Source organism: Cynocephalus volans, chromosome 1 (assembly GCF_027409185.1).
Source record: "Cynocephalus volans isolate mCynVol1 chromosome 1, mCynVol1.pri, whole genome shotgun sequence".
NCBI classification, from domain to species: Eukaryota; Metazoa; Chordata; class Mammalia; order Dermoptera; family Cynocephalidae; genus Cynocephalus; species Cynocephalus volans.
Window position 1 is genome coordinate 281190218 of NC_084460.1, and position 72089 is coordinate 281262306.

The following is a 72089-nucleotide window of genomic DNA, read 5'->3' on the forward strand; positions in this document are numbered from 1 at the left end:
CGTGCCCCAGAGATAACACTTTATTTTGCCAAATCTGTGTACTTCACAGTCAATCTAAGAGTTATTAGCTGCCTCTACTGGACTTCTTGAGTAAAAAAAAGAAGAATTTTGAAAAATTAATTAATCATGGTGATGATTAATTCTAGGTATCGACTTGATTAGATTAAGGAATACCGAGAAACCTAGTAAAGCTATCTTTTTGGGTGTGTCTACGAGGGTGCTTCCAGAAGAGACTAGCATGAGAGCCTGAGTGGACTGGGTGGGAAAGATCCACCCTCAATATGCAAAAGAACCATCTAACCTGCTGGGGGCCCAGAGAGAACAAAAATGAGGAGGAAAAAAAAAAAGGCAAATCTCTCCATCCACTGGAGCTGGGACACACTGCTCTTCTGTTCATACATCAGGGCTTGAGCTTTTGGGTTCCAGGATTTACACAAATGGCACCATCGGCTTCCCTGGTGCTGAGGCCTTTGGACTTGGACTGAGCCATGCTACAGGAATTCAGTTTGCAGACAGGCTATCGTGGGACTCCTCAGCCTTCACAATTGCATGAGCCAATCCCCCTAATAAATCTCCTCTCATATATTTATAACCTATCTTATTGGTTCTGTCTCTCTGAAGAACCCCGACTAATACACCGACACTGGGAGAAACTAGCCACTCGTTACATAGAATTTATTCAAGAGAATCTTTTGATACAGATTTGTGGTCACAAGCACAGGCTCTGGAATCAAACTGCATGGGTTTGAATCCCGGGTTACCACCTCCTGGCTGTGTGACTTTGGGTATGTGACAGCCTCTCTCTGCTTCAGTTTCCTCATTTGTAAAATAAGAATAATAATTGTTAATAATTGTACTTACATATACAATTGTTGTTAGTATTAAATGATACTTTACATACAAAAACCTTGAATAGGGCCTGGTACATATTAATTGACTGATTAAAGTAGCTTGATTGGTCATTTATATCCCATCATACAACTTGTTGTTAGGTGCCTTAAGGTTTCAGAGAATGGAGACTTTTAGATGACCTCAGATGATGAGGATTTATTACGAAAATACAAGGGCACTTCAAAATGTTCACAGAAAAACAAGACAAAAAGATAACACAAATCTTTCCATGAACATTTTGAACACCCTTCGTATGTGGCATGAAAGAGGTCCAGGGACACCACCGCTGCATGGCTGGGGCCCGCAGATCTGGAAAAGCAATCTTCACCTTTCAGGCTATTTCACCCATAACTCGTCATATGACCAATCAGTGGTCTGTCTGTTCATCTGCAAAGTAAGAATTCTTTACTCCTGTTCCTTATTTTCCTCCTTTTCTTCCTTTCATGGGCTGCAGGAGGTTGGGTGAGTTACACTCCTCAGGCCATGGCCCATTATTTATCTTGTTTGCTTATTTCTTTTTATTGCTGCGTCTTCATCTTATTCTTTCCTTTCTCACCCCTTAGGAGACCAGTCTCATTTGTGTTTCGTCTATATCTTTCGGTCTGTATGTGTTCTTAGAAAACCTGCATTTTTTTAACACATGCAATTTTAGTTTTAAATACATGGTTCTTAACAGGCTGTTCGTGTTCACTATCGCTCAGATCTCTGTGATGTATTCTTACCACATGTTGCCTGTCTAATCTGCGTGATGGAGTTCCAGATCGCTGCCAACTTCCTATCACCACAAAAAACTATAATGAACATTTTCAAACACTCCCCTTATGGACCTGGGTGAGATATGCTGGGGGAATATATGTAGGGTCCATTTTAATTTGACTAAATTGTGACAGATTGCTCCCAGAAAGCCTGTTCCTGGCGACACTCCCTGTCAGGGTGCATAAATTCCCACATACACACGAAACCACTGGCATTTAGCAGTTTTCTAACTTAGAAGCCACTGCCTCTCTGTAATTCTCCTGTTCCTACAATTCTGCTTCTTTCTGTGGCTGCCCACCCACCCAGGCACTGCAGCTACCCATCCTTACTGTTTCCTCCACCCACCCCACCTCCATGTGGTTTCTTCTCTCATGTCTTCCATTGCTTTCTGAAGCAGTAGTGTCCCTTGGCCTCCTTGCCTTTCTGTTTTACCTTCAAACACTCTGATTAGGTCCCTTAGTCATTATCCAGTCTGTTGCACTCCTGTGAGGCAGAGCTCTTCCCTTGGGCCACCTCTTATGACTGCCATTGGCTCAGATACCTATCCCTGGTCCAACAGGGATCTCCAGGGTGCTGAGGGTCACATGGTACAAACCCTATTGACCCCTGGAGAAGGGAATATCTGTCACAGGCTCTTTCCATAGAAGAGGCTATGGATATGGCAGGCATTCAGAGTTTCATAGACTGCCTAGTATACACATTGATTGGGAATTTTATAAAATTAACCAAATTCTACCAGTTTTGATGTGAGATAGCTACAATTATACAGAGAAAGTCTCGATTTCAAAGATTATTTTACACGTAAAGACAGTGGGAAATAACCTGCTAGTTGTCCATTGTTTATCTTGGGCCTCTCTTTTCCTCCTTTTTACATTACTTCCACCAACCCATACACATGGTATTGGAGAAATCCTGACTTCATCCAAAAGACATTTCGTTCTCCCTGCCTGGAACATTCTTCCCTAACTCTCTATTGGCCTGACTAAAGAAACCCCATTCTTTTCACATTAAATGTCACTTCTCCAGGAAGATCGTCACTGCCTTCTGCCCTGGGGTAGATCCTTGGGCTGGATGTTCCTATCTTCTGTCATCACACACACCACACTCTACTACAATTAAATGTTGTTCTGCCCTGCAAGATAAGAGCAACCTCAGGATACGTTTGTACCTGACCTGTTCACTGCTGCTTTTCTATTGTTCAGTGAAGTACTTTGCATCTTGTATATGCTCAAAAAATATTTGGGTGGCTTTATTAAAAAATGGAGAGGCAATATCTCCAAGAGATTGAGTTTAAATACCAGTCCAGTTAGGAGGTCTGGGATACATCATAGTTCCTATATTATCTACTTCACAGAATTTTTATATATGAAAATGGTTTTTTTTAATTGTAAGGATCTACAAACATACGGCAAAAGCATTGAATGGCTAAAGATCATTAGACAACTTTGCTCCTATTTAGAGAAATTTAAATGCCAATTACTTGAGTAAGAGGATAAAATAATACTTTCATTCTGACATAATTTCATAAATCAAAGATTATCATCAAAAAAGTGTTAGAGATGGAAGTGACACTGGAACTTGTCCTGTCTAGATACTTTGTTTTATTTAAATGAAAAGGAAATTGACTGGGAATCTGTGGCTTGCCCAAGTCACAAGGCTATATACCAACAGAGCTCAGAAAAAGGGTCTTCTCTAGTCTTGCCCTCACATACCCTGAAGCATGTGCCCTTGTGGGCTTATCCAGCTGCACGTGGTCTCTGAATGATAACAGCAGCCAACCAGCCTCCTCTTTGACTACTGCCAAGCTGACTTTTGACTCCAGCCTCCCACAAGCCATTATTTCTTAGAACCATAGAATCATCAAATTCTCTAGTGTTTTTTATTTTTTTCTTTTCTCTGTACATCTCACTGACCTAGTTCTTCTCACTGACCCATGAAGGAGTAGCAAAAAGAGAGATGTGCATATTGAGTCAGAGCCTTTGTGTGTTATGATCCAACACGCACCACACCCCCCACATTAGTTGGCTGGAGAGCCACCTGGGGGATTCAGACTCTAGATCTCTGATTTCCAAGCAAGTGAAATTGCTCCCCAACACACATAGCTCCCCAGAAAGAAGAATTTGCTATATTTACATTTTTTCTAGTTGCTACAGGAATTAGAAACAGTGGCAAAAAATAATCCTAATAAGGGGTCCTTTGTGCACAGCTGTTATAAAACAGGATTTTTCACAAGTATTTACTCTCTCCCAAGAATGAAGCATTGAAGTGCAAAAGTTCACCCTGAGCATCTCCCACTGCTTTTCTTTAGACCTTCCAAGAGACACACAAGGCTTTTATTTTTCAGGGCCCATCTGGTCATAAATTGCAATCGATGTTAATTTATGAAAACAAATGACACCAGCCTACTCAACGACACTTTGAAATGGGAGAATTAGGCAGGGAAATAAAGCAGGATTAAAATAAAAACAGTCAGACCCCTTAGTTGCCCTGGCAATGTCCCAAGCCACATAAGGACCTTGAGTATCCCTATTCCAACACCCTCTGCTCTTGCAAAGTTACAGTTATTTGATCACAAGACAGTAAATTAACTCTTCGTCACAAAGTGTGGCAGGAAATTAAATACATCCAAGGCTTTCCCCATGTGACTAGACTCACCATTCCATCTGCAAGGTATATATCACTGGTATTAAACACAGATAAAGAAAAGGAATTGGATCAACATGGGCAGATGATGTAACTGGTGGTTTAATCCATTCTCTCCAAGGTCTAGAGGTCTTACTTCAGTCCTGGTACTATTCTGTAAGACTTGAGGAGTGGAATTCCAAGTAGAGTCAAGAGGGTGGTTTAAAGGCTTGCAGATGTACAGGCAATTTTAACCTGTATTATGGCACCTTCATTCTCCAGCATTAAGGAGAAAAAATGTCAATACATAGAGCCAGCTCAAATCCCACAGGGAAGATGTGAAGAAAAAAGGCCTGACAATGTGTCTGTGACTCTACACAAGACAACTAGCCTCTTTTGTCTCCATTTCTTTGGATGCTTGGACCCAATGCTTCTGAGTTTTTCAGACATGAATACTAAGGGCAGTAACACACACAACAAGAATCTTTGGAGGTCCAAGAGACAATCAGTTGGCATAGCTTTAAAACTCACTTTTATTTTAAAAGGCTATATTTAGCATAAAAAAGTTAGATGAAGGTTGGAAGGGGGCCTATGGTCTCTTCCCTCTAGTCTCTGTCCCACTGAATGAAAAGATACAGGACTCACAGACCCAAATGGAGATCAAAGGACCAGCCTGTTTATTGGTAAAGGATGTATCCAATCATTTCTTTCTAGAAAATTTTTGGAGAACAGGACCCACTCGAATCTTGGTCTTAGGACCCACCCATTTGGATAGCTGATCTGTGAGTCAGACCTAAATTCACCTGCCTGGCTACCTGCCAGGTAGCTGCCAGGAAGCACAGGCCTGCCCCACACCCTGACACAGCTGGACAAGAGAGAGAGAATAAATGTCCTTCTTACACCCACTGTACTAGGAGACCTTGCTCAGGGAAGTTTACCACATGAGAAGACCCAAGACTATGAGCCTGCAGTTCCTGCGAGAGAACTCAAAGCCAAGGAACTAAGAAATGATACCATGTGTGAACTGTGTACAGTATTTAACACTGTCACCCCACCCACTGGTAAATGTGGCTCAGTAAACAGGCCCTCGCCAGCCAGCTTACCTATTCCCCCCACTTTGGGGACGAGCAATAAGCAGGCAGAGACATAAGACAGAAGTTTCGTCTTCCTTCTCTGCTAGCCCAAGTCCAGAGTAGGCGAAGAGTACAATGGTTCCTTCTTGCAGCTACCAGGAAGGATTTCCTGACTGAGGAAACTGAAGGAACAGAAACATAACCAGTAAAAGAAACTTTGGCAAGACCTTTCCTCAGAGTGTTTAAAGACAGGGAGAGAATCACATCATTCTGCACTTAAAGAGAGAGATGTCCCAAGTGGGACAAATTCTTAATTTTCTCTCTTGAAAGGTTCCATCCTGGGAACTGCATTTATGATGATATACTGATTGTTCCTGTCCTGCAGCTTTCTAGGTTGTTCCTGGGGGATGGACAAAAAATCACACCCCTGCCTATAGGAGATCAAGTTCTCTCTGATCTTCTCCTGGAAGATGAAGTGATGGTCTAAGTCATAAGACCGGGGTCCTTACCACTGAGGAAAAGATAGAATGTTCTCTAGACTTTCCCAAGACTGACATGAGAAAAATATGCAAGCTGTGAATCATTCACTTGAGGACAAGATTGGAAGAGCTGATGAAAGCTTAGGGGAGCCAAGGGGGAGAAAAAATACAGGAAAAGATTTCCCGAGATAAAGAGAACAATTCCTTAGTGAGCCAGCTTGGAGAAAACAATTTAAGGGAGGTACGTCCTCAGCCTGTCTCTAACAGATGGTTACTAACTCACTGCGCAACTGGAGCCAGCTGTGGCTGACTAAAGAACATTTCCCATCACAGATCCCTTGTGGTGAAAAGGAATAAAGTTTAAACTGGATGGCACCAGATTGTGTCCATGATTTATCATTTTAGTCTTGTCACCAAGAATCAAAGAGACCCATTGAGTGAGGCTGGGGAAAAGGAAAAGACAAAGAAATATATTTGCTGTGAATCAGTTATTTGAGGTCAATCTGGAAAGTTTCTTTCGAGTATAAAAAAAAATTTAAAGAAAGAATAATAATCCAGGGATCACTCACGACTAACTTTCAGGGATAAAGAATTTAATTTACTAAGGATGTAGAGCAGTACACTCTAAGGATGGGATACTATCTCAACAACTTACAAGGAATGGAATTCCTGGATGGCAGGCCTTCTCCAGAGGTCATTTGATCCATTACCCTGTGTATTAGTTTGTTTTCTATTGTTTATAACAAAATACCTGAAATTGAGAAATGTATATGGAAAAGACATTTATTTCTTACAGTTTGGGAGGCTGGAAGTCCAAGGTCCAGGGGCTCATCTGGTGAGGGCCTTCTTGGTACCAAGTCCCATAGAGATGAATTGTGTCACATGGCAAGGAGGGGGAAGAGCGTTTTTACATGCTCACTTGCTATCCTTATAAGGCCACCAGTTTACTCCCTGTTAACCCATTAAACCATTAACCCATTAATCCATGAATGAATTAATTCATTTATGAGGGCAGAGTCCTCATGATCCTATCAATCACCTCTTAAAGGCACCACCTTTCAACACTGTCACATTGGGAATCAGTCTTCCACATGAGCTTTGGAGGGGACAAACATTGAACCTGTATCACCTTGATTTTAAGAAGAGCTGTGGCCATGGAAATCCTCTGTCCTGATGGCTGTGACTTGTTCCTGCACTTTGTAACATTTGGAAACCACATGCTTTGAGGATAGAACTTAGGACAAATTTTCTTTCACCTCTTTCTTCTTAGATTCTTTCTGGTTCTTCCTGCATCAGGACTTTTGTACTTGCTGTCCTCATGACTAGAATGCTCTTGTATCAGCTCTTTACCTGGTTGATTATTTCTTTTCACTTTTCTTGTCTTGGGTGGAATGTCACCTCCTCTAGGAGGCCTTCCTCTTTTGGTCTCGTTTAAACTACACAATCCCCTATTATGTTCTATCCCATTACTTGGGTTATTTATATGATAGTAATTATCAAATTTGAATAATTGTCAGATTTTCAAAGAGGAACTCAAAAGGGAAATTAGAAAGTATTTTGAACTAAATGAAAATCACAATTTGTGGTATGGCACTAAAGTAATTCTTAGGGGAAAATATATAGCACCAAATGTTTATATTAGAAAAATAAAAGTTTCATATCAATTACTCAGGTTCCACCTTGGAAATAGAAGAGCAAATTAAACCCAAAGTAAATAAAAGAAAGGAAATGATAAAGATCAAAGCAGAAATCAATAAAATAGAAAAGAGTAAAACAATTTTAAAAAATGAAACAATGAAATAATAGATGGTTCTTTAAAAGCATCAATAAAATTGATCAACCTCTAATCAGACTGATTAGGAAAAATTAGAAAGAGAGAGAGAGGACATAAATTACCAGTATCAAGAATGAGAGGTTGTACAAACATGAAAAGGATGATAGGAAAATGTTATGTATAACTTCCTGCCAGTAATTTGGCAACCTAAATGACATGGGCAAATTTCTTGAAGGACACAAACTACTAAAGTCCATTTAAGAAGAAATAGGTAACATATGAACAGCCCTATATCTAATAAAGCAATTAAATCTGTAGTTAAACATCTTCCCTCAAAGAAAACTCCAGGCTTAGATGCCTTCATTGGTAAATCATACTTTAGAAAAAAAAAATACTAATTTTATACAAACAGCTCCAGAAAATTGAAAAGGAGGGAATATTTTCCAACTCTTTCTATGAGGCTGATTACCCTGATACAAAAACTATGCACATACATTAAAAGAAAAGAAAATTACATACTAACAGCTATCATGAACACAGATCTAAAACTTCTAGATACTGTTTTAGCAAATCAAGTCCAACAATAGGACTCACAACCAAGTAGGGTTTATCCCAGGAATGTAAGGTTGGTTTAACATTTTACAATAACTCGATGTAATTCACTATATTAGCATACTTTTAAAAAATAAAAACGATATAATCATCCTAAAGATGCAAAAAAAAAAAAAAGCATTTGACAAAATCTAATGTCCAGTCCTGACCAAAAATTAAAATTAAAAAATAAAAAAAGACACAAACTTTCTGCAAATTAAGAAAAGGCAACTGACCCATTCTTTCTTACTGGTGAAAGACTAAATGTTTTTCCCCTAAGATCAGGTAGAAGAAAATGATGTCTGTTTTAACAATTTCCATTCAGTGTTGTACTTCATGTTTTAGTTCGGGCAAACAGGCAAGAATTAGAAATAAAAACAATCCAGATTGAAAAGGAAGAGGTAAAAATAAACTTTCTTTACAGACTACATGATTGTGTAAGTAGAAAATCAGATGTAATCTACAAAAGAATCAATTGGATATCTATATCGTAGCAATGAGCAATTAGAAAGTAATATTTAAAATAATATTATTTATAATAACATCAAAAATATAAAATACTTATGGATAATTCTAACAAAAGATATGAAAGTCCTGTGCCCTAAAAACTACAAAACATTGCTGAGAGAAATTTTTAAAACCCTGAATAAATGGAGAGATATATCATGTTCATAGGTCAGAACACTCATATTGTTAAGATGTCAATTTTTCCAAATTGAACCAAATATTCAGGGCAATCTTAATCAAAATTTCAGGAGATTTGTTGTAAAATTTAAAAAGCTAATTTTAAAATTCATATAAAAATTCAAAAGACCTAGAACAAACAAAGCAAGTTTGAAAAACAAAGAAAAAGTCTGATGTCTATCTGAGTTCTACACTTATTATCAAAAGTCTATTATCAAAAGTCTTATTATAAAAAGTCATTATCTGAGTTCTAGACTTATAAAAGCTACAGAAATCAGGATAGTGTGATATTGGCATCAAGATTAACTAATAAATCAATAGGACAGAAGAAAGAATCCAAAAATAGATCCACACAGATATGGAAACTTGGTTTTTTACCAAGGTACAAAGAGGATTCAGTGTATAAAGCGTAGGTTTTCAAAAAATGGTGCTGGAACATTTGGATATCCACAATGCCAAAGGATAATCTTCAACCCATACCTCACACCATAATAAAAATTAACTCAAAATGGATCATAGAATGCCAAATCTAAACTGTAAAACTTCCAGGAATAACAGAGGAGAAAACCTCTGTGAATTTGGATTAGGCAAAGATTTATTAGGTACTGCACCTAAAGCATAATCCATAGAAGGAAAAAATTTATACATTGACCTTCATGAAAATTAAAAACTTCTGCACTTCAAATGTCACTGTAAAGAGAATTAAAAGACAAAACACATCCTGGTAGGAAACACTTGGAAAAAATATATCTGACACAGGAGTTGTATCCAGAATCTATAAAGAACTCTCAAAATTCAATAATGAAAAAGCAAATCATCCAATAAAAATGGGGAAAAGATTTGAACAGACACTAGCTAAAAAAAAAAAAAAAAAATGTATGGTTGGCAAGTAAGTACATAGAAAGATGCTCGACATCAGTAGTATTTAGGGAAATGCAAATTAAGCTGCAGACACCACTATAGATTTATTGGAATGGCTAACATTTAATACATTGACCCACAGCAACTGTTGCAAGAACACAGAGCAACTGGAACTCTCATACATTACTGGTGTGTATAGCCACTTTGGAAAACAGTTTGGCAGTTTCTTAAAGTTGAACATACACTTACCATATGAGCCAGCAATCCCACTCCTAGGTAAAATGACAACTTATCTTCACATGAAACAACTATACACAGGTATTTATAGCAGCATGATTTATAATTTCCCCAAACTGTAAATGATCCAAATGTTTTACAACAGGTGAATGGTTAAAGAAGATGTGGCATATCTTGTATATATAATGGTATTCTACTCAGTAATATAAAAGGATCATTTCTTTTTATATTGATACAATCCACAACACAGATAAATCTCCAAATAATTATGCTAAGTTAAAGAAACCAGATCCACCCAAAAAAAGATGTAACAACCAGTCAGAATATCTAGTGCTCTGCCCCCATCAGCCAATGAGATTCAGAAATGATTTTTTTTGGTCTGCTATAGCCATGAAACAATTGGTCAGAATCCATACTAATTTACCCCTTTAGACACTAGCTTATTCTCTGGTGTGTGTTTTGGGATTGCACACTTTCAGTTGGCATATTGGAGTAACTGACATTTCTTTGGACACCTTCTTCCCTCTACACCACCACAAAACAATCTTCAGAGTTATGACTTAGAACTCAGGAGCCAATAGATCCATGCATTGGGCAGCTCAGGCTTTCCATGGTACAGCCCTTGAGTTGCAACTTAGATCCTTCTAGCTGGAAATGGGAAAAACTTGGTCATCTAAAGATGGCCTACAAAATAGATAAAAGTCCTGCCCTCTACTTAGAATATTCCTGCCAGAAATCTCTAAAGTCAGGTTCTCCAGAAACATAGTCTGGTCCTATATTCCGAGTCATTCAGGTCTCCCTTACTCTTTCCTGAGAACTTGAAGCATAGAGAGCTGCTCCTATTGAGAGTGTGGACAAATGAAGGGCACATGACAGGTGAAGCATCTATCCACCTCCTTCACATACCTGCTTTTTTTGTTTTAAACTCCCAACTTAATTCATCCTAGAGGAGTACTTTTGTGTGGTCTGCCCTTATGGTCATTCCCCATCCCATCTGTCCCATCCTTAGGAGGGGGATGCGGCCATCCAGCAGAAGTTCTGAGTCTTCCGTGGCACTATCCACCCTCCCTCTCTAGTTTTGCAAGTTGCCAGGGTTGCACACCCACTGCGATTGTGAGAATTCTTGGAACAAGCTTATTCGAATCCTGTCGATCTCTTCCAGCCTAAGCAGCTGCATGTAGTTACATATTTCTAAAAGGGTCAAACAGTGAGTGGGAAAGTGAGAGTAGGAATTTGTGGACCAGGATTCTTAAGGCTAACCAAGTGAGAGAAGGACTTGAATACAGCCTGTTAGCACCTCACAGAGCGTTAACCCCCAAAGAACCAGAGTTATTAGATAGTCCTGTGACATCTCAATAATGCCCACTCTGCAGTTTCTGTTAGCGTCACCTTCTTTTGGAAGAAGGAGGTGAGTGTAGAAGCACAAAGAGAAAAAGAACAGAGAAGACACTGGGGGAGGACAGGGTGCTAGCTTCTTTTTCTGCCTACCTGGTCTGTTTAGTGAAAAACCAAGGTTCTGGGAAGGTTGAGTCGTGCCTCTCCAGTTTTGCCCATCGCTGTACTCCTTCTGGGTCACAAAATATTTGAAAAATTTTGAGAGATTATTTTATGTGGAAATATGGCCAAAAGTTTCAGGGAAATAGACAAGATTCTAAGAAGTTGGACTCCAAGAAAGGATTCAGAGTGAGTGGAAAGGAGTATTTTAAACAAAGCTGGTACTATGACTGCAGCTACATTCAAGAGTGATTAACAGTATTTAAGAATTAGTGAGAAAGATACCAAGGGGTATAAAAGTGTTTATTTTAAAGATAAAACAGAGATTAAGCTTCTGACATGTTGACAGAAGTCTAGCCTGTTTTGATAGAACTATTCTCCTTCTCTTTTTTCTCTTTCTTTCTCTTTTTATTTTCATTTTAATTATGTACAAGGCATGGTAATCCATTCCCATCAGCCTTACAGACAGCAGTGGCTCAACCCTGGGTCCAAGATTCCATTCCTTACTTGGTGATAGTATAGCCCAAAAGGAGGTTTACCTCTTAGAGTGATGGCCAAAGGTCCTCAAAACCTATAAAAAATTACAGAAAATAATTCATCATCTATATTTTCCCCCTCATTTTCTTTTCCTCCACCCATGCTTCCACTTGCACCCCTCTTCGCTTGGTGACCAGACCTCTGCATTAGCATGCACTGAGCACAGTTAGAGAGATGGACTTCATCATTTTTCCCTCTAGTTCCCTCGCATCCAGGCACATGATGTTTCACTAATGTGTAAGAGCTCACTCTATTATGTCCTTTGGATCTGACTTTCCTAGATATCGAACATCCTATGTTCTAGGCCTTATCTATCCCCACTTGATTTGTTTTTTTATTCTTTTGCAGCTGGCTGGTAGGGGGATCCGAACTCTTGACCTTGCTGTTACAGGGTGGCGCTTTAACCAACTGAGCTAACAGGCCGGCTGAATCCCTACTTGATTTTAATACTAATAGTATGCTATAAATAAAACTAAGATCCTAAGGTCATGTTTTCTTTATCTGCTAATCAGTGGCTTTCTAACTTTGCTAGACCAAGCCCTCTGAAAAGCAACTACAAGAGAATGGTTACAGGAGGGGGGATTAGAAAAATCAAGTGGACATTTAAGGACATTCAAGAATTTCTGTAACACTCAGACACAGAATGTTAGAACTTGGAAAAACCTTAGAAAATATGGCCCAATTCTTGCCAGTTTTACCAGCTGTAGAGTTATCTGGGTGAGCCTAGACACACCATTTGCATTCTCTGAGCTTCATTCAGTGAGATATCTAGTCCTGGGACCCAGGATTTTTGATACCTTTCCTGCATGAAGCCTTTCTGATTACATCACCCAGATATTTGCTCACTCTTAGTGCACGTGGAGAAACACAAGCTTTGTGTCCATCTGGGATAAACATGGTACCCTCCATTGAAAGTGTGCTCAGCCCTCCCGCTGCAGCTGTGAGTGGTCAGGTTGCTCCAGAGGGCCCCTGGGGAAGAGGCCCCAAAGCAGTCAAGCAGAGTTCACCATCAGCTCTGAAACCACCAAGGAGCAGCTAACCTCCTGTGACAGATCAGCAATGACCACCAGTTCCCCTTTTCAAGAGAACTGTTTTCCCTCTTGAGCCCTAGGGTCTCATCAAGGCCCCAACCACAATCTCCAGCCTCAGCTCTGGAAACGTGGCTCTTCCTTAAAGAGCCAGCACTTGACCTTGCTGACTAAGGAGGACAGAGCTGTTCATTCATCATGGAAAATTCCCTAAGGAAGAGTAATGCATTTATCTTAATTCTACCCTTATGTTTATACGATTCTTTTCCTGGGGACTTCTACCCTTAATTGAAAAGGGAGAAAGAGGAAGAAAAGAAAATCTTCAAAGAACACACTTTATAGCTCCCTGTACTAGGGTTGTGGCTGATAAACGGAGCCCCCTTAAAAGGTTTAAGAGCATAGTAATTAAGATTTCCATTACCTCAAGTAACCAGGGTTGTGTGGTCAGACAATTTCCCAGGAGTATTCTCCATCCCTGGAGGCCCACCTGTTCCAGCTCATTAGACCTGCCTGGGAGCTTGTCTGGGGTTAACCACCACTTCTCAGGACTTTAACTGAACTCTGGAGAGTTGAAAGACTATTGTGGAAAAGACAGGAGAAAATAAGAGCTAGCATAAATAACAGGAATTTGTTACACAATTAGCAGAAGTTTGCCAGGGAGGATTTTGACTGCTGGAATATATTTTTAAATCTCCATGAATAGCTTAAGATTGAGGTCAAGCCAGGGGCAGAATATAAGAAAACTAAAATCAAATGAGAGAGACACTGATTTGATTCATTTTCTCATCTGTGAGTGCCCTGCGTGGCAGGCTGGGAAGAGATGCTTGCTGATTTCTGCAGGGCAACCTTTCTGAAGGGATGGTTTTTCTTTGGTTCACTGTGTCATCCTTCCTTTTGCCCTTTGTTTCTCTCAGTCCCAGTCAGAATATACTCCTATCCTAATCCTATTCTGTGGATGCTTATTATGTCTAGCATTTTGCCTTCCTCTTCAAACTCAAACTTCAGATCTTTGAATTCTGAGGCCTTCTCTCAACTCCAGTTTCTCTCTTTTGACCTGTGCATCCACTCCTCAGTCTTACCCCTCCACCACCTTAGCCTTCTAACCCCCAGAGCCAGCCCCATGCACAGTTATGAAGAGACAGACCAGCCCTGTGTTTTGAGCCCTCAGATTTCTTCAGCCCCACCTCCGCTTCTTCTAGGGGTTTACAGGATGTACCCTAGATTCCCCTAGAAAACTACCTTTCTTAGGATCCAGGGCCTAGCCCTCAGAATTTTCTATAGCTTCTTCCCTCAGAAATCTGTTGATAGGTAAAAATTTGAAAACAATAATTTAGGCCAAGTCACTAGTGCCTAAAGCCTGACCTCACAGGTGACTTGACTGAGTGCTAACAATGATAAAGTAATTTTCTATTTTATTATCTTATTCCATTCTCACAGCCATCCTGGGAGGAAGCAAAGAGACATAGTACGGATAGCTGAGGTTCCAATTAGGGAAAGGACTTGTCTAAGGCAGCACCGATAGCTTGTCATCTCACTTGGAGTGCAACTAATCTCTCAGCGTGGCCTACAAGGCCTTGCATGATCTGCCCTATGTCTTTCTCTCTCTCATTTTCCATCTTTCTAACTTTTCATAGATTTTCATACTTTCTGTTACAGTATAATTTTTTCAAACTTTAAAAACATCACTTTCATAAAAGTATAAATACAACTTATTAATTAATGAGAGAACCAGCAACCTGTTAAGATTGGTTCAAAAGCGAATTTGAAGAGCAGAGATATATATAACACAGGCTGGCAGAAATGTTAAAGTAAATTGCTAATGAACACAAAACTGGTTAATATCCTATAAGACAATAAAATATAATGTTTGGATCAATAAAATTGACAAGCCTTGAGCTAGACTGACCAAGAAAAGAAAGAAGACTCAAATTACTAAAATAGGGAATGAAAGAAGAGGCATCACTTCCGACCTTGCATAAATAAAAAGATTTATGAAAGAATACCATGAACAACTGTATAACAAATTAGATTATTTACTTAGAATAGACAAATTCCCAGAAAGGTACAAATTATAGAAACGTACTCGAGATGTATAAAAACAAATAGATTTATAACAAGTGAAACAATCCGATTGATAATTTTAAAACTTGAAAAACGTTCAAAGAAAAAGTAAAACTAATCCTTCAAAAACACTTTCAAAAAATACAAGAGTAAAACACTTCTCAACTCATTACGTGAGGCCAGTATTGCTGGGTTCTCACACACAAAGACATCATAAGAAAATGAAATGACAGACTGATACCCCTTATGAATGTAGTCACAAAAATACTCAACACAAAACATTAGCAAACTGAATCAAGGAATATATAAAAAGGGCTATACACCAAAACGCCATGGGACTTATCCCAGAAATGCAAGGTTAGTTTAACATCTGAAAATCACTTAATTAAATACACCATATTAGTAGACTAAAGGTCAAAGCCATATGGTCATCTCAATGCACACAGAAAAAAAAAAACTGACAAAAATTCAACACCCTTTCATGATAAAAACACTCAACAAACTGACTAGAAAAGAGCTTTCTCAACGTGATAAAGATCAGTTATGAGGGCCGAGCCCGTGGCGCACCCGGGAGAGTGCGGCGCTGGGAGCGCGGCGACGCTCCGGCCGCAGGTTTGGATCCTATATGGGAATGGCCGCTGCACTCACTGGCTGAGTGCCGGTCACGAAAAAGACAAAAAAAAAAAAAAAAAAAAGATCAGTTATGGAAAACCCACAGATAACATCACACTTAGTGGTAAAAGAATGAATGCTTTCCCCGGAAGATCAGGATCAAGACAAGAACGTCCATTCTTGCAACTTCTGTTCAACACTGTAATGGAGGGTCTAGCGAGGGCAATTAGACAAAAAAGGAAATAAAAGGTATCCATTTTAGAAAGGAAAATGCAGATGGCATGATTTTGTATACAGAAACTCCTAAGGAATTCACTAAAAACCTATTAAAACTGGTAAATGAGTTTTAACAAGGTTGCAGGATATAAGATAAACATGCAAAAATCACTTTTATTTCTATACACTAGGAGTAAAAATTTTGAAAAATAAAAAGAAGAAATTAATTTTATTTACAATAATATTTTTAAAAATAAAAAATAAAATACTTAGGAATACATTTAATAAAAGATGTACACAAAATAGACTAAAAATCACAAGGCATCATTGAAAGAAATCAAGGAAAATCTAAATAAGACAGTCCATGCTCATGGATCAGATGGCTTATTATTGTTAAGATGACTATGCTCCCCCATTTGATCTACAGATACAAAACTATCCCTGTCAAAATACTAGCTGCCTTTTTGCAGAAATTGACAAGCTGGTTCTCAAAATCATATAGAAATGCAAGAGACTCAGGAAAGCTAAAACAGTCTTGAAAAATAAGAATAAAATTGGAGAACTCACACTTCCCAAGTTCAAACTTACTACAAAGCTATAGTAACCAAGAAACTGTGGTACCGACACAAGGCTAGACATACAGATCTATGAAATAGAATTGATATCCCGTAAATGAACCCATACATTTATGATCAATTGATGTTCAACATGGGTGCAAAGACAATTCGATGGGGAAAGAATAATAGTCTTTTTAACAAATGCTAGAGAGACAACTGGATATCCACATACAAAAGAATAAATTTGGACCTCTACCATACAACATACATAAACATTAAGTCAAAATGGAACTAGGGTTTGTGGGGAGGGGGTGGATGATGGAAAGGAATAGGGACCAGAAGTTAACAGGTATGGGGTTATTTTGCAGGGCATGAAGGAGCAAAAATAGTCTAAAGTTAGATTGTATTGCTGTTTGTACAACCTTGTGAATATACTGAGAAACATTAAACTATAAACTTCAAGTGGGTGAACTGTATGGTATAAGAATTATATTTTAATAAAGCTGCTTTAAAAGTATTGTTTGAGGTCATCTTTTCTACAGGGTAGCATTCAGTCATATCTCTACTAGACAAAATTCATTATATTTCTTTCAATGAAATTATTTGCATTACTGTCAGTTTTCTACAAGTTGAATTCTACCTCTAAAGAGTTGTAAAATAACTTAGACAATAAAAATTCAGTCAAGGGGAAACATCTTGATACAATTAGGTAATCTCCAGAGGATATCCTAGACCATGCCCAGCTCTCCACTGAAAGGATACTCAGTAATCTCTTTCTCATTTGCAAGTCCTGGACAATTTTCCTTGAAAATACCAAGCTTGTTCTTACCACAGGGCCCTTGTCAGTTCAATTCCCTCTGTTTCAAGCAGTCTTCATACATATCTTAACCTGGCTCATTTTCTTTTTGTTCTGGTCTCCACTCTTCTCTTACCCTCTCAAAAAAGAGCTTTTCTAAACACATGTATTAGTTATCCAAGTTATCTTAGTTACCTATACCTATTGCTATTTAACACATTATTCTCAAGAGTTATTGCTCTAAACAGCAAATATTTATTATCTCACAGTTTCTCTAGATCAGGAATCCAGGATCAGCTTGCTGGGTGGTTCTAGTTCAGGGTCTCTACTTCCACTGCAGTCAAGGTATCAGCACGGGCTGCAGTCATCTGAAGGTTTGACGGAGGCTGTAGGATCTGTTTTCTAGACAGCTCTTTTACATGGCTGTTGGCAGGAGACCCCTGGGTTTTTGTTTTTGTTTTTTTGCCATCTGAGCCTCTTTATGAACTGCTTGGGTATCCTCACAACATGACAGCTAACTTCCCCCAGAGCCAACTATCCAAGAGCAAGACAAGGAAGACACAGTGACTTTATTGTCCTGCCTCCAAAGCATACACCTTCACTTTCACTTAATTCTATTTGTTAGAAGAAATCGTTAAGCCCAGCCCACACTCAAGGGGAGAGAAATTAGGCTCCACCTTTCAAAGGGAGGGTAAAGAGTGTGGGAGCCTACTTTAAAGCACCAGGACACATACCCACATAAACACATCCCTTTGTCCAGTCGTCTCTACTGACATTCAATTTTTGTTTTCTTCATAACACTGATATTATTATTTCATATATTTACATTATTATTCCTTCCCTCACTGTAATGTAAATCCCATGAAAACAAGAACATTGCATTATTCCACACTGAATGGTCAGCATCTAGAATAATACCAGACATATAGCAGCTCAATGACTGTTTTGTTTCCTAATTAAATAAATGTCTGGAAGAGGTTATAAGTTACAGAACAGAACCAGGCTTGGAAAATAGGTATTATGACTACTAACCTAGTATAGTGTCCAATATTTTATCCTAGAGGAATTCTAATGGCTGAATGTAAGTCAACAGTGATTCTGGGTGAGGAAAGGAAACCTTCATTGTCCTCTATGAAGTCACTCCAGCTGAGGCCTCTTCCGCTCTCCCAGATCCAAAACAAACCCTGCTGACCAAAATTTAGGAAAGTGTTTCTCTGCTCCATATGCACAAACAGAAACCCTCTCGTCTTTTAAGAGTAAGCACGGCTTCGTGGGGTAGGGTATGTTAGATAGCCCCCCATTTTCTCCCCTATTTAAAAAGAGAATGTTAGAAAGCACAGAAGCCGCCTGCAGGCCAGGGTTTAGCAGAAGCACCGTGTCTGGCCTTAAGGGTAAGAGACGAATGCTACGTTGCTCATTCACTCTTGTTTATTCAGGACTTAGCAGCATTTCTGAAGCCAAATGTTGGTGCTTCTTGGCTCTGAAGAGTAAGGAAATCCACATGCAATTAGGAAGCAGACAGTAATGGAAAGTACACAGGATTGGGAGTCCAGAGACTTTGTATGCATCATTAATTTGCTGAAAGCCTTATTTTCCATACCTGTAAAATGGCAGGGTGGGGCTGGGAGGAGTATAGATAACAGCAAATTCCTATTCAGGTTCTGCTGTCTTAAAAGTGTGGAGACATCTTGGTATCTCTCCAACAGTGCTTGTCAGCTTCTTACCAGAAACTTCCGCAGGAATCAGCATGGGATACATTTGCACTTCTCCGTGTCTTCTCCAGCAGCCTCTAGACTCTAGGAAGGTGAGGGGAAGCTGTATGAAAGGAAAAAAAGACATTCTGTATAATCTTTGTAGAACATAGAAAAAGTGATGGGAGATATTAAAGCAAAACTGCCCACTTCACATACGTATGAGGCAAAACACCAACTTTGGGCTACTGGAGAGTGAGTCCTGGCTTTTCCCTATCACCCCCCTAGACAGTGTGGAGCTCAGAAGAAGAGCAGCTCCTCAGACTGAGAGAGGGCAGTGTTATTTGAAGGATGATGGTGAATTGACCAGCTCTCGGCAGGTATACCATCTTACTGCTCCTGTTGGTGCTTTTCAGTGAAACTTCTAAATCAAGGCCAAAGGAGCTATGGTCTTTAGGGAAACACCCAGCTTTAGGAGCCACCTCGTTAAGCCTGGTGTCCAGGCTGAAGGCACAGTCATGGAGGTGGAATGGGGACAAGGAATTGATATTTTTCCTCTAATTTGCTGGGGGGAAATGTCTTAAAACTTTCCAAGTGTGTGTCTGCCTCTGCAGAGCTAGGGAGGAGCACCCTAGAAACTATCACAGTGACAACAAAGAGGAAAACAACAGCCATGCTCTTAAAGTCCTGACTCTAGGCAACTCCCTTCTTCGATGTGACAGCAAAAGGAAAGGACACAGACTGTCTTCCTCGGGAACATCTGGGAAATCACATCCTTGCTGAAGGTTTGGGTCCCAGGGCTGCTACATGTCACTCAAAAGCCCTTTTAGCAAAGTGGAGCATGAAAAAGAATAAAAAGAGCTATTGGGAGGCAGGGAATGAGTGAAAGGACAGAAAACTCATTTTTCTCACTTTTGGCCCTATGATATGTACAAGCTGACAAATCAAAGAATGTCCTACATGTCCTAGTATGAAGTTGTGAGGCTTCTGATGTGAAGCCAGTATTCCAAGATGTAACCCAGAGTGGATGCCTCTAGAATCAGCCTCCACGCAGAGATGTCCTGACTGCTCCATCCACCCTGCTCTTGGTGTTCTGCACTGAGGGCTGGGTGTGCAGATGTGGTTCTTCAGGCTAGGGGTGTGCTCCGTCAATATCTATTAAATCACAACACCTGGACCATCTCCTGCTTAGCAGAAACAATGAGAGGCAGGAGAGGGAAAAAAATAGAGAAGAGCAAGGCAGAAGCAATTAAAATAAACATCTAAATAGAAGTCTCTGTGCTTTCAAAGCCTCAGTTTCTCCCTGAATTCTGCAAAGCATCATTAGTGAATAGCAATAAGATTTTACTATGTGCCCTCTACTCAACTGAAAACTGAAAATACATATTTCCAAAGAAATATTAAACTTCTAGATTTCTCAAACCAAGAAAAGGTGTAACATGGACGATGGGACAAAGAGGTCAAGACTTCAAATGATCCCAACAAATTGATGAACTGGTAGTCAGGGTGCATAGGGATAAAAACACTGGGGCAAGAGAAAAAGAGATCTGAGTTCTAAACTTGGTCCTGCAAACAATGCATTGTTGGTCTATGGGGTACTTCCATTCAAGAAATGTTTCCTGAGCACATAGATGGTAAGACATCATCCCTACTGAGATGAAGCTCCTTAGTGAGAAAACAAGAACATAGTACTATTGGGAATCAAAAAAGGGAGAAAATGTTAGAAGAGGAAGGAAGGAAGTATAGGTTTTGAAACATGAATATGATTTTTAAAGCATGTAGCTAATGTAAAATGTTTTAGGTAACAGCAATTTCAGGAGCAAAAGCACAGAGAAGAGAAATGGATAAAGACTTGTTAGGGAACTCTAAGCATTCATTTTCATTATAGGATGAGTACATGCGGGGAGAAAGTGGTTGATAAGGCTGGAGATGTAGAATGGAGCTGAACAAACCACTTGACCAGGTTAGGACTGGGGAGCAATTAAAGGTCTTCTATTGCTTATGAGATTACAACCGAGATTGTGCCCTCTGAAGATCAGATCATCTTAGGTCTGCTAACCCACTGAAGTGGGAGACACAAGAATCTGAAAGGCCATTCAGGAATCAGCCTCTTGCCTTGTGTGAGCCTCTGTTCCCTCATCTACTTAAGAAGGATTGGGGCAAGATAGTGTCTCAGGACTTCCGTCTGTTCTAACATTCTAAATTTAATTCAATGCAGTCAAATGGAGAACAACCAGGCAATCCTCAGAAGAGATGACTGCCATATCTGATGAAGGTGCCAAAGGATGTCTGGGAGAATTTGGCACTTATTGTGTGTGTTATTTTTTTGAGTAATTGAATGTCTTCCAAGATTACTCAACAATTCATGCTCATTTGATCAGAGACTAACTTACCATTTTTAGCATTTCTTAGGTACAGAAACCATGTCTTAATTCATTTTTTACCTTCCTAGTGTTTGGTTTCAATTAGGAGCATAATATATATCCAATGAAAGGGTCTGAATGCTAACTCTATCAAAAAACCAGATACAAAATATCCAAGTATTTAGTATAGCAGGGCTTGAGACCAAACATCCAGTTCCTTCACACTTCTCTTAGGAGGTTGTTTTCCCTGATTATCACCCTCCCTTGCACTAGCTTCCCTATGTTCTGGCTTCTCCAAAGCATCTTAAGAATGAGCAGCAATTCTTGATGCTACCTGTTCATTTTTTCAAAATGAAAAGTAGTACAAAGTATGCAAAAAGGCACACAAGTATGCATTGATCTCAAGAAGTCAGGGCTGTTCCAACATATTACCCTCATAATTTTCCACTGTGGGTTCCAGATGGTTTGGATGGTACTCAATATTCTTCAGCTTATTCCATGTATTTCCCAGCCAGCTCTTAGGGAGACATGGAAATGCACATAAGAGAGTCCAGTCTGGACTTTCACAGCATCTAATCCTTACCCTTAAAAGGGTCTGCTCTGCCAGGGACCCATCCTCTTGATTTCAGCTCAACAATCTTGCCTGTCTTGACAGGGCATGCTCATACCAAGCTTGGATGTAGTAGATTCTTAGGGAAGGAAGATTAAATTCTTCTTCATGTTACTTCTTGCCCTCCCTGAAACAGTTGACTGGACGCTAAGACTTACTTTGGGGAAGAATTTTATCCTGAAGCCATCTGGCAAGACAGAGGAAATGCCTTTTCATATTTTGCTTTCCTCAGGAGCACTAGGCCAAGAGAGATTCATGTTTGTCTCACAAAGAGGAGATGACCATGGTTCTGGGGACACTTCACTGCAGGGCAATGGGGTCACGGGGAGAGTGGTTGGAAGAGTGGGATGCTTACTCTACTTCCATCCCTCACCCTCCTGGGGACTTCTCTGCAGTGCAACCCCTAAGGTCTCCCTTTCCACATCGGTGAATTGGGGGTAAGAACCACATACCTCACCTCAATTCAGTAAGGCCAGAACAAGAGAGGAGTAGTGAAAGTTTGATTAGCACTGCCATGGAAATTATGAACAATGAAATCCTCCGTGGACAGGCTCTTGACTGAGATTTACAGGTTGATCTGTTTATCTAGGATAGGGCACTGCAGTTCATCCAAATGGCTCCTGCATGAATTTGATCCGAAGCATGCAACACAGTTCCTTGTGCATCTCCTCTTCCCACCTGTCTCATTTCTACAGGACACAGTATATGTCAGCACATACCTGCACATCAAATACAGTCAAATTGAGAGGGGTGACATCTAACCAAAATTTGAGTCCTGGTCAGAGGCTTGGAATGTATGAAGTAAGAGTCTGGCTAAACAATTTTACGCAATACTACAGAGTAAACTATGGTAGAACCAACAAGAAATTTAGGTAAGCCTTTGGAGCTTCTTGTCCTGACCAAGTTCACCTGTACTGAAGAGAGTACACTCTCCTTAGTGGAGCACTCAGGTGGGGACCAAAAGACGGGCAATACCTTTGCTTTCACAGCATATGAGTGGCCTCTCTCTGTCTGGGCTGTGGTTGGAAGCTGCTGTGGCCTGGAGGCCGGTCCTGTCATCCCAAAGATGCCACCATGTCATCTTTATAGATTCCTTTTGTTCTTGTCAGTTTATGTCTGTTTATACAATCTCCTCCTCTATCCTGGTGGGAAACTCATTTTGTGATGGAGCAGAATTAGTCAACTAGCGTGTCTGCCAAAATACTAGTGATACATATGAACGGGCTAGGTTGATATTTGTTGCAAAGGAAAGAGAAAATGGTCCTGAAGAGGAGATGGTCCAGAAGAAAACAGGTCAGACACTGTGAGACCTGGGAAGCACAGCATAACATGGATTTCTATTTTCTGTCTTAGGTACAATGTCAACGAGATTTTTTTTTTCTACTTTACATCCCAAACTCAGATAACTCAGAGACGGAGTTGAGGACAGTGAGGTCGCCAGTCTGGCTTCCTATCAGAGCAGCCTGCTGGACACCCATTTCAGCTAAGCCACTTCAGTCCATGAAGGAAAGGTCTTGGAATGCTGAATAACTGGGACAAGATCTATGTCATTTCTCTTCATTTTATTTACACCTTACGGTGTGACACAGAGCAAGTCATTTCTCTCTGGAATTGTCCATCTGTAAAATTATATGACAGCTAAAAACCAGCCTACCAGGAAGCAAGAGGTGGATTCCAGCACTTCAGCACCTTGTATTGCATTCAGGCTGCTCAACTCCAGGGTCACGGCACATGACCCTCTGGCCACGGAGCATATTTTGTGTGGCTACAACTTTCTGCTGTGTCTCCAGCCCAGGGCCAGGAAATCTCCCTCCTGTTGATTGTTAATTTTTTTTGTCTCTGTGTGTTGTTTGTTTTCTCCTTTGTAGGCTATGAGGAGTTCAGGTAAAAGAGGATGGCTGGGATCTAGAGCGTTTATGGGAACTGGATTTTATTTCTGAGTCTGAGCATTGGTTACACTAGATAGGAGTATCTATTGATAGATGAAGAAGGGTGTCTGGCAAGGTATGAGGAAGAGACAAAGCAGAGAGAAGATAATCTAGGATTATCAAGTGCAAAAATGGACCCCTAAGGGTCCCAGGGCCCATGCAGGGGGCCAGACCTGCACAGACTTCTGCACTTAGGAGCTGGCACCAGAAAGTAAATTCTTAGGCAGTTGGTCCTTCAGCCCAAGGATGTCCTTTCATGGTCTGGCAGCCAAGTTCACTTTGTTTCTCCAGGTGCAGGCAATGAGAGCTGCTGCCCTGGCTGCTGTGGGAAGAACAGCTGGCAGACCCCTCAGATTCCCGAGATTTCACCACTGTCCCTGGTATGTTGGCTAGGCCTGCCTCACTCCTTCCCCTCTTTCTGACTCTCAGGAAAGGGATGCCAACCTGTCTGCTTTGTCTGGGAGACTTCCGTTGTGTTTCTGAAAACTGCTGGCTATGGAGATGCACCTCCAGGCCTCTGGTCCTCCCCCAGTTCAATCCAGCTACAGAAAGGACACTTGTTCCCTGCTTGCACTCTGACGGACAACCCACCCCCTTCACTCCCTTTCTCCCCCTCTGGGAGGAGGGCCATTGTGTCTGGAACACTCTCTTCCTTTGCCACCCACCCTCCTCACACAGCTTGCTCCCTGTAGGTTCAGAAGCAAGGGGGATGGGTAACTTTGTAATGTCTGAGACCTTGAGCTTTCTGAAAATTGCACAGTGTGATTTTGCTGAGTCATGTCCAGTTTTCCTGGTCTCCATTTTTTCTTGCACTTCTACTTACGCCCTCCTTTGTCTGGTCTTCATTCCACTGAACTCAGATATCACAAAGTGTCCCCTGGAAACAGATGCACTGCGACATTGCTATTCCCAACACACACACACACACACACACACACACACACACACACACACACACACACACACACACACACACACACACACACACACACACACGAAACCTTGTGAAATCTACAAGGAAAAGTAGTTGGCATTCAGTTACTTCTTAAGACACTGACTAATTTCTTTTCCTTTTTAAGTAAATTATGTTATATATGTAGAAAACCAAAAAAAATTATACAAAACTGAAAAGGACAAAAGAAGTAAAAAAAAAAATCATCCCAATATTTTATCATTAAAATAAACCTTATCACTCTTAGGTAAGAATCATTCCTATCACGTCTCAACATATATAGATGAGTATAATTTTACAAATATGGGATCTTACTACTTTTTATTTTTTTAAAAATCAAAAGTATTAAATTTGCTTAAATTTAAATGAAGAAAAAGATTATTATGAAACTTAAGGAATTCCTAACATCAGAAAAATATTTCTTTACCACATGAGATATTAATTCCTAAAAGAATTCTTTTTGTTTAGGGAGTAGGGAGGAGTTGCAAAACTTTAAAATATGGAAATCACTATTTTTTTTAACTCATTTATTTTAAACTCTGGCTTTTAAGGCCACCGCTTATATTTCACATGTGTTTTTAAGCTGTTATTTAAGAACAAAATCAGAACTCATCAGGTTTTTGAATTATTCTTCACACTCCTGCTTCAAAACTTTTGTATTATCTTTCCTATAGATATAGTACTACAAACTTCCCTTTCCACTGGAACAACCACCTAGTAAGGGGAAAGAGATGGAGAGATTAAGGAAGAGACTGGGAAGATCAGATCTCTGGAGAAAAAGCATTTGAAGCAAGGTAGACTGGCTTTCTGCCTAATTCCCCCTTTCTTTCAGCAATAACAGTCTAATAACTAGCTTTAACCAGGTTTGTGGAAAATTAGTCTTTCCACTACAACCCACCCTACAGCATTGTAACTTAGAAAAAAATTAACCCTATTTTAATGATACTTATCACTTATGTATGTTCTTATAAAACTGCCTAAAAATTGGAGTACAGTATAAGTGAGTGCGATGGTTAGAAAGCCGTGAGGCATGTTCAGAACCAAAGCAATACTGAGTTCAAAATGCCGCAGCTACGCTGGTATTCCAACCTCTACTCACAGCTCTCTCTGAACATGTCAGGATGTTCAATAAGATAGATCAAGGTGGCTTATTAAAAAATCATGATCTTCTCCTGTTCTTTGCCACCCAAAACTCCCTGACCCCTCTCCCTTTCTTTCCGCAATAGAACTTTTCCTTTCATCCGCACATTGTATCCCACCATCTTGGTCACGTCATCATCTGTCTCCTCCACTTCCCCCTCCCAGTGTGCTCTGGAGTTGCCATGAGACCCCGCTGCCTGCAACCCCCTCTCTCCAGAATGTGCTTGCCTTGCTTTTGTCCTTTCTCTTATCAGAGAAGGTAGGGAGTGGAGAAGATGTGCAGACAACATCCAGATGTTCTGCCTGACGAGGAGAAAGGCGGAGAGCGTGTGTTTCACTATGTTGATGACTTGTGTCTAGTCACACTCACTCGTGACTGGGCTCTTGGGAGAGATGGGAACAGTGGGTGGGGGGCAGATTGTGTGAAATCCTATCATCTCTCTCCTGTTGACTTCTCTATGTCTGGGAAGTTAAATATGTGTCAATGGCATCATCTCTTAAATTAGTGCCCCAAATATCCTACAGAGTGGATTTTCTCAGCATTGACAAGCATGAAATAAGGATTTTCTTAAAGATCATTCTCTGTCTTGAACCAAGGTTTCTTTGTTATTGATTCTGAGTTTGGTTCCTGTGTGTGTTTGTGTGTGTCTGGCTGGGAGCTGAATGGAGGAATAGAAGGGGAATAACAGGAAGTGTGTATGAGGTGCTTTTAAAAAATAAATCCAAACAAAAGTAGCAAAGGAATGTCTATGGACAGTTATGCTGGCTGTGGCCAGAGCTGGAGAGCGAGGCTCTGCCCACAGGGGCTGCCTAGCAACACAGCTCTGATTGGCCAGACCTGTGCAAAGAATAAGCCTATGGCAAGGGCTCTGAGCTGGGCTCCTGCAGTCAGCTGAACTGTGGCAGGTCCAAGCAGGCCCTGCAAAGACAGCTCTGAACAATCCAGAGAACAGCTGTTAGCTAGCAGCAGTTGTGAGTCCTGACAGCATTTGGGGTTGTTAGCCCACCACCTGGCACTACAGCCTGCTGCCTCTGCCCTGTGGGTTGGACTCGTGTCTTCACAAATCATAAACTCTTTCAGAGAGGGTCTAATCAACAGTGTTAACACAGGCCAAGTGTCTCTGAAAAAAAATTGACCAGAGAGTCAGAAGTCTGGGTTCTATACCAGGCATCAATTGCCATATACAATTACCATTAACAGAGGGCTTATGTGCTGGACACTAGCATGTGCCCCACAACTTAATCAATAAGCCCTCATAAGAGCCCAAGAAGACAGAAAGAATTATGATGCCATTGCACAGATAAGGGAACTAAGTCAAAGAGGGGCCCAGGGACATTCAGTCTGTAACTGTGTGGGGCACACTTGGATCCTTAAATATCTGCTGGTTGACAGCAGTTCACCGTCAACTGGAACATTAGGCCACTCTACAGACAACAAAGTCTTCCAGCCAATTTTGGGCTGAAAGTAAAGTATTAGGTGGCGTCAACATTTCCTATCATTAAAAATAAAATACCAGGAGAATAATACCAGGAGAAAACATAGGAAATATCTGAATATTTTTTAGTGGAGAATTCATAGATGTACTTACATATTGCATACTTGAATGCAAATTTATAGTGAATGGACTGGGTCTATATGCATAAAAAGAATACATTTCAGAAACATGTTATTGACTAAAAAAAAGTGGTTACAATACAATTCATGAGGCATGATACCATTTAGGGAAAAATTTTAAACATACAAAGCAATACTATATATTGTCTGATATATACATCTGTAATAAGCTAATAAAAATATAGACTAAACTGACATACAACAAATTATTGAGAGCAATGTTCTCTGGAGAGAAAGGGGAGACTAGGATGGAGAAGAGAAACAAAACAGTTTTCAACTTCAACTGCAGGATTTTATACTCATGCACTATCTGAAGCCTGCATGACAAAAAGTCAACATTTTCAGTATGAGTGGGAGATGTGTGTGTTTATCATATTACTCTTTCGACTTTTCTGAATTTAAAAAAATACAAAAGGTCTTTGCTGGGTGCATCTTCATTATGCCACACTGCAAATTAATCCATGGTGCCAGAGCTCCTAGGAACACCCTGTAGGTCTGTGAGGGATAGTAAGAGATGCAGATGTATGTGCTATATTGAAATTACAAGAAAGCAGGAGCAGTCAAGAATCCTGTTTCAGAAAGGTTAGAAACTGGCAGAAACCTTGGAGATGTTACTCCTCTGCTGTCGAGGCTCTTCACTCCTCCCTTCCCTTCTCGGCCAGAAAGTAGCCGTAGTGTCTTTTCCGTACAGGGCTCCCAGCCAGCCCCAAGGGTCTATATATGCTAATGCGATCACTATGTTTTTTAAAATACTTCAAAAGTCATGTGCACTTATCTGTGAAAACAAATTCTAATTCCATGCATCCTATTTGTCTTTGTCTCAGGAAATAGGGAGGGGCAAATCCCATCTCAGGTGGAAGAGAGTAAAGGAATGGGACACACATATTCTACCCTGCAGACCAGAGTGGAGGGGAAGCTACCTGAGTGTCCCAAGGAGGACTGTGGGGAGGAGAGGAAGAGAGAAGTAGGGCAGAGAGGTCAGACAACATGTCTTTGTTTACCCTCCCCTGGGGTGAAACCCAAGACCAAAGGAGGCATGGTAGAAATTTCCAGGTGGGTATGGACGGAACCTGAGAGCATTTGCAGAAGGTGACCAGCAGCACTCTTCCCTAAGCACAGCTCAGAGGAGACTGAGAGCCTCTTGGAAGAGCTGACACAAGCCACAGTCAGCACCGCCTAAGTGACAGCTGAGCAGTGGCGCAGGAAAGTGACAAGATAGGCAAGCCTCCAGCAGCACTTCTCATACTCCACGGCCTGTCATGGTGAGCAGTGGACCCAGACATCCACAAGTGCTTCAGAGAGGAACCACAGAGGTGCTTAGAGGGCCCTGGGTTAAGAAGACACCACATTGCCCCCACAGGCCATTGGGGACCAGTGGTCACAAATTCAGGGACCAAATCAGACCATCCACTCCACAGTGGAGACGAGTGGGAATCCACACGGTGCCATGTTGGCTCAGAGCCCCCCACTTTTTCCATCAGCAAGCCTCTTGAGCCCCGCTTTAACTGTTGCATGTCATCTTGGGGAGGAGCAGGAGAAGGAGGAGACTTCCAAGCCACTCAGAGTCTCTTTGGGATGAATGTCATTTAACTGAAAGAGAGTGAGATACCATTACCTGAAAAGACTGCTGTCCCTCTCGCCAATGCTGTTGGGGCTCATTATTAGATCAGTCATAGAAAAAACTTACAAGCCACATTATTTTTTTGTATATCAAAATGCAGAGTGAATCTGTTGGTGACCATGATACACAGTTTGGTTTTGTCCTCTGTCATAAGATTAAATATCAGAGATCGTGATTGAGGGAAGCACATAGAAGGGAGAGATTTCAAGGGTGGTGTACTAGAGTTTAAATTCTCCATGTTCATTTTGGTACCTCTTTAAATGCTCAATTATGTTTAACTCAGTGTTGTGGCTTAAAAAACTGTGGGAGAAGGTATGGAGTTTAAGTTTGGAATGGGGTATGTGATAATAGAAAAAGTGCATAGAGAGCTTTTTTTTTTTAACGTGGAATTGCACACATATATCCACATGCAAAATACAAAAATAAACCAGATGGATTTTCTGACACTAAGCTGCTGGCCGATGGGATCAGCAACAGCCTGAATCCACAAATTGAGCAAGCAATTAATGAGCTTAGCATCCACCATCCCTGGCTCACAGGATGGCCCTGCAATTCTTTGCTGCAATGAAATATACAATACAGACTGAAAGAAGCTTGGCTTTAAACAACTTGCTTGGTCCCACGGATTCTTTGCTGCAGCAGCAGCAAGTCCACCCTGGTGGGAAGTGCTTTGCACATCTGAGCAGTCCTGCCAATGGTGAGGGTGGAGGTGATGCTCGGGACACCTTGGGGCAGGGGAGGTAAGAAGGCACATCATCTAGTCCTACTCTCTCACTGACCTGGGCAGCAAGAGCATTTCTCGGTTCCTTCTGACCCATGGGCTGTCCTAAACTGAACTCTGCTCAGCTCCATCCCTGCTGCTCCTAGCCTGCTCCCTGTGGAGTGAGCCCGCCCCTTGCTGGCTTGTCCTTCCCTGCCTTATTTGGTTTAAATTACTTCTTTGAACTTTGGTCTCATTATTTTTGGACCATCATTTGGTCTGGAAGATTTTCTTTCCACGGGTTCCTTCTGTTCTCCTTCCTTTTCACTGTCTTGAATGTACTTCCCAAGGCCTCTTTTTACAGTTTCTTTTGGGTGGTTTTTATTACCTTCATGCAACTAATCTGAGTAGAGAGAAGCTCCAAGAGCATTGTCATCTTCCCTGCTGGATTCCTGCTTGGTTTATTGTTTCAGGAGCTCCTCGGTTTAAAGGGCTGGGAGAACTCTGCTTCTCTAGCAGCTCATGACCCAGTTCACAGAAAGGCCTTTTCCAGTGTGATATGAGAAATCAAGCCGAGCTGTCATTCTGTGCTGCCACAGTCCACTCCCTACTCTCAAAGACAAGGGGCTGTGGGGCTGCCCTTCGATGCACAACGCTAAAGATCCCATGGCACTATTTCTTTCTCTCCCCTAGTAAGAGGAGTTTGATTTTGTAGTTGAAGTGATTTGGATGTTTTAACAGAAAAATATACATCTCAACTGACTTGAACAATTGAGAAAACATTATTTCCCATAACGAAAGTCCATGGGCAGGGCAATTCCAGGATTGGTTAATCCAGATCTCACTGACATCAACAAGGCCCAGGTTCTTTTCATCTTGCTGCTCTACCCTCTCACAGTGTGGGCTCATCCTTGGGCTAGCTAACCTGCTGTTAGAAGATGGCTATCACAGTCTTACCCAGCACTGTGGTCGAATGTTTGTGTCTCCCCCAAATTTATATATTGAAATCTAACCCCCAATGTGATAATGTTAAGAGTAGAGCCTTTGAGAGGCAATTAGGTCATGAAGCCAGAGCCCTCATGAATGGGTTTAGTGTCCTTATAAAAGAGCTGCCTTGCCCCTTGCAGCATGTGAAGGCACAGCCAGAAGGCACCATCTATAAGCCAGAAAGCAGGCCCTCACCAGACATCAAATGTGCTAATGCTTTGATCTTGGACTTCCTGGCCTCAAAAACTGTGAGAAATGAATTTTTGTTGCTTACAAGCCACCCAGTCTATGGCATTTTGTTATAGCAGCCCCAATGGACTAAGACACCCAGACACCATAATGTCTAACAAAAAAGGGAGCTCATCTATTCCCACATGAATACACCTTTCCCAGACACCTCTTCATAAGACTTTCACTCACATCTCATTAATCAGAATCATGCAACAGGCCCATGCCCAAACCAAACCTAGCAAGAGCGATAGGACCACCATTAGTGACTCAGATCAATCATGAACAATCTTCCGGGGTGAAGATGAGGTTCTATCCTCCCTGAAGCTCACAACTTCACAGAGGAGGGCAGATGCCTGAACAAACTCAGTAGATTGTTGAAAAGAAGGGAAGGGGGGACACGTTGACGGGTAGAATACCAGCTCTGTCTGCTACCACGTAAGGGAAAATCCAGAAAGATTTCTGCCATAAAATCCTTGTCTTCATATCCCTGATTCATACTACTTTTCTCTGGTAACTCTGATATTTCCTATTTTCTGATGTCTCCCTATTTCTGATGTCTCCTGGGAAGGCATAATAGTGTAGTAACTGACTTTAGAGTTAATCAGTCCCGGATCTGAGGCCCGAGTCTACCATTACTAGCTGTGAACTTTTGCGAGTTATGTTGTCTCTCTGGATCTTCGTTTTCTCATCCAAAATAGCAATAAATAATAGCAACCACTTACATCATGATTACTATACAACAACCAATCCTCTAAGCCTTTGCACATACCAAAGCATTTAATCTTCACAATAACAATGTAGTGAGATAGTTACTGTTATTATACCCACTTTAAAAATAAGGAAACTGAGGCACAGAGAAGGTAAGTGAGTAGCCATAATCACACAATTAGTGAGAAACAAAGCCATGATCTAAATCTGTAGAGTTTGTGACCCCAAACACTTCATTATACTACCTCTTATGAAATAGTAAGTCAATAAAAACAGTGCTCTTGGGCTGAAGGTGATTGAACAAGATAACACTGGTCAAGCATTTAGCAAAGTGGCTTGAGCATAACAAGTACTCAATAAATACTAGGAAAAAATTCCACACAGTCACTTCAAGTATATACAAGTCAGCTTGGCACAGGTTGAGAGAATTGAGCAGTCCCTTACAGTTCTCCCTTAGGCCAAATCTCTCTGTGTGCCACGTCTTGTTTTAGAACCTAGCCCTTGGTTTATTTATAACTTATTCCTTTTACTTTCCTAGCTCTTAATAGATTAAGACAAGTCCATGAGCACAAAGTTATGTGATTTATAGACTCAGTCCATATCTACCTGGCTGTAACCTAGAGAATACGTTCCAAGTCTTTCTCCGGGTTTAAGGAAATCCCCCATTGCCATGTTGGTTTTAATTCTGTTTGCACAGCTGTACAATTCTGTTTTTTATGTTTCTCTTAAAAAATCATGAGATATTTCTCATACAAGTACACAGAAAATTCTAGAGAACAATTTAAACACACACACACGTGCACCACTTTAGACACTTAAAAAATGTTAATATTATCATATATTGTCAGGCTTTTTAAAAATAAAAAAATGCATAAAACCCTAAAGAGACAACTGAAGCCCCCTTCACTCTTTCCTTTCTCCCTTTTGGTAACCCTTCCCCTGAAGAGATGGATGCCACCTGCACAGGTTTTTATATTTTTAGAACATATTTATACAAAAACATGTACCATTATTTTGTGTGCCTGGTAACTTTAAAGATAAGTGATATAATTTATCTACGTAAGATTCTGCTACTTGCTTTCTCTGTTAAATCAATGTTAATTTTTACTTATTTTGTGTTTTCTCTCCATGTTTCTTTTTTAAATCCTTGTTTTTCCCTCCTTGCCTGCCTTCCCTTGGACTAATAGAGCTTTAGCTACTGTCCCCACTACTGCATTTTCCCCACTTGGCTTCTGGTTTAGAAGCTAAATTGTATTTCCTCTATTTTAACAGTTAGTCATAAATTTTTAAATATACATGTGTACATATAAATTTTTGCTAAGTTCTAAATTTATTCATTATCTCTAGCATCCTCCTAAACAAGACAAGCATCTTAAGATGTTTTAACTACTGAGCACTCGCTACTACCAACGTTCTTTGATGCTGTTGTCTAGACTTTTAGCCCCATGCTTTTCAACACAAAATTTGTTTTTACACAGTGAATAATTATTGCATTTAACTGAAATACTTCCCAACTATTTCTGTCTTGCTTCCAATTGTTCCCTCTAATTTCACTTTTCTCCTTTTTGAACTAAACACAAGGGTTCATGAGTAGTAAATTTCCTTAGTCTTTAAGTAACCAAATGTGTCCTTGTTTTGCCTTCACAATTTTTTGCAGTTTGGAGGTGTTGTCCCCTCTAAAACTCATATGTAAATTTGATCCCCAATGTGGCAGTGTTGAAAACTGATTGAGTCATGGGGGCGGATCCCTCATGAATGGATTCATGTTCTCCCTGGGGGAGGGGGGATTAATGAGTGAGTTCTTGCTCTATTAGTTCCCGTGAGAGCTTGTTGTTTAAAGGACCCTGGCACCTCCTCTCTCTCTCTCTTGCTTCCTCTCTCCATGTGATCTGCTTGTACCCACCGGCTTCCTGCCACTTTCCGCCATGAGTAGAAACAGCCTGAGGCCCATGCCAGACGCAGCTGTCCCAGAATTGTAAGCCAAATAAACCTCTCTTCTTTATAAATCACCCAGTCTCAGGTATTTCTGTTATAGCAACACAAAATGGACTAAAACACAATTGTATAATAATTTAGATGGGTATGAAATTCTAAGTTGATTATTATTTTTTTTCTCATTGCCATGAAGATATTAACTCATTTGTATTTGGGGGTTTAATGTGGCTGAAGATAATTCTTTTATCAATATAGTTCTCCTTCTTTATGAGTAAGCTGCCTTTTCCTTCTGGTGGATCTTAATATATATATTTTATTATTATTATTCACGTTCTATAGTTTCACTACAGCATGACTAGATGTGAGTGTATTTTTATTTGTTCTGTTTGTGCTTTATGTAAAATTTCATCCTAAGGATTCTTGACTCCAATTCTGAAACCTTATATCATTCTCTCCATTTTTTTTCCTGGAACTCCTAATCAGATTCATGTTGAAGACTCTCGATCCACTTTTTTTTTTTTTTTTTGCCTCTTAACTGCCCATCACATGTTGTATATGTAAGTATGTATGAATGTGTATAAAATTCTCTCTCTGTCTGTATTTTGTTATATTCCTCAGTTCTAATTTCCCATTGTAATAGTCAGCATTCTCCAGAGAAACAGAACCAATAAGATGTGTTCATATACAGAAAGAGATTTATTAGAAGTAATAGTCTCACACAATTATGGAGACTGGCAAGTCCAAATCCGCAGTGTAGACCAGCAGACTTAAGACCCAGGAGAACTAACAATGCACATAAAGTCTGAAGGCAGTCTGCAGGAGAATCTCCTCTTATTTGAGAGAGGGTCATCCTTTTTGCTCTACTCAGGCCATCACCTGATTTGGTGAGGCCCACTTATATTACAGAGGACAATCTGCTTTACTCCAGCAATTAAAACATTAACCTCATCCAAACATACCCACACAGAAACACTCAGAATAATGTTTGACCAAATATCTAGGCACCTCATGGCCCACTCAACTTAACACATAAAATTAACTATCATACCCATTTGTATACTCTCTTTATTACTGTTTTGACTCTAAACTTTAGGTTAGAGCTTATTCCATTTGCTGAGTAATTTTTTTCAATGGCTATATTTTTTAGTACCACAATTTACTACTGTTACTTTAAATATTCTCTTACGTGCACTTAATTTTTGTTTCCTCTGTTTTATTATCTCTTGCTTTATCATTTAATTTTTTTATTATGGTTTATCTCTTTGGCAATTCTAAATGGATTTTTATTTTTTTTACTCTCACACAATCCATTTTAATAAAGCTTCTTCAGGAAGCTGGTGATAACAATCCATAAAATGAGACCATTTCTTTACACTATATCCTTTGGTTTTTGGCTGTGCCCTCCCCCAACATCTTTTTAGTGACCAGATGTATTAGAGATACTTTCTGTTGCCCTGGCATAATTTTTCCTTTTGTGGGCAGCCTTGAGGATAGTGATCAAAGCTTAGACTGACCAAAACGCGAGCTTGTTTCAGCATCTAGGCCCAACCCAGCACTTTCTTTTTCTTTCCTCTTAGCTCTTACAGGCAATAAAAATGAAGGGATTGTATATTTAGCATGCTTCTTATTATTTTGCATTTTCTTGTGCATGCAATAAACCAACTCCTTGGGAGTCAGGTCTACCAACGTTTCTAAATTCAATCAGTAACTTTTACCTTTAGAAGCTGATTCAAGCACAGCTGCAGTTTCATACTGTGGATGACTAGGTAGCCATCCAGGAGTCAAATGTTCCTTAACCCCTGCCCTATCATCTTTTCTCTCCCCCAACCACATTAAATGGACTTATTTTTAAATCATTTTCTGATTGCCCTATTATTTTAATTTCACCTGACATGAATTCATTTTACTATTTTTTATTTTGTTAAGTGCCTGCTTCATTGTTAACATTCCTGTATTTCACAATTTTGGTTTACAAGTTCACCTTGTGTAAGTCCACTGCAGGTTATATTTGGGCAGTTTGGAATTTCCATTTTGATGTGATATTAGAGACATCACAGATTTAATCTCCAAGGCAGCAGGTGTCTTGCCCTAGGCCTTTGCTCAGGGGCTGTGTTCTGCCTTCTCCTGACTCCCTAGGTATGCAGTTTGATGTCAGCCATAGACTCAAGTTGCAGCATTTTTCTCCAGCCTCTTCATGACTTGATAGCAAAAGAAAGATGGTTTTTTTTAACACCCTATTTTACTCTAGTAGAATTGAATAGGCAGCTGCCTCTGCCTGCTTTTTTGACCTGTGGCCACATAGGATTGGGATCCAGCCACATCTACGTGTCTGCTATTTTATTGATCACTGTGATGGGTCAGAAGCAGACTGAAGGCCTCAAGATGTAAACCGACAACACCATTTTGACTCAAATTTCCCCATTTCTATTTAAGTTCTATTGTTACAGCTTCTGTAGTATGCTTTCTCCATATTCTTGGCATTCTTTGTAGCCTTCTGATGAAACCAGGGTCTTTAATTGCCCCCCTTTTCCAGTCAGGTCACCAACAAGAAACAGATGACATACTCAAAGCGAGTGATTGAGGAGAGGTTAATAAAGGGATTACTTACAAGGATGTGGTCAGAGTTAAGGGAAATCAGAAACGATTGGCAAAGTTCTTATGACTAGCAACAACAGGAAGCGAAGCCATCACCACCCCTAGGCCTGAAGAAGCAAAGCAAAAAGGAGCAATTAACAGAACTAGTAGAGAGATGCATCTGTGCTATAGGAAATAGCTGCCTGGCAGGAGTTGTGACCTGTATGAGTCCATTTCTGTTGCTCATAACAAAATTCCTGGAACTGGGTAATGCGTAAGAAAACAAAATTTACTGCTTACAGTTTCAAAGGCTGGGAAGTCCAAAGTCCAGGGAATGCATCTGGTAAGGGTTTCTTTGGTTGTGGCTTTACAGCGTCACAGGGGTCTCACATGGCGGAAAATGGTGGAGCAGAGAGAGATAGTTCCTCATGCCCTCTTTTTAAAGCCCTCAGAACCATGTGCATGACCACCATTAAAACATCAACTTAATCACCTGTTCAAGACCCCACCTTTCAATTACCATAATAGGATTTCCCACCCTCTTAACAGTCACAGTGGGAATCCAGCCTCCAATATATTAAAATTTGGGGGAACAAAATTCAATTCACTACATGGCCTTTGACAGAGAAACGTGGTTCACTACTAAACCTTAATCTAGCAAAGAGAGAGACAAGGGGGTAAATACCCTGAACTCCTTTTTCTCCCACCCTCTGAGCTCCTGCTAGTGCTTCCCATCAGCTAAACCCAACTGGAAGCTGGACTACAAAGGACCCCTTAACACAATCATGAAATGTCAGCATCTCAGGGCACAGAACAGGGTGGAAAAGGCTCAAGATTGCATCTGAAAGTGGTGAATAGAAAATACCCAGAATACTGAATATCCCCAAACTACTCAATTCTCAGGTCACTTACACCTTAAAAATGCATAAATAAATTATTGTCCTTTTCCACTTCCTCTTCCTTAGCTATCACCTTTTGCTCTTTTTATTTCACAGGCCATTTCTTGAAGGAATTGTCTAAATGTACTGTCTGCGCTGTATTCTCATTCACCCTTCAACACTCTATTGTTCAGTTTTTGACTTTACAACCCCCTGAAATTTCTGTCTGGGAAGTTGCTGATTTCTTACTTAGTCATCAATCCAATCCAAACTTCCAGTTCTTACTAACTTCATTGAGGTACTCCTTTCTGAAAGCCTTCTCCCCTCTTGGTTTCTGTGTTACCACTTTCTCCCAGTTTCTCCCTCACAGGACTACCGTGGCAGCATGCAGGAGGAGTAGCTCTGTGGGCTAAAGAAGCAGCACGCATGACCCATGAAAGACCTGAAGGCTCCAAGGTAGAGAGGACAGTAATGGATAGAGGTGAGTGGACAGCATTTTCCAGCAGAAGCAGCATGTGATGCCCACAATAATTCTTATTGCTATCAGTGGCTATAGAGATGGCCATGATACTCTACAAAGTCACTCTTCAGAATGGGAAAAGCTGAAGTGATCTGGAAGGAATAAAATTTTCCATAGCAAAGACATATAGAAAACTTGACAGTGGTATCTGTTTTTAAAATAAATCTCAACCTTCGATCAACATTCTGTTTATTTGGTTTGACCCCTCCACCCAAAGCCACTTCCTATTCTCTTCTGAGCCCCAGTTTGAGGCACTGAGCAATCTCAGCTGTCAGCATTCCATCTAGCAGTACAACAGAACTGGGAGACCCCAAGCAGAGACAGGGCTGTCAGCAGGGCCTGTCCTAGCAGGCTGTAATCTCAGGTGGAGAGGTGAAAAGAGAAAAGTAAGGTGGAAGCGGAAGAGGTGCTGAAGACTGAGCAGGCAGGTGGAATTCAAAATGTCTTTTTCCAAGTTAAAGAGACATATTCTCTGCCAGGGCTTCTGGACCCTGCTACAGCAGTAAGTCAAATGCCAGCATTCATCTCCTTGCAAATGGGAACCACCTCCTCATCTTGGAGCACAGACAGAATGCAGTTGAGAGGCCCAGTGGAAAAAGCTGAGTATGGCTGGACAGCCCTACACAGGGCTTTGCCTCTAGATCCCCTTGAGTTCCCTCCCCAGGAGTGCTGGACAAATATGCACGGTGAAGAGGCTGTCCAAGGAATGCAGCCATCTCAGCCATTCATTATCAAGGCTCAAAACCACTGGGGCAGGATGAGCAGACAGAGAGAGCTGGGTAGGATCCATCTCTGGTGAGGTTTGGAAGCAGGAGATACCCCTGACTGGGCAGGCTGACTTGATGTGGTCTGGCCTAGGGGCCAGGGAATGGACAGAATGACCATCCAGCTCTCCGCCAGCCTGGTGGGTCTATGAAAAGAGACATTTGATTCATTCTCGGGCTCTACCCAAGTGACTCTGAAATATTCCTAGACAGTTGCCAGGAGAGTCAATGGTGGGTGAAACAGAGACCCAGGTGCCAAGCTTCTGGGTTTCCAAGCCATTTCCTTCAACCTCCTTTATGTGTTTTCCTCTATGCCTACTTGCTGATTCTCTTTCTCTGATAATCTGCAAGATCCCGAAGGGCAGAGGTTCCTTCCCCTCCGTCCCCCTCCTCCCACCTCCTGCTCCCTGCTCCTGCCAAGCTGTGCTGGGTTGCCTTAGAAAGAAGAATTTCTAATGGACTCAAGATCATTTCTCTGACTCGCAACCTGTCAGCCTCAGGACTATGGAGAGGATGAGTGGGATTGGGGTGGCAAGAATGACAAGGAGGAATAAACCCGGAGTCAGGATGATTACTCATTTATGGTCTTCCAATTTATTCTCTACTCTGATGGCCACAAAAGAGACAGACAGATGGCCCTCTCATACCGAGAAAAACAAATTTCTTACCTGGAAGAAAATTCCTGCAAACCTGAAGGTTAAATGGGGACCCAAATCTGAACCTACTTGTATCTGGACACATCTGGATCCTGTTGAGGTGGCTCTGTGCAGACAGACAGATACATTGGAGGGGAAGCTGGAATTACTCAGGTCCAGCGAGTCAGAGTGACTCAGGAAAGCCCTCCCACAAGAAGGTTTGAGTAAGGACTTGTGGATAAAGAGGGAATTTGGAATAAGGAGAGGTAAGTACAGTTCTCTACAGGTGGTGTGGAGCAGGAGACAGAATGCATGGGGACTGGGGCATGCAGACCAGGACCAAGAAGCATTTTTGGAAAGCATGCAAATAATGGGAAATGAGCACATAGTTAAATTGGGCTGGGGGAGTGAGGTGGTGGGGAGAGGCAGTTCCTGAAGCTCAAGCTGAGGAGGCTGGATTGAATACAAGGGGACATTGAGAGGTAACTTGGAAATCTATTCAGACATCTACGGAGATATGTAAGAAGCTGTGATCTCTCTAGTCTCTCAAGGAAAGTCATGGAAACTCTTCTGATGCCTGAAGATTTCTAGCACAGACCAAGGAGAGAAGGAGAGGTGCTTTCTCAGAAGAGCTCTGGAGGAGTCAGGAGGAGGTGGGATTAGCAACCAGCTTTGAAGGCATGCATCTCTAATAAAGCCTTTAAGAGAGACCTCCCCCTATCCTATGGGGAAAAAAAGCACTCTTTGGGTTGGGATGGATATAACAAGGCTTGATTTAACAACAGTGGATTACTCAGTATTACAGCAAGGGTGCAGACAGACACTGGGAAAGATGGTGGTAGGAAAGTCACTGCAGGACCGTCCTCATTGTGCTGTGAGCCTAGGACTGAGAGCTGGTGCCAGGGCTTGTCCATATGCACAGCACAGACAGCCCATGGTGTAGGCAGGCTCAACTCAAAAGTCCATCTTTAGTCCACTTTAGTTCAACAAATGATGTCTGAATATCTATCTCAAGCCAGGCACAGATTTGATAACGGGAACCACAAAAATGGATGTTTCTGCTTTAGAAGAGATTCTTACATTCTAGTAAGAAAAATGGAAACTGAATAAGTAAACATATGAATACAATCATTTAGTTGGTGCTAACTACTACGAAGAAAATAAAACATCCAGGCCAACTAGGGAAGGAAAGCATGCTAGACACTGATGGGCTGCACAGGGCGGTGACCAAGGTTTCCCTGAGGAGTTAATGTTTGTGCTGAGCCCAGAATGGCAGCAAAGAACACCCAAGGAAGAGCCGCAGGGAGACGCTTCCCTACTGAGAGTAGTGCGCTCAGTGACCTAATCTGATGTTGGGATTCACAAGAAAGGAATTAATGAAACTATGAACCTACTAGAATAAAACATTAGAGAAACACTTCAAGACATTGGTCTGGGCAAAGATTTTTGGGGCAAGACTTCATAAGCACAGGCAACACAAGCAAAAATAGACAAATGGGATTATACCAAACTAAAAATCTGCCACACAGCAAAGGAAACAATCAACAGAGTGAAGAGATAACCTACAGAATGGGAGAAAATATTTGCAAACTATGCATCAGACAAGGGATTAATAACCAGAATCTATAAGGAATTCAAACAACTCAACAGTAAAAAAACAAATAATCCAATTTAAAAATGGGCAAAGGATCTGAATAGACATTTCTCAAAAGAAGACATACAAATGGCCAACAGGTTTATAAAAAAATGTTCAACATCACTAACCATCAGGGAAATACAAATCAAAAGCAGAATGAGATATCATCTCACCCCAGTTAAAATGGCTATTATTAAAAAGACAGAAAATAACAAATGCTGACAAGGATGTAGAAAAAAGGGAACTCTCTTATACACTGTTGGTGGGAATGTAAAAGACTATGGAGATCACCAAAAAAACTAAAAATAAAAACACCGTATGATCCAGCAATCCCATTACTGAGGACGTATTCAAAAAAAAGGAAATCAGTATGTTGAAAAGATATCTGCACTCCCATGTTTGCTGCCACACTATTCATAATAGCCAGGATATGGAATCAATCTAAGTGTCTATCAACGAATAAAGAAAATGCGGAATATACACACAATGGAATATTATTCAGCCACAAAAAGCAAACAATGAAATTCTGTCATTTGTAGCAATATGGATGAGTGTGGAAGACGCATGTTAAGTGAAATAAGCCAGGCAGAGAAAGACAAATATTGCATGTTTTCACTCATATTTTGGGAGATAAAAAGCTGATCTCATCAAAGTAGAGTAGAATGGTGGTTAGTAGCAGCTGGGAAAGGGAGATGGGGGATAGAAGAAGTTGGTTAATGGGTAGAAAAATACAGTTAGATAAGAAAAATAAGTTCTAGTATGCAATAGCACAGTAGGGTGATTACAGTTAAGAGTAATTTATTTTATGTTCCAAAATAGCTAGATGAGAAGCTTTGGAATGTTCCCAACGCAAAGAAATAATTCTTTGAAGTGATGAATATCCCAATCACCCTGACTTGATCATTACTCATTATATATATATATGTATCAAAATATCACATGTATCCCATACACTACATACAATTATTATGTATCAATTTTGAAATAATTACTTTTTAAAAATCAATAAGATGTTTGGTGTTCAGATTAAGGGCTATGCCTAAGATTTCACATGCACAGACAGAAACAGAGAGGAAAAGTAAGATATTGAGTGTCTAAATGGGACCTAACAGGGGTTAAGATTAAGAGAGAGAGACAAAGGAGTGGGCATCTGGTGAGCAGTGTGTTTCCTGTGTGTGCAACTCTTGTAGTTAATTAGCTTGTGCTCATGGAGCCTACGAGAGTGTGGCCACTGAGCTCATGACTTAGTGCTGCTTTGGGGGACTGAACAGAGGCTGAATCTGTCTCCAGGAAAGTAATTTAGAGAAGTAGATAGAAAACCTCAGTGAGTAAGCCCCTGGGTCTCCCACTCTCTGGGTGATGATTGCTCCCAATGTTTTCAGGCTCTGTCTTTCCACAAGACAGCCAGAGCCTCAAGGCATGTGGCTATGCTCAGTGTGTGTCCACAACGGTCACATCAAGCAAGAACAGGGATTCTCTTTACACCCTCAACCTTTATTCTTATTTCAACCCAAGGAGATAGGAAGACAGCTGTCACTGAACACTGGACTAATTTTCAAGATTCTGGGGCTCCAGGCGTGGCTGTTCCACTCCCATATTACTTTTTTTTTCCTGTGGGTTTTAGTTTCCCTGTATATAAAACTAGGAGATTGCATACTGATTTCTAAGGACTCCTCCTGCTTTGGCAGTCTCATAAAATATAGAAGATCTTTAATTAGAGGAGATGCATGGGAACTCTTAGTAGGTACAGCATAGCAACATCAAAAATCAAATGGACCAGGGAGATCAGGTACATTGGTTAGGAATGCATTGGCTGCAAGTAACAGAAATGTGACAAACAATAGCATAAGCTAAAAGGGGATTATTTTTTAAAACAAAAACAAAAACAACCAATAAACTGAATTGCTATGACCCCAGGTCTATGCTGAGTAAGAAAGAAGTAAAGTTGGGTTCGGAGTGATTGGTTATCAGCTAAGGTACTTGGGCATAAAAAAAAGTGATAACTTCAGAGGAATCACTCAAGTAGGGGAGCGAGAGCCAAGAAAGAAGAGTGTGGTCAGTGAGGGGATGAAGTGATTACAATATCAGTGGAAGAATTTCAGGAGATTAAAACATCCTATGTGTGCCAATAAGACAGAGCTGGCAAAGTACACTGAGGCAAAAGAGGAAACTAATAATTACTCACCTGGACTCTGATTCTTTCTTAGCACCTCCTAGAGATGGCAGACTCCTGACCAGCCCTCCTCTGCCCTACCCTGCAAATCACATCTAGAACATTAATAGAGAAGAGGCAGACTGGTGAAACCAGGTAACAGAGCCACCAATAACAGTCTGTCCCCAAGGAGGGTACCAGCCGGCACCTGGCAGGAAAGGACTAGATGCTGGTGGGATTGAATGTCTGTACCTCGGTGGGGGAGCTGCTGGGGTGGCAGCTTGCAAATGGTCTGGAAACAAGGGAGAGCCATGAGAATCTACTCCACTGTCCACCAGGGGCACCAAATAAGCCAAGTGAGCTGCTTCTTTGCTGCCCAAGGGTCTCTCTGTGTTCTGAGGACCACTCTCATCCTGCCACAAGAAGCTCCTTAGTGCCCAGCCTGTCACGATTGGACTTAAACAGCCATTTCTCCTATTCATGCCTTTACTGCTTTGCTCACTTGGAATCTTAACTGTGACTGCTCTGGTCACTCTGTTGAATGCCACCAATTTCACAGTTTTTAAGAGGCATCCAAACAGGATAGCTTTACTCTCAGCAGTAGGGATTCTAAAATATAAAGATACAGAATACAAATTCCATGAACCCATGTAAATGGTTAGCCCACTGGAATGTAAGCTCCATCAGGTGTGGATGTTGCTGCTTGTTCACTGCTGATTTTCAGTGATAAGAACAAGACTTGGCACATAGTAGGTGGCTAATACATTTTCCCTGAGTGTTGAGTATGAGCAGCTGCGTCCGGGAGCATTTATATGGCTCTCCAGTGTTCCACTGAGGAACATCCTCCCTGCCAATAATCAATCATCCTGCTAGAGACCAGGTAGCTTGAGTCTCTCCTGCCTCAGGTGAAGTTCCTGTCCACCTGAGGTTAAGGGATGAGACCTGGGCACCTCACCATGCATAGAACTTGTCTTGATTCTCATGGGGTCCCACTCTCAGTGACCTGGTATGCCAGCATGTGCTTCCCTCTGTGGCCACACCTTTCTTTTTGGGGTTGAAACAGCCTCAGAGCCTCCCCAAGCCAACTCTTGGGGTTTTCTCCTGCCCCCTCCCCTCTTCCACTTGCTAGTACTTTTTCACAAATTCTTTGGCCATGTCTCCTTTGCTGAGGCTGAAAGGAGTCAATGGGAGGAGGAAGCCAAAAGCCCCAGGTCACCAGTGACTGGGCAACTCAGGGGGAAGCAAAGCCCAGGCAAATAATCCCTATCATCTCCCCCCACACTCCTGTTCCCCCTTTTCCTCGTGGAAACAAAGTGGATTTGAGGTGAAACATCTGTTTTGCTTTGAGCACACTTCATCTGTCTTTTCTTCTCTTCATCTTAACCCTTCCTCTGCCACTGGAAACTTTGCCAAATCCACCTCACTTAATCCATCTCCCCAGCGACAACAAAGGCACAATCTCCTTGAGGGACATTACTCAGTTTACAGACAGAATTTATGGGATGATTTGTTCCTCTCCTTCCTTTTGGCTACCATGTGTCTGCACTGAGTTCAGAGCCTTAAACAGCGTCTGCCCTCTTCATGCATCCAACATTCATCTATGAGCATGTAAGTACGTACGCAGCACTCTGCTCTTTGCTGGAGACACAGTGATTAACAAGACGGACGTGGTCCTTTCAGAGATTAGGTTCAGTGCAAGGGACACACAAAGGAGCAAACCAATAAATAAATAAGTCATCACAACTTGTGATAAGTGTCTAAGAAGTCAATACCTGGGATGTTGTGAAAGATAAGGGGGGCAGATTCCCAGCAGGTCAAAAAGGTCCTCTCCATGGAGAAGACATTGAAGTTGAGATACTGACATACCTATGGAAAGAGATGAGTGAAGAGGATTCTAAGAAAACAGGGTACTGACTTTAAAGGACAGAAAATATTCTAGTGTTTTCTAAGAATGTCCAATGAAATTTTAAAAACCACCACGTTGACATAACTGGCACATCTGGTGCATAGTCAATGAGGCAGAAGACAGAGGCACAGTAAGATCAGACAGGAAGGCAGGGGCCAGCATGGACAAGCCGTGCAGCCTGCAGAGGAGCTGAGCTTTTCTTCTGGGTGCACTGGAAAGTAAACCATTGAAGCGCTCTGACGAAGTCTGTGACCACTCTGAGACAAATCCCTGGGGCCATACTGGAGTGACTCAGACACTCACCTCAGCCTCATCCCCAACCTCCGTTTTCAATTCCCACCCTCAGGCCCAGTCCCAGCAACCAGAGAAAGCTAGGTCATGTACTTATTTCACAGATTCTTCATTCCTCAAATAGGGACAATAAAAAGAGATACAGTTCAAATCAGTCCATTTGGCAACCTCGGAGTAACTGGAGATTTTGGTCAATGGTCAACAGTCAGCAAAAATGAGATTTTTGAATTATTGTGAGAAGTTTCAATGATCCAGCCTCTCCCTGTCCCCCATGACTGTGAATAATCCCAAATTTTTTATAGGACAGTACAGACCTTTTTAGGCCAGAGGATGTTTGCCAGATATTTCTACTCTGGGTGGTTACAAAAAAACGATATCTAATAACAGTCTAGATCTCTTGGGATTGGAGACTCACACTACACCCAGATATGCAGAGAAAGTGTGGCTTCTTCACAGCTCTCTAACTGATATGATCCTCCCCAGATGCCCACATGTGCTGGGAGAAGAAAAAAGTAAATTCAACCCAAATGGGTAATTTCAGTCAAATGCAGTAATTTAAACAGTGCTTTTAGGTAAAATGCCCAGGTCCTCAGATTTCCTTACTTTCCCACCCTTTCCTTTCCCAGTATGGCTTTTGGGCATATGAACGTGACTTAATGTGTCCTCAAAGCAGTGGAGAGAGAAGAGGCCCTTGTATACACATAGTGCCCTCTGAACCTGGCTGACCAACACTGTAGAGTAGGACCATTTAGGAGGATGGTTCTATCGTGGCCAATCTCCTGACGTTGGCTACTGAGGGCCTTGGCTGGCTCAACTCACGATCTAATCTCTCCTTCAGTTTGCCTGCAGCCCAGTAGCTATCCCTGCTTGCCCTGGCCCTACCTGAGCTCCCCCTGTCATTGTGGATGGTGCTAAGGGACGGCTGGGACTTCCTATCGTTATTGTCCAGGAGATCCATTCCATAGCTAAAAGGCCTTGTTAGCCCTGCTCCCAAAATGCACCCCCGCTGCCCTCAGCAAGCTCCGTAGCAGACTCTCAGCCAACTTGCCATCCCCAGGACTATATCCTGCCCATGCCATACCCCAGGGCAGTTTGAAAGAACAAAATCCAGGTCTTTCCTCTCCCAAACCATGGGGCCCTATCAATTTTATTTTGATGTGGCCACCACCAGGTTGGCACTTTTCAGGTGAACGCTTCCAATAGTTAAGGGAGATGTTTACCAGCCTTCAAACACCATCATATCTAGATAATGTGGATGGCTTTTAAGTGTTTGTCCCCACCCTTCATCCCATCGCCTGCTCGACGTCTTCCTTTATCCCCCTCCTCTGTCCTCATTCCTTTTCCCACCTCCCTTGTAGAGCAAACATGGGTGGCCACGGTCGTTTCCCTATATTTTATCTCCCTTCTACCCTAGTTATCCCTTTGGAGATAACACAGGACTCTTTACTTGTGTTCCTCCCTTTTTATCATCATCTGTGGCATAATTTTCAATAATTAATGGAGTCTAAAAGGAGCATCTATTTGATCTTGACCTTTGAAGTGTTTTCTTTTAAGTGGAAACATACAACCTCTATTTTTTCTCTGTAGGTCTAAATACCCTATCAGACATGTAGTAAATAATATTTTGCAAATACTGTTTATTGATTTTTCAACATTCACATAACTGTTGGAAAAGTTATAGTGACTTTATGGTTACAAAAGATCATGAAAATGCTACAAATATGCAAATTTCAAAAGCATGGTATGCTTGACAAATAGCAGAGGGTGGAGTAGCTCAGAGAAAAGGTGGAGGGAAGTGACTGGACACTGAATTCATCCTTAAATACTGGGGAATCAGGATACTTTCTAACATTTTTTAATGAGGAAATTTTAATATATTGTTTCAAATAATAAATACATCTCATGGAGGGGGTACAAGGAATCAGCTAAATTTCACATCTAACAGTATCAAAAGATGCTATTTAAAGTTAAAAAAAATTTTTTAATGGAGGCAAAAGTGTGTTATTTACATTTATGGAGATAACCAGCAGAAGCTCTAAAATTAGAAATCGTTCTAAATGTTTGCCTCCGAGGAGTGGGGCGTGTGTGAGGAGAATTCTTTTCACTTTCCACTCTACGCATTTCTATGCATGTATTTCTTCTCCCATGACAAAACTGTTGTGGAGAAGGTGGTGGCTGACATTAGTCCCAAAGACTGAAGGGTGTTTCACAGGAGACAGTAAGAGGCTGTTGGGGGGTGGAGCAGAGTGGACGGCCTCAGACACAGAGGACCAGTTTTGAGGGCTATGTGCCTAGTGGTGGCCAGAGCAGAAAAGAAACAGATTGGGCACAGGAGCTGCCAGCTTCAGAACAGATTCTGGGGTTATGCTGTGAGGAGACATACCCTGCCAAGGTGCCCTGCCACGTGGAGACAAGGCACAGTGGTGTGGGAAGTGTGGTTATTGCAGACAGAGGTCAATATGCAGGTGTGGGACAGCTCTCCACCCCACCACATCATGAGGACAAATCTGGGTCATGGACTGTGAGCTGGGAGCTGCAGGCAGGGGAACCAAGAAATCCGTCCAGGCACGGTGACCTCAGAGATGAAGAGAAGCGAATCTGGACAGAATCCCAATCCTGTAGTACAGACTCCCACGGGCTACGGCCCATGCACTACATGAGTGCCCAGGGTTCATTCTTAGGTATAGGAAGGAGGTGCAGAGGACGTTTCAGAAAAGATGTATTAGAGCCTGGAAGAAAAGGCATTGAAGGCCAAGGAAACAATAAAAGCAAAGTCACAAAGAAGGGACAGCACCAAAATGAAGGAGTTGAATCACAGTGTAAATGCAAGTAGAGCCCTGAGAGAAAAAAGACCATTATAGAGAAAAGGTTGCGTAATTAAGTCACAAGGCCCCTAAGGACACTATTTGGATCTCTACAACAGTCCCCTTCCCCCCTTTTAAAAAAAAAAAAAAATTCTACCCCAAAGCCTATAAAGAATAGGCAGATGCCCACTAACAAAGGAAGTTAATTGTGTTGGAGATACTGGGTGTGTGTGTGAGAGTGTGTGCGTATGTGTGTGTGTGTGTGAATTTCTTTGCATTGGGATATAGGAAATGGGTTGGGAAATGTCATCTTGGGGGGTGCCCACCCCCCAGGTGATGTCAACTGTAGTCCTCCTGGGATGGTTTTTGGAGGTTTTATCTTTCTTGGAGTTGCTTTTTCTGCCAGCAGCCTCTTTGGATCCCCTCCTCCTCGGAAGACAATTTCCTCCCTTGATTGGCTCCTCTTCAGAAGATAATTTACTCTTGGGGACATTCCTGTTGCCTGCCTCTTCGGGATCACTCTTTGGTTCCTCCTTGGGTGATGGTGTCTTCCTCTTGGGACCACTTGGGCTGCCAGCTGACTCATCAGGATCACTGCTACCAGCTCCTCCTTGGAGCAAGATTTCCTTTTGTTGGGTTTGGAGAAAGAGATGAGTGGGTATGGGGAAAATAGAGTAGTTTAGTCAGGCCCCCTCGCCTCAGGTCCAGTTGGGGGTGGTGCAGCGTATTCTTTGTAAACAAGTTGTGTGGGAGTAGAGTTAGTGCTCATGCATGCCTGTGTATTTTTAGCATGTTGCTATTCTCGTGTGTTCTTCAGCGTGTGTGAAGCAGTGGCTCTGACCTGCTGGTCAGCAGAGAGTTTGCATCTAGAAATAAAGACTATTCTTTTTTCAACCACAGCTCCAAGGACCTTTTTCCTGTTACCTAGCTCGTAGACCTGCATGTGAAGGGTTTGTGAATGGGCTCGATGGATCTGTGAGCTCCAGTTCCAGCCCTAGCTCTACAGTGGGTCTTCCATTCCACCCTCTTGAGGAGGCTCCTGGGGCTTTTGCTTCTTTTGGGGTCTTCACGGTTCTTCTCTCACTCCTCTGGAGTGCTACTGCTGTTCTCTGAAGACGCAAGGGCATACGCAGCCATCTCTTTTCCTTCCTCCAGCGTCTCTTGTCCTGCTTCTCCAGCTTCCCAGCTCTCTCCACAGCTGCTTCTTCTGCTGAACCATTGCTTCCTTTGTGACATCCAGATTCCTTTGTGGACTCTCTCCAGTCTCAGCGAAGGACTGCCGCTCTTCGATTTGTTCTGGAAGCTTCTCCCCAGATATGCCCTAGGGCATCTCAGAGAAGTAATTGATTCATGGGACAACACTGCATTTGTTTGCCAGGTATCAGGTACGGGCCTTTATTCTCAGCAGCTGCTCAGCTAGAGCAGGTGGAACGGAGTCCATGTCCATATTTTGGCATGTTTCCCCTTGTCTTCAGGGATCTGGAAACTTGATCCCTTTGCCAATCCCTGGGAGTGACTCAAACACCAGGAGTGGCCATCTGGTGATTCTTAATAAAGGGAGAGGGGGGCTATCAGAATGGGGATGGGAGGACCACAAATCTCCCCAGAAGACTGTAATGCACGTTCCCCATGCCTGTAGTTGCTGCTCCTATATCCCACTCAAATGACCTCTAAGCATTTCACTCTCACCCTCTCAGGTCTACGTTGAGCATGGTGGGTCCAGAGCAGTTGAGATGAGTTGTGTTCTAGCTAAGCACCCTTTGCAAGTTGTTTCACAACCAGCATTACATTTCAACTATTTCACTCTCCCAACCTCAAATCTCCTATCCACACCAAGAAACTCACCCAGATCCCTAAGCCACTTGCCAACGCTCAATGTGCAAACATTCCCGTGAGCTGAGACAGAAAAAGAGGTAAAAATGGATGCGTTTGCCACCTTCTTTCTCTCCCTACTGAGTCTAAAGCACTTGTTTTCACACACTCACTGGGAACCAAAAGACTGGGGGGCATTCTCTTCCTCTCTACAGACTAGAAAGCTCACTTTTTGCAAGGTTTGGATTCTGCTAAATTTTCATTTCAAGAAATTATTTAGAAAAACCCTACAAATTGTCAAGTTTGAACAGTAAATTACAAATTTGGGTGAACTGGCATCAGAACTAGAGAAGTGGTTGTTTAAGCAGTACCAGTGACCCTCAGTGATCAGCCCAAACTACTGTTCCTATAATGCCTACTGACTCTACTGCAGATTTGGGAGAGATACAAAGAAAGAATAAACCTTGGGCCTGGCCCCTAATGAGTTTACACATGAGAACTAGAGCAAGGATTGCCCATGTAATTTACTTAATCGGAGCACGGAAACAACCTGAAAGTCCAGCAAGGGGGGACTCATTAAGTAAAGAATAACACTTCCATACAGTAAGAAAAATGCAACCATCATAACACTGAGGCAGCTGTAAATGTGCTGATAACAAATGATCTCCAAAATATATAATTTTTTTAAAAAGTAAGGAGCAAAAGCAAAATGGTAAATATAGTATGCTACTATTTGTGCACAAGAGAACTTACACTCCTTCCCACAACTCACCCCCATCCCCACATATTCTCTGTCTCTCTGTACATATTTATATTGTCATAGAATAGCCCTGGAAGGATTCACACACACACACACACACACACACACACACACACACACACACACACGCACACACACAAATAATAATGGTTACCTCATTATATATCTTTTCAGAGTTTTGATTAATTAATTGGAGAATACATTTCCCTGGTTCAAAACTCAAAGGAATAAAAGGGTATGTAATGAAAAGTGTCTCTCCAACCATGTTACCAGCCTCACTCAGCACTCCTGCCAGGAGCAACCACTGTGACCAATTTCTTATGCATCCTTCCAGAGGTATTCTATTCATTTATACACACACATGTTTATACATATCTTTTTGTGTCCTTTTTAAAACCATGGACACGTATTGATTCTTCCTATCATTTATTTATTCTTTATTCTTCCTATTAAAATCTAGATACAAGTTATGGATACTAAAAGCTGTACCCCCCAGATATGTACGATCAATTGTTTCAATAAATAAAAATAAATACGATCTAGATAATTAAAAAAATGGCCCATGGGAAACAGACATGCAGAGAACAATAGAGTGTCAGAAGAACGTGAGGAATGCAGATGCCTCCCCAGGTTGAAGTGTCAGAGAAGATCCCACAGAGGTGACAAGGTAGACCTGGAGTTGTTAAGAAAAACCTGGAGATCAAGCGGCTTAAGACGGGAAGCCTCTAAGATGAGGCTAAGCATCTGGCGTTTGCGGACAAGTAAATGAAGACCAGCCACAGCCTGCAGTGTCATTGCTATGAGGGAAAGACCCCAGATCCCAGGTGGGAGCAGAGGTGCCCAGGCAGCACCCATGGATGATCCTCTGCCTGAGCAAACCACGGCGGAAAGGAGAGGGGTGGTCAGCAGTTAATGCTCAAGACTATACTCCACTATATAATCAAATCCTATACTTTTCAGAATTCCTGCTATTGGTTTGGGCTTTTATAAGAGTCCCAACCCTTTTTATTATTTTTTTCCGGCCTTTTTTGTGTTTTCCTTATGCTTTGGGTTTCACAACACGCTTTGGCTGCCCCTCCACTCGTGCCTGCCTCCTCCCCACCCCCCGCCACCCGAGCCAAGTCATTCTTTCTCAAGGGAAAGTCAGAAGCAATTGCTTTCTCGGCAGAAATTCTTCTCGTGGGGTCTCCTTGCTGGATAACAAGTTCTCTCTGTGACTTCTACAGGAAGGGGAGAAACACCACTCAGGACCCTATGTTGAATGGGACCAGGAAGAGGTCCAGAATTCTGGGGATTTCAGAGATCAATGATGTCTCAGAATAGAGGACCATCATCTACCTTCCAGGCCTTCAAGGTCGTTCCTGGCAGAGATGTCAGCAGCACCAGCCTTCCATGACTAGGTGGGGATCCCTTTGATTCGCTTATGTCAGGCCACGTGTAAGGAAGAGGGGAGTCAGTGACCAGCTTACTCCCAAATATCTGGCAGCAGTCAGATCAGCAGTAACCCCTCACATCCAGTACAGATACATTTGAACTTGCTGCGGTGTCTGAACTGTCCGCATCACTCACTCTATTGGAAGAAGTCACCGAAGTCCTCTGTAAGTGGCCAGTGATTCTTGTAAAGAGAGGCCATGTGACACAAAACCATCATCAGTCATTCACGGCTGATCTTCGATAAAGCAAACTCACCCTTGAAGCCAGAGCAGACTCATGAAGAAGAAGATACAAACTGAACCCGAGGAGACCTTAAGGACTACTTAGCTCAACTCCATTATTTTACATTTAAGGAAACTGATTCCAGGGCTACCAGTGTAATTGCAAAGCAAATTATTGATGGGAAGAAGTAAACTCACTTCCACATCAGGACTTATTCCCTGGGATCAATTCATGGAATTGTGTCACTTTAGAACTGAAGTGCCCAGGAATGAGAGGCTTAGATCAGAGTCAGAAATTTCAGAAAATATGTTGAAGGCTTAGGCAAAAGAGGCAGCTGTTCCTGTTATTGATGTGTGACACACCACCCCAAAACTTAGCAGCTTAAGGTAATGATAACGCTGCTTTTGCTTGTGAATCTGAAATGTGGACAGGCCCCAGTGGGGACAACTCTTCTCTGCTCTGCTCGGCATCAGCTGGGGCACTTGGGAGGCTGGGATCATCTGAAGTCTTATCCAATTGCGTGTCTAGCTGTCGATGCCAGCCATCCGCTGAGACAGGAAATGGAACGGTGGCCAGAGCCCTACATGTGTCCTCTTCATGTAGCAACTCAGAACATGGTGCCTGGGTTCCCCAGGGGGCATCCTAAGAGAGAGCCAGGCACAAGTCAAATAGTTTTGTACAACCCAGTCTTGGAAGTCCCATAGCATGTGCCACGTTATGTGTGTCATGGCAGTCACAAAACCTGGCCCATCTTCAAGAGGAGGAGAATTAAGCTACAACGTCTGATGATGGAGAAATACCAAATAATTTGCAGACACATTATGAAACTGCCACAATAGGTAAATTTCCAAAGCTGATTCTTCCTGACTAATTACTAAACAGGCCCTGAGTCAAGATGTAAATGTAGGGGTTTCCTTGGTCCAACAAAAAACCCATAATGGAGGAATATCATTTCTAATTCTCTTGGCTTCTGGAATTCCTGAATCACCCAGCTTACTCATATTCTGTAGCTTAAGATATAGGTATCTCAAGAATCAAAAATGAAAAAATGAGTCCTTTCATGTTTCAGCTTCCTAAAGCAGAGAATTCAATTAAGTCCATCAGAAAAATAAGTGAAGCAGTCAGTGAGAGTTTCAATGAGGGAAGAATAGAGCAGGCACCCACCAACTTTCAACAACAAAGGCAAAATAAGAATCTTAAGGTCTTAAAAAAGCAAAAGAGACCATGGCAAAATGGTTTCCTAATAATCAACTTGGGAATGCTGGATGGGACTCACCTTCTCTGGCTATTTATTGGAAATCTATGGACACAAAAATGATCCTTCCCTACCGGGTTTAATAAGGCAAGGCAAGATGCTCTCTGAGTTTTGCAGGCAAGGTGTAATGAGAGGGGACCTAAGTGCTCTTTGACCATTCATATTTCTTTGATAAGCTTTCTAAGTGCCTAGGTTTTCCACCATCTAGTATTCTTCTGGGCTAAGGTAGAATACCTTCTATCTGCCTTTATTACAATGCAAAAATGCATCCCATTAACCTCTTAGTCCTCCAGTCACACCACCAAAAAAAAAAAAACAGGATTCTGAGGAGAGAGATGCTAAGGCCAAACTGGACAAATTTTGACAAGTGAAAAGGTAGATAGAAATGGTATAAGTGGAGGGGAAGAGTAGAGAAAGTTGTGAAATACAGAGGCAGATGAGTCAAAATAAAGAGGAAACGTCACTAGAAAGGTGGGGGAATGAGTATTAGCAGAACAGTTAGAAGGAGCAGGAGCCCTGACAATAAACATGGATGACAAAAATTTGCTTCTTGTGGAGCTAAGGAGCTGAATTCTCCACCTCTGTAAAAATCCATAACCCAGCAGCTGTGGACGTTTGCCTTCCTAGGGTCTGGTATGTGGATGTATAGATGAGGTCAAGAAGGGCGGGGAGACAGTCCTACCACCTACTCTCATCAATTCTAGTCTATTCTCTCTCTCTCTCTCTCTCTCTCACACACACACACACACACACACACACACACACCCCGACTTTAGGTATCTCATTGGGCAGCTTTTGTGCAAAGATCGTATCCTTCAGATTGCCTGACTGCCCCTTAGGATGCAGAAGCACATCTTCCTCTTACAGAAGACTCAGTGTCAGGCTCCTATGAATCACAATCTTGTAGTCCAAGGGGACTTTTGAGGCTATTGTGTCGATCCCCAATATAACTCCCTCCATTTGAAGATCCTCCCTCATCTCCCACACAGTGGTCCCCTGTGGGCAGAGTGCTCAGAAGAGCCTTTAGAGGAGTGAACTGGGCTGAAAGACAAAGCCAAGATGTCATCCGTCAGACATGAGCGCTGAAACTCACAAATGGGGGAAATGGAGAAAAGACGTGAGAGAGACAGAGCAGAGGGGGACAGGAAAAGAGAAGAGACAGGACAGACAGAAAGAGAGGAGAGGCAGGAGAGAGACTGTGTGTGTGTAAGTGTGTGTGTGCGTGAGTGTGTGCATGAGTGTGTGCGTGAGAGTGTGTGTGAATGTGTGTGTGAGTGTGTGTGTGCGTCAGAGTGTGTATGTGAGTGTGTGTGAGTGTGTGTATGTGAGTGTGTGTGTGTGAGTGGGTGTGTGCGTGCGTGTGAGTGTGCATGTGTGTGCGTGTGAGTGTGCATGTGTGTGTGTGAGTGGGTGTGCGTGAATGTGTGTGAGTGTGTGAGAGTGTGAATGTGTGTGTGTGCGTGAGTGTGTGTGTGTGAGTGTGTGTGTGAGTGTGTTAACAGGGATGGCAGAGAGAAGAAGAAGAGAGAGGGAGGGAAGAAAGGAAGAGAAAGAGGGAAACAAACGTTGACACTCGAAAAGTCTTTCCTCACGTTGAGGCCACGGTAAATCAGACAATAATGAAATTCTGCCCAGATTAAACACCCATCAACAGAAAACTTGGAAGCAGGTGAGGAATTATATCACAAAACCTCAGTGTCATGTAAGTCTCACTGAACAGAGAAATCAAAACGTTAGCAACAATTACATTCTTCTTTTAACAAAATTGTTTCAGAAAATGGGAGAAAGAAGAACGGAAACATTTCTGCACATGATTAAAGGGGGAGCAGGGCTCCCAGGCGGGGGAGCTGGGGAGGGAGGCAGGGGCCTGCTGGAGTGATAAATATAGAACCATAATTTAGGAGACAGTAGGAAACGCTTTGTGCGTGTTCATTGGAAGTGCATTCTAGAGGCTGCAGTTTGTTCACCATGAATGTCATGACCTTGGGCTCCTTGAGGGAATGTGGGCTCCACCCTGTCCCCATGGTGAAGGAAAGAAGCGAGAAACCATGTCATTCAATGGATGAAAGAAGTTCCAGTTTATATGGTGGAGGAAACCATTTTTTTTGTTTTGCTTTTGTTTTTCTGTTTCATTCTTTGGATTAAAGAGAGAAACACTGTGGGATTACAGCAAAGCCATCTTGTTTGCCAAGGAAAGAGACTCAGAGATGGGGTGGTTTGAGAACAGCCTCATGCCATTTTAGAGTGACAAGATGGATTCTCCTTTCTGCTCCCAGCCACAGAGATTCTGGTTAATCAAATGAGCATTTGGTCCGAGGGACACGGAGGTGTTGGGAACTGGCTTTGGGAAGAGAATTCCTCCTGCTTATCTGGGACAGTTTTTCTTTTCCCAGGGACCTGGCTCTGTGCCTCAGGATAGAGAAGAATTGATCAGACTGGCTCCGGAAAGCTCTGCTGAACTGCAGGGTTGAGGTCTGTTACACATTTGGGATGAAATTCTTGGTTTTGAAATAGAAAAATGGTAAAAGATAATTCTTCACTAACTTTCTGCCAGCTAACTTCTACTCACTCACTTGTTTTTCAACTTCCCTCCTTCCATCCTTTCACACAATTGGAACACAACTAGAGCATTTTAGAGCTAAGGTCTTGAAGATGACCTGGGGCCCTGATGGCCAAGCTGTAGTTGTATCCCAGATGTAAGGGTAGTGCGTGAAGAGGTTATGTTTATTAACTCGATAAAACACAGGCTCCCAGGCCATCCCAGACCCACCTGATCAAAACCTCTGCATTTCTAACAAGCTCTCAGGTATGTCTCATGTGACCATCCCAGGTCTCCAGACAAGAGTTTGGAAGCCACTGAAAACCAAACCCTTTACTGTAACACTATGTAAACTAAGACTCAGAGCAGGAAGTACTGCCAAAGACCACCGACAGCTGGAACTACAACACAAATATGTCACTTCCTAGTCCAGAATCTTTCCACTATACCTGCAATCTTTTTCAAAGCATGAGTAAGGCCTGAATCCTGTTCACACCTAAGTCAACCCTGAGCCCACCTCTAGGAAGTCCACGGTCATAACGATGATGATGGCAGCAGCGGTAGGTTGGTATTCACCAATGATGACTATGTGCTTGGCATTGAATAATAACTTATTTCTCAAAACAATCCCTGTGGGTAGGCTTTATAATTGAATTGAGGCACAAAGAGGTCAGGGAAGTTGTGCAAAGTCACACAGCTAGGAAGAGGTGGGACTGGGATTCAATACCAGGACAGGCAGAAGATAGAGGAAGCGCCAGACTTCTCAACATGCTTTTCAGGTGCATTTTAGCACTTTGCCTTTTTGTATCACAAGACATTCTCATTGTGAGCTACTACTCTTGACGACCTTAACTTTTCCCTTCATTACCCTCCCTACCTGCTTATAGGTGCAACAGCAGATGGTAGAATGATCCTGGAATTAAGGAGAAACACTCAACAGGAATACTGAAGATGATTGGGACATGGGAAAGCACTGCTGCTCTTGGAGATAAGTGCTGAGAAGGCATTTTAGGAGACAGCATAACAGGAGGGGCCAGGCATAGAGCCAATTAATGTCATGCCTTCTTCCCCCTCCACCCCCAGGTTCCTACACAATTGAAAACAGGACTCAGATAAGTATCAAAGTAAGCATTAGCTTTATTCCCCTGCCCCAAATACAGGGATTCTGCTTTACTGTGTCAGAGGACATGTGTTAGACCTTCTCTGGTTCAGAAAGATCTACTGGAAACTTCTTTTCTACCCCCCTCCCCACTTTCTCCATCCACATAATCCAGACACAGGGACCCATTTTAGGAAAAGCAGAGAGGGCAGAATAAATTTTGAGCTAGTTACTGTAAGAGAAAGACCACTAAAGCGGTGACATTGGATATGATCTTACCAATCAGATGAGTCATTCTGCTTAGGGGTTTGCAGGCCAGGAAGTAGGTGAGGGCTATGGAAGGAGGTGCCAGAAGTATTTCTCTAATTCTATTCCTTCCTGAAGGAAGGAGCAGAAATCCCTTCTCCTCTACACAAGTATGAAGAGTGTGGGGTAATGGGTGTTGTCTACTCACCAGGACTTGACCCTGATATGCCCCATGACTCTCCCTATGCACCAACTACCCCATCAGTGCATCAAACTCTTCAACCTCCATTTCCCCAGTGGAGCTGATTTGCCTTGAGTCATTCAAACTCTCTTCCATTCACCTTCCCTTTGTAACCAAGGGAACCTTGAATGTTGGATAGAAGAACCCCAGCCCTATAACGTGGGCAGGTAAGCAATGCCTTTGAAAACATATGGATCAGTTATTCAGCTCTGTTCCATGCCTCCAATCAAAACAAGAGTCAGCATAAAGCCGGAACCCATTATGACATGGCCTTATCTTGGTTTTCCTCACTTGCTCAAAATAAGAACGTGTACCCTTGAGTGGAAAGAGGAATGAGACAGGCAGATGACAGAAGGCTCTCAGGGAGCACTGATGACCATCATCACCACTTAAGGCCGGAACTCAACCCATGGGAGGTTCTGCTTATCTCCAGGGATGCCACATCTGCCTTCCCCTCAGCATTGCCAGCAGGAAGCTCTGAGCTTATGATCTGCCTCTGCAGCCCCCTGGGAAAGCTGTATCATGAGCATTTTGGATCATTTCATATTTCATAAATGGGTTTAACTCACACTCATGAGGTCAATTGGAAAGCCTACTGGATTTAATTATGCTGAAAAGGGAGGCAGCCAGAAACATCTCACATGGAACAGGAGAGGCAGCTGGGAGAAAGCAAGCAGACAGAGGGAGATTTGACGTGACATGAGTCATTTTCCTCAGGAAGAGGGGCTAAGACCATGCAGCATCCCAGGGTAAAAATAAGTCTCTGAGCCAGGCAGGATCCAAAGACGATTCTGGTCCCAATCCATTCCCAGGAAGGCCCATGCCCAGGAAGGCATTGAGGGGTTGGTTTATTTCACATTGATGAGTGCAAAATAAGCCGTGTAAAATGGCACATGCTCTTGTGCCCAGACCCTTTTAAAAAAAAAAAAAGTGTGATAAAGCTACAAAACAGGTCAACACCCTTCATCTCTTACTCTCCATTATTAGATCTGATTGTGCTCTGAGTCTAGGCTATGAAGCTGGCAGTTTTGTATAAAGTTGATTTATGTACAATTTTGATGGGACAAAAAACAAGAATCCATCTGAAAGCATGGAGGGGGGACATTGACAGAAAATCACAGAGATAAAATGAACGAGGAAATGATGAGCACATACACCACCCCCATGAGGACATGGATTCATGGAACAGGGAAGGGACACACTGACTAAACCAATACAGGCTGACAAGCCAGGCCAGGGTCGGGCTCCCAGTAATTGCTGTGGCAGAGACTGCTCATTGTTCCCCAATATCCTTTTCTCTTTCTTCCATAATACGATTGTAACTGTGCATGTTGCTACTCATCATAAAGATTGAATTTTCCAGCCTCCTTTGCGGCAAGCGTGGCCAAGAGACTCCCTTCTTGCCGATGGGACATAAACTCAAGTGTCTTATGGCAACCTCTTGAAATCTCTCTTAAGAGACAGATGGAATGCTCACTTGACCTCCTCTTTACCATCCCTCTCTCCACGTGCTGCCATCGTGGGCCATGATGACAAGGGCCACGTTCCAGGGATGGAAGAGTGATGAGCTCTGTGGAGCCTTGGTCCCCAAGAATGTTACAGAGCAGAATTATCACATCCGTCCTGGAAGGCTTATCTCCAAACCTCGTGTTCCATCTCAGAGAGACAGCTTACACCCTGGAATGGGTGACTGTAAATTTGAGACCAGCTTCCTCTGTAAGTGACAAAAATAAACTAAAATAACTGTCATTTAAATGAAATAAAAGTTTATTTCTCTCTCACATAAACAAAGACCTACCTCTTATATTTCAATTTTTTTTCTCTTTCTCTAGAAATAATGACTCTCAGGGAGCACAGTCAATCCTGTCTTCTCAGAAGTAAATTATCCCAGTGGACCACTCCTCCTTTTCCCACTGTGTTTCTTCATTGTCCCCCAATATCCACCTTTCCACGGCTCCCCTTATCCCTTTCGAGTTTGGGAGAGCAGGAGATCCCAGGGAGGGGCTAAAAGTGCCTTAAGTTAAAGCAAAGCTCCAGGAAGGCTATGGAATCAGTCACATGACTTGAATACAGGCCAGCAAGCCAGCAGAAGGGCAAGCTGGCTTATAGCCAGCTCAACACCCAGCTCCCTTAACGTGACCCCAAAGGCAGGGCAGCCTCAAGGAGGAGGAGAGAGAGGAAGGGGCCTCAAGCATGTGCAAACTGATGCACATGAGCAGCTCTGCAGGCCCGAGGCCAGGATGCTCACACAGTCCCAGCTGCCTCCCAACCCCAATCATTCAGGATGGCCTAACCCCCATGATCTTTCATTACCTAACTCAGAGACCTCCCGAGGCAAATAAAGTTCTCCATGTAGGGTGAAGTTACTGAAGTGAAAAATAATAAACTTTCATGAGCGTATTTCCATTTTCACTTGTGTTTATGGCCAAAGGTGTTTTTTATTTTAATAATCGCTGCTGGAACAAGGGCAAGCCACATGCCTCTAACTTGTTAAAGAGGAGGGGCGGGAGGAGTGAGAGAGAAAGTTTGTGCTTGGCTGTACATTTCCCAACGCTCAGCTCTAATCCTCCAGGTTTTGAATCCCACCCTTAAAACTTTAATGATAGAGAAAGGGATAAAATTTTATCTGGACCATGTTTTGTTGACAGTTTGCCCTGGGCTTGTTTCAGCCATGACAATCCAGCAATTTTTACGTGCGTGTGTGCATGCATGCGTGTGTGTGTGTGTGTGTGTGTGTGTGTGTGTGTTTTAAGAGAGAGATCAGCATTTTGTGGCACCATTTCATAATGCAGAGTGTGTAAAAGGGAAGGAATTTGGAGGAACCAGGCTCCTTCCAGTTGGACATCAACTTGACCGTTGTTTTCAGCTCACTTTTATCTGGCATGGTTTCTGTTTGCTTTTAAATGTCAGAAAAGGTTAAGAAGACTTTGAAATCTGCAAGAGATTTCCTAGACTTCTCTGGAGGATGCCCACCCTATAATAGCATAAGTTGATTACCCCTCCCTACCTTTGAAATTGCTTTTTAGAGGGAACATATCTGAGAAATCAAATTAAAGACAAAAGGATTAAAGTAACTGCTCATTTGTGGATCTGAGTAATTTACTCCAGAATGAGTGAACCTAGAAATATTTCAATGTTATATTTCTCTCTGTCTTTCTCATCTGTCCTGACTCACATTTTCCCAAATCATGTAGATTCAAGAAAAAATATTGTGGCTCAGAGAGCATTAATATACCCTTTCCTTGGACCTAACTCTGAAGTCTGCTGTAGTAACGAGGGACTTAAGGCTCCAAGAGACTATGAAGCCTAGTTTATGTCTAGAAGCAGCTCCTTTACCATCACAGGTGCCTGATACAAATGAGTGGAGTGACCAAGTGGCCACCAGCTCTCCAAGTCTCAGTGGCCTTTCCTATAGAGTATGTGCCATCCTGCAGACCATCACCAGGTACACAGGAAATATACCTCTTTGGGACTGGGTGGGGGGAGTGTTAGTGGTAACAACTAAATTTATGGTTTGAGATGCTTTTCTGACAAACTTGAACTCAGTTCTTTCAAGAATCCTTCACTTTCCTCAAAGCAGAGGCTAAGTTTGGATGCTCACAGAGGACCAATGTCCACCTGGACTTTAGGTCATCTGCCTGTATGAATGTCCACTGAAGAACCCTCTGAGCATCTGGTCAAGAATGGCCATCAGTCCAAGCAGATTGCTGCTGAGCTGTCCTGCCACCTGCCTGCCTATGCCCAGATGCTTCCTTTGCTGTGTTGGTGGACATAGTTCCCACTGTGCTGTGTCTGTGCCCTGCAGAGGCACTGAAATCTCAGTAAGGAACCATCTGCTGAGACTCACAGCACAGATATTTCCTCGTTGGGATTCTCTGTAGGAATTAGGGCCTCTCTTTCCAGTACCCACCAAAGGTAAAATCACATCATTTTCCCATTCATTTTCTTCTCCACTTCTGCCTGGTGGAATATTTTACAGGCTGTTTCCCCCAGGCACTTTTTAATTTGTTTCGAGTCCTCCTCATCTGCCTACGGTTGTGGGCTTTAAAGATCAAAGCCACAAATAGCCTTTTCTTTGTATTCTCTGGAATACCTTAGCCCTACCTTGCCCTGAGAACACGTGCTGATTGGAAAGGCAGTGTGTGTGCGTGCGTGAGACAGTGCTGCCGAGGGGGACATGGGATAAACTACAGGAGGGAAAAATATCAGTTAATACCTTCAAACTCTCTTACTGAACTTATAAATATACAAAAAGGCAGTGAGGAGCTTTCACTAGTCCTGGCATTGAGACAATGACTATAAAAAATTCTCATTTTTAGCTCTTAGAAAACAATTAGATAATCTGAGCAGACGTGTCCTTTGTTTCTCTGAAATTGCTTCTGCTGAATATATGACACGTCTATGTGCTTGATAAACTGCAGCAGAAATAGATTTGGAAGGACCCTGGTTTTCTCATGAAAACCTTGGAAGACAGGACTGAAGAGACCTAGCCTGAAGTAGCCTGAAGAGGACCGCCCACAGGACTCTCCAGCCCTCCACTCCAGGGGGACAGGCCACATCGCTGTCCCAGAGTAGAAAGAGGTGGTGTGCACAGGCTGGGTGGACAACATCAAGAGTGAAGGGAGGAGGCTGCAGTGGTTCCGTGACACTAAGGACTCACCAGTTTTCCAAAGAGCAAGTCCCACCCCAAAGAAGTAAAGCTAATCTCACAACTTGGCACCCAGAAAGGGACAAGCACGAGTCAGAGTAGTCTCACAAATCAATGAGGTGCCAATTTCCACCTCATCCCTAAGTCATAATCCTCCAGGTCTCAGATCACTGAGCTAACCACTCCAGCCAGCCCCAGGCTTCCTCCCACCCTACTAGTTTCAGCACAACCCACAACTCCTACCAGAACATGCAGAACGACATGCCAAACCAGGCTGAGGGCTGTAGCCAGGTAGCATGTATTTCACATCCACAGGCAGAGCAACCATTTGTAAAACATTTAGACACCTTAAATCTAAATGTCTCCTGTTCAAGTCCCCTACTTCTGGAGTCCTTTCTCTGTTCCCTTTCCTGGCATCCCTCCTCCCCATAAGATCAAAACATTTCTGCTCTCATCTCTTCCAGAAGATAATTGTAGGTAAGAGGAAGTTGAACTTGGAGTCTTTAAAACCTGTGCTGGAACCCAGGCCATGTCAATAGCTGCATGATTCTGAGAAGCTCAGTGCTTAGCACATGGGAGCCCCCCAGTAAGTGTCTGCCAAGCTGAATCCATCTACAATCCCAGAAAAAGTCTGTCAGTAATTTTCACCTTGAACACTTATTTGTTATTGAATATGGCTCCCAACTTTTTCTAAGTATGAATATCATTGTTTAAAGCCAAGAAATTTCATAAGCCACTATCATATCGTTAATATCTACTGATTAAGAGAGTACATCAGAATCCAAAGCTATGTAAACACTCCTTGAATATGACTTGTATGTGTTAGTCACAGTAGCATCTACTGTGCTTAAAAATCATGGTAACTATATGTATGAAGTGTACCGTCCATTCAGTCTATGACAACACTTTGTTTAAAATGCAGATCCCTGGGACCCACCAAAAAAAAACTCTGATCTAGTGGATTTGGAAGTAGAGTCCTGAAATCTGCTTTTTAACCGCTGGTATGATGTTTTTAATAGTAGTGGTTCACTGACAACTCTTGAAAAACACTATCCCGGGGTGAACTTAATTGAATTATCTGTCTGCTTACTATGGTGGCTTGAAATTTAACTAAATAGGACTTTAGCTTTCAGGTTGTTAACAGTTTGTGTTAGCTTTGTTCATCTCTCCTCCTTAATGTTGTGTGAGGTTTACAAAGGTACCTATTGTGAAGTTTTATGGGAAATACTGGTTTGATGGTTTGGTTATCAGATTAGGGAGGTGCTAATAGATGGGATTTAGTGCCTTGTGAATGTCCATTAAAAGACACAATTTGCAATTGTCTTTGTCTTTCCCAGTAAAAGCTTACAGCCTGCAATCTTCATTTCTAGCTCTGCAAAGAGAAATTGAAAGAGATTTATGTGACTTCTCATTGGCTCTACATGAGGTTTAGAAACTCAGTTTTGGCCAGAGTTATTCCCTCATTGTGTGTCTTCCAAATCCTACAATCTAGAGATCCATAATTGGACAGCTCATGTAGTACTAGTTTAGCTGCCTTTCTGCAATGACATGGGGATGACGATGGCATCATTGTTGCTGGTCTGAGCATGGTATTTGGCTCTCCCATGTAGGCATTCAATTGGAGAATATAGGTGGTTTCAGAATCATTTTGTCTAAAGGAAAAGAGGGTTGCTCCTTTCAATAATGCAATGGAATTTCCGACCTGATTGTTAAAAGTTCTGATGAGTCAAACTTAGGCTGGGTTTCTGGCTCCACATAACTCCCACATTCTTTGAGTTTTGGATTCCTCTAGCATCCAGCAAGTCTACATCCCACACTAGCTTCAGTTCCTATATTATATTGGAGAGCTCGAGAGCAGAGCAGGAATCTGCTTCCCTAGCCCAAGTTTCCATTTAACTCAGAAAACAGAGCTCTTAATTTATATTTCCCTTGACAAACAATGGTTTAACTTACAGGGAAAAGGCGTCTCAGGAACTTGGACAAACTTGAGAGGAGAACTAAATTAGAGGTTAGATAAAACTCAGCCTTCCCTCTTCAGCCAGGTTCTGCCATCTCTAGTTACTATAAACAATTGGGATTGTAAAAGTGTTGAAAAAAATACATTGACAAGCTCCCCCAAAGGAAAAAGGGATTACAAGACCATTTTGAGCCTCTGTGCTGCTCAGTGGCAATATGGTTATACAGGACAAATTTAGCCCCAGAGGAAGACACCTAGCTACTGTTTCACTAAAGCCTTGGAAAGGGAAGTAAATGGCCCCAACACATTTGTCATTTGCCTGTGAAGTTCTTTTATGAGAGGTACAGGGAATCCATAGAGTAGTAGGCTATGTCTCCTGGATATCTCTCTCTCTCTCTCTCTCTCTCTCTCTCTCTCCCCCCTCTCTCTCTCTCTTCCTTCACACCCCACAAATGGAAAAGGTGGATTTTCATCCTACTTTGCAAGCATTTCAGGAGTACCTACCTTGTACTAAGAATTCTATAGGCAGAAATGTTGATAATAAGAGCCAGAGAAAATGTGTAATACAACATTTGCCATCCAAAGATAGAAATCCAAGAGCATTATTTTGTGTTTCCTATTCTTCCAGTGAAAGAATAAATTACTATTTGTTTTTTCGAAAATATACAAACCAGACAAGGGACACTGATTAGCCTTGATGTGGCCTCAGCGGTTTAGGTGTAGTTCTGTGTTGCTGTCTTTCTTTTTACAAAACTGCAGTGGCCATCATCTATCCTAATTTTTCCACTTGGGGAAACCCACTTCCACCCTGTAAAGCCCCTATACAGAAACATTGGGGGGGCTCCTACAGGCAAATCGAGCAAAGATGGGAAAAGTGCTTTTCTCACCTGTGGCTTTGGTCAAGTCTGTTCCCTCTTGGGACTGTGGTTATGAGGGAGTTAGACTAGACCTCCAAGTCCCCTTCCACCTGGAATAGTCTACAGGTCTGAGAACCTGTGCCTCCCCCGCCCCTCTCCAGCCCCACACACAGCTTCCTTCCCTGACTACTTCCTCATTCTTCTTTGCTTCCATACCCAGGCCCCCATACTGTCAGAGGAAAAGGATTAGAATAGATATTCCGTACTATCTATTCTAGCAAACAATCAGAGTCTAGCTGCTATTTGGGTTACTGCCTCTTGGTTGGGGATGGGGTAGTATTTTTATTTTAACAAGACTCCATGTGACCTCAGCTTAAGTCCAGTTAACAGAAGAAAAGAAGAGGAATGAAAGAACAGACTTCCTGGAGACCTTTATCTCACCACTTAAGTCCCAATGTGCCATTTTTATAAATAACATGGTCCTAGAAAAGTCTACTTCATAGAAGAGGAGGGAGCCATATTCCAGAACCATCTGTTTAGGACTTGCAGGGAAAAAAAGAGCTGCGATGGGCAAAGATGGAGAGTGTGTACCCAACAGGCCGCCAGCCCTGGAAGACATAGCCAAATGACCAGACCTTCCCACGCTGTCTCCAACTTCCTCTCAATGCAGCCACCAGGAGCTGCCATCACTGATCTGTTGGCAGAAGAGGTTGGGCCTCCTTGCCATCTAGTAAGTAACACTCAGCAATTTCAGACCCAGCGGACAGAAGTTAGAAAAGAGCAGTGGAGCTCCTCTGACATTTTGAGGGTGATGACGTGAACAGCCAGCCTGATGCCTAATTACCAGACCAGTGTCAGAGGTGGAAATGGATGAACCACGGTTCACCTCAAATTCTAAGGGGTCATAGCAGTGCGGTGCTCTCTCTGCTACTCAGGGTAGAAGCCACCTCTGCAGGCCACCAAGTTGCCATCCAGTCTCTCCTTGAGAACTTCCAGTAGCGGGGAATTCGTCACTTCTTGAGTCTGCTTCATTGCTAGGCTCTATTAGAAAGTTTTTTCCTGAGTTGAGGAATAAGTTACCTCTCTGTAACTTGTAACCACAGAGCCTAGTTCAGTCTTCTGGGGTCACACAGGAAAAAAAGAAAAAGAAAACCTTTCCAAACCTAGGGAATTGGTAAAAATCCCATTGTTGAGTATTTAGGGGCCATTTCAACTCCTGTTGAAATCCAGCAAGGTAAGTCACAAAGCCTGCTACAGGTCTTGGATAAGGAAATATGGTCAGAAATTTGGGAATTATAAGACCAGGACTTCAGCATAGTAAGAAATTGTCAACAGCCAGGGATATAAAAAGTGTGTGCATGGGGGGTGGGGACAGGGAAGGAAGAAGTTATCTTAGGGTCATTTCTACTATCTTTATGTGAAATGTATTTTCTGTCTCTTCTCAGTACCTATAACAGGGCTTGGCATATATCAGATGCTCAATTAATTTACTTGGAATGATTGAATCTTTAATCAGAGCCTTGTTAATAGCTCCAGGTTTTCATCATTTGATCATGTGTGAAACCAACATTTATTAAGCACCACCTGTGTACTAGGCACTGTGTTAGACTCTGGAGAGTTTACAGATGAGTTTGCCCTGGGCTCAAAGCTCAAATTCTGGCAGACTACGTAAGATATTTACCCAAGCAGCCATAAGTGCACTAAGTAAAGATCAAGATGAGACATGGTGGCCACTAACTATAGGGAGATATTGTGAAGGGAGTTAACAAAAAACTTTCATATGAAAGGACTTACTAGTGTTATTCTGTTAACTTGAAGCTTAATATTCCCTCCTCAATTGCAAGAACTCAGTCCAACTATTCAAACTAAGACTTTTAGACATGAATTTCCTGTCGAAACTGGAGGGAGAATTTTTTTTTTCATGGAGGGTCCTTGTCTCTGGCTCTCTCCACTTCCTGGAGAGACCTCAACTGGCACTCGTCCGGATGACCCACCCTACTGTAAACTTCTCCCTGGCAGCTCACCTTCTCCCTGGACTTGCAACTGTGAATCTCATACCTGGCTGCAGCCAAGAGATTGCAGGAAATGGTGCTTTAGAAACATATCTTTAAAATGAAAACAGATAAAGGAGCTAGCAGGGGAGCCAAGGAAAACTCTACTCTTTCTGAAAAGCAAGCAGTTTGTTGGCCCTGGAAATCTACCTGCTCTAAGCCACAACCACATCCTCTTATAAATGCACTAACGCACACCAAGACACACATACACACAAATGCTCAGTGACCAGGCTGAAGAATACACCCTTGGAAACCTGAGGGGCCCTTTTCCTATCACTCTTTGAAGGGGCCTATGGTCCCTGGAGTCTGGAGCCCTTCAAGGCTCTAGCCCCCAAGGCCTGGGTCACACACTTCCTTCAGGAGAAACCATTATGGCTTCTTCCTTCACACTGTAGACTATTTAAACCAAGTCGAGTGGAATTTCTGAAGGGATTCCTAAGTTAGATGCATGTTTTAGCAATGCTCACTTATGAGCAATGAGGGGTTTTTTTGTTTCCAACTTACAAAAGGAAAAAGATGCAAGTTGGGACCATGTCATCTACTAGGGTGGCATTAGTAAGCTAACCCTCACTTTGTGGGAGGCAACTGAACCCTACCAAGAAATGTCATTTCAATAGTATTCCCCTGCATGGTTGTAACACATTCCAATTTAAAAAATGCTTTCACTTGATTAAGCTCATGTGAGCCTCACAGCGAACCTGTGTAATTGGCCAGGATTATTACCATCACTGCATACAGATGAGGAAACTGAGGCTAGCAGACAATGAATGACTTGTTCAAGCACACATGGAAAGTAAGCCACCAAGCAAGGGCTAGGCCACCGGTCCCAGTGCTGCATCTGGGGTTCTGTCCACCGTAACCTGCATTCTGCTTCTTGGAGGCTCATGACTGCCCCTAACCGGAACATCAGATAATTCAACACATCTGTTGAAATATAAGCTCCCTTTGACCTGAATATAGTTGGGTATCTTGGAATCCCACCTCCACAGGTCAAAGCTTCCCCAAATCACAAAACTGCATTACATAGTTATATAACAAAGCATATGTTTTGTGAAAGAAACAGCACACGGGTTTTCCCCAGAACAGCACATAGAGACCTGCCTCTGAATCCTCTGGGAATACACGAGTATTTCAAATAGTTCATGGAACAATTTATATTATTTTTCAATCCCATTTTTCCACGAACTTTTTGTAGCACCCTGCTATCTCCCCCTCTCTATCATTTACCATTTCCTTTCTTGGCAGCTGAAAAAGAGTCTCTCTCTCTCCCCCCCAATCTCAATCTTTCTGTCTCTCTCTCCCTCCCACCCTCCCACTCTCCCTCTCCCTTTCTCTTTGTCTCTCCCTCCCCAACCTTTTCCATCATGCCTCCTGCAGACCCTAACCCCACGCCACCCGCATTCCCCACTCTCACATGTTCACATTTATCCCCTTCGTTTCTAGCTCTCTCTCTCTCACTCTCTAAGAAGGAACAGACTGAAGATCTGAGCTGAGTGAAAAGTGGGGGTAATTCTGGCATCCCTTGACAAGCTCTAAAGAAAGACACCAGGCCACAATTCCAGGAGTGTACTTGTGTGGACATACCACACAGCAGGGACACAGTTCTCTAACTCATCCATAAGACCAGTCCCATCTACACCTAAAATGGAGACTCCCATGCTAGACCCAGAGGAAACCTTCTGACATTTGCTGACTTGTTAGACACTAGCTATTAGTCTGGCAATACAGGAGATGAAATGCTAAAACCCCCCACTACGGGAAGACAAGCAGAGAGGCAAGTGGGGAAGTGCAGGTATTTACTGAAAGGCACATGTGGCAATATCCTCAGGAGAAGATGAGTCTTTAATGAATAAGGATGGGACTAACCTCAAAAGTGTCCCAGTGCCAGGGAGCCACTGAAGCTGCTGAAGACAGCCCCCACCAACTTGACCTGCCCCTGCAGCCAGCCCAGGTAGAAGCAGGACAAGAAGCAGCATTTTTATTCCTTTAAGATGAGTCTGAATCCTACATTGTCCACACCCGCTAACCACTGCGCTGTGACCAACTGGTTCCCATCCACGCAGTTTCTAAAACATCTTGTCATCTCATCATCTGGTATTGTGCCCGGATCTCAGAAAACAATAAACAAAGGAATAAAGGGAAGACAGGAAAAAGAAAGAAAGAATGTCTCTGGTCATTATTATTTGTGCCCCATGAATAAAAGATGGGAAAGCTTCCACCTTTCTGCAAAACACAATGGTTCCTGGTTCTAGGGATCAACTTTATGATGCAAAAGCTAAATTGTCAGCTTATTAAGTTTTCAGAACTTCTTCACTCCCCACTGTAGAATGAATTTGGGAGCCACACTCAAGGGGATTACTTGTGTTTATAGAGTAAGGCTTGACTCTGAGACTAGGAAATGAGTGTGTCTGGCTGTCCCTTCAGGAACATTATTAGTTATTAAGATGGTAACTCACCTGTTTGTTGTCAGATTCATTGCCAGCCCTCCCTCTATCCTTTTGTATCACAGTGGCTGGCCCCTGCCAGCTACGTTTCCCAAGCTCCTGTCCCATCTGGCTTCTGAATCCCATGCAAGGCCTCAGCAGCACATTGGAGGAAGGAAAAAGCTAAGGTACTCCCCCTGTTCCATCTGTTTTTGGAGAAATTGTGGCAGCAGCTTCTGGGGTTCCACCTCCACCAGGAAGACTCTCCCTCTGCAGTCCCAGTCCCTAGACTCTGGTAACACTGCATCCTCTCTTGGGCATTCCAGCCCTGGAGGAAGAAGTGGCTTCTTGATCACTGAGGGATTGCCTCACCATTTGCCCTTTTAGATCTACAATGCCTCTGCAGCAGGTTTTCCATATTGAGATTCCTCTCTTGACTTGTTGGGCAAGAGTTTCTGTTTCCTGGCTGAAACTTGGACCAATACAGCTTCCATTTTACATGTGCCTTTCTTAGCTCATACTACTTTGCTTAATGATGTTTAATAATGAAGGATCTTTCGTTTCAATCAACTTCCTAAACTAGTTCATAAGCTGGCTAGAGGAGGGGCTTAGACAGTGATGTGCTACTAAATGTTTAACTATTAGTTCTCCAAGAGAGAAAAGCTCTGATCTATAGCATTTGCCAATTTCCATGGTTTAAATACTCCCACCATAGCTGATTTCAAGCTACCAACGTGATGTCACCAAATGCGGATTTGGAAGAGAAGCACAATGACCTTGAGCTGATATAGCCAGCTCACAGGATGTCTGAGCAGCAGCAACCATATGTCCTGGGGCAGACGAACAGAGAAGGGTGTTTGGGAAAGTGTTAAATTGCTCTAAATAAAATAAAGAACTTTTGGTGGCTGCAGAGACTGGAGAGAGACCCAGGAGGAAGATGAAGCAGCAGAGAGCCAAAAAGGGAAACAAGGGAAGAAATGTCAAATGGGAATTCGGGGAGTAAAATGTTAAGAGTTGTGATCTGAAGTTTTCTCCATGAGAACTATGGAATCAACACTAAAAAATCTACTTGTCATGGATGTTTTGGAGAGTTGGAATTATTGGGGGTGTGTGAATTGAAGAGCTGAGGAAACTACCAGAGAAGGACCTGAGTACAAGTAAGTCAAAATGGGTCAGAGCAGTGTTGTTACAAAGGGCCTCGGAGACCATCCATTACAACTGCATTATTTAGCAGATGAGAAAACAGATTCAGAAAGGCCAAGGCCACCCAGGCACGTAGTGGTAGCACCAAATCTAAAACTGGAGTTTCCTGACAACACCATTCATTCATTCAGTAAATATTCCTTGACACTGGAAATTCGTTGTGAGCATGATTGACATGGCCCTTTCATTCAAGGACCTTATTGTGTGGAGGAAGAAAGAAGGATGAGATCACTTGTCACAGTTTGCGACTATTTGTTCCTGTGACTAGTGCTATGAAGGAAATATATAGGATACTTTGATAGACCTTACATGAAAGACCTAAATTAGTCCAAGGGGTAAAGGAAAGCATGTCCGAGTAACTGATGCTGGGCTAGGATAGGAAGGAAGAATACGAATCAGGGAAGATGAGAGATCAGAGGGCTCCAGTTAAAGGCACTTTAGATGCAGTAGCTCTGCTTCAGGGTTTGGCCCCCAAACAAATGCCCCTTATGTAGCTTGTCTTCTCTTTCATCACCAGACAGAACTGAAATTTGTTGAAACCTGTAAGCCCTAAGTTATAAGCAAGATGAAAATTTTTTTCATAATGCAATATCTTGAGGTCAGGTGCAAATATAAGTGTGTGAGTAACTGTTATCTACATCCAGTGCTTTGGAATGAAAACTGGGGGGTGTATTGGGCCTGACCAGTACTGCCCAGAAAACACACCTCCTCTCAATGGGAGCCTTCACTGAATCCTAAAAGCCCCACACCAAAGCAAAGCCTATGATGAAAACTGTGATAAAAGAACACATCCTCCAGGACATGTCCTTGTACTTTTACCTGCTAAAACCCACTGTTCATGTCCTTGTACCTTCCCTGACTGGCTGAGGGAGATAAAACACTCCTGAGGAGCTCACAGATTCCTGAGATAAAGGCCTACTCCCCTCTCCCCCTGCAGGGTTAGAGCTGTGATCTGTTTCTTTCCCCTATGGTTTGGACCATCTCCCAACTCCATCTACTGAGACTGAGAGGAGACGTGAAAGCTTACTTCTGCATTCGTGCCTGCAAGTCTATCATATCACACTTCCTAGTCTATAATTCCATTATTCTATTGTCAAATAGCTGGAGCCTGGTTTATTTTGAATTTTTTATGACCTCTACAGCCTTCAACTTTGTACAAAGCAAACACCACCAAACATACCAGATGGACTTGCTACAAAAATCTGGATAAATTTTATTTTCCTCATCTCTAAATTGGATGTATTCAGGCCAACCTTTGCAGGGAAGTGGCTGTAAAGAAGCACAAATAACCCATTTGTAAATGCTCTGGACTTCTTCCTGTAGCACCACCTGAAGAGCCCAGTGCCGTAATCCCGTGGATAAGGTTGTAAGGTCTTTTTTGAGAAATACCTATTTCCAGGAGGCTAGAATTCCATCCCACTAATATTTT